The sequence below is a fragment of the Crassostrea angulata genome, chromosome 10, assembly GCF_025612915.1.
Source record: "Crassostrea angulata isolate pt1a10 chromosome 10, ASM2561291v2, whole genome shotgun sequence".
NCBI classification, from domain to species: Eukaryota; Metazoa; Mollusca; class Bivalvia; order Ostreida; family Ostreidae; genus Magallana; species Magallana angulata.
This window is the reverse complement of record NC_069120.1, coordinates 12,001,742-12,058,111: the sequence shown is the minus strand read 5'-3', so window position 1 is coordinate 12,058,111 and position 56,370 is coordinate 12,001,742. Positions and strand designations below refer to the sequence as shown.

Below are 56,370 nucleotides of genomic sequence, written 5' to 3'. Positions count from 1 at the left end.
AGGGGGAACTCGCTTATTAATAATTCTAACTTAATGTTAACCTACATATGACAGTGAGGGAAAACGTAACGGATTAGACGGACGACTTGTATCTTGACTCTTAACCTCTATCTATCGAACTCTGACTCTATTCAACTAACCTGTAATCATCTCTAAAACATATATTATTTTACTGGCGTGACCCTCTAAATAATTGACATGTATAAATCATCCAATCAGAGAATATTTCTTTATCCCTAAACTGACCATCTCCCAGGTAAACGCCCATTTATTCACCTGCGTTAATCCGCTAATTGTTATGTAATTGCATTAACTCTATTAGTGTCAAACACACATTTCTTAGCTGAAACCATTGTCCTTCAATCCTGCCCTTCTATAATAAGTATATTTCCTAAACATACACTTGATTACTTTGATGTCTTATTTCTTTGTTACAGTTAAGACGTTTGATAAACATTAATTTACATTCTATCACATCACAGTCAGGAGGAATTTCACGATAATTAAGAAGAGTAAATACGTTAATTTACCAACAAGCTAAACTATAGAAAATGTTCGCAACATGTAAAATATACATTTTACATGGTGATACTCTTATGAGTAAGATGTTATACTTTTTCATGTTTCAGGAAATGCTGGTTTTAGTCGTAGATCCGTATATAGGTTAAATCCTTCCATTTTTGGCAACAAAAAAACCCCACCTGAAATTGAATAATGGCTATTGTGTACTTTCTGATTGTTGAAGAAGACTTATACATAGTTATATGTAGACTTTGGTCAGTTGCTACAGCAAACAAGGAAACAGTTGGGATTCTTGGAGGGACAAACATCATAGAAATACCATTCTAACAATCTGATAAAAATCAGCTTTCTGATACGCTACCGTGACAGATTGCAGACTTCGGGGCTGGTGACAGCAAAGCGTGGCCATTGGTTCCGGTGGAGATTCGTTCCCTCCGGCCATCTGTGTCTGTATCCACCGGATCAGTCTGGTGTCCATGGGGAACGTTATTGTATGTATCTAATGTCTCGAAATTAGTTGCAATTTGATTTCATCTGGGAGAGGACAGGTATCAGTTTCCCCTCTTAGATAAGATGTATAAAACCGTCTACCATATTCTAACATCTCGATGTAATTGCATTTATTTATTTCTGAAAGTAGCAGTATTTCTATAACGCTCAAACTCTACGTGTTTGGAATGTTTAGCCCAAAAAGACGTTCCCAGTACAGTGTTGTGGGTACAGTGTACTCAAATGTCTTCTTAATTTTATGCTTTAGTTTGCACATTTCGATACACTTGTAAATTCATTCTTTGATCCTGAAATTGATTCTCAATAAGAAGGCGGTTAGATTTCCTAATAAATCTAAAGTCTTCATACTATTTGGCAGTATTTAGAGACACAAAACAGGAACGTCATGATAGAAAATGCATTTCCTGCCCAGAATCCTATAGAGAAGACAAGGGAAGACCAAAATCTGAAAACGGTCAAATGTTATCGATACTGTATCACCAAGCCCTGCACTGGAGCATCGCTTTATCTGAATCCATACAATGCTAGTTTAGTCTATGATCTTCGCATAAATCGTTTTAATACCGTGATTATTTCTGTTTTACATCCATTACTGGCCAATTTCAAAATGCCACGGAACTAATGTCTGTATATTACGTAATATAAACAACAGGATTCCCCATTTAAGTCAATAGTATTGATAACATAATGTTTATTCAATTATGAATATTACAAGTCTGGAAACATTTACAATGCCCAATAGGAGAGTTCAATAAATCTAGCGAACATGAAAGTTAATATGACACCATGATACGGCACAGGGGAAGACGATTGGACTAAATAAAATATCAACACAAAGGTACAAAGATCATATGTTACAGTACAACTCTACGGAAACACACACCCAAAACTTCAAAAATGTACTTACGCTAGCTATCGCTCGTAATCATCCTGCTTTTATGACATTTTTGTTCTGGAAATTTTTCAAGTGAAACTTGTATTCTAATAATCTTTTTCCTTTCATCTAAAAATCAAAAGGAATCATGTTATTCGCGTACTGACATTTTTTTTATTTCTTTGCGATATACAGAACAAGGTAGCGAATCAAGTAACCTCTAATACATATCTGATTAGTAACGGAAATGACGAAAAATGCACAACAATGCTTTCGAAGTCTTTCATGTAAAGAAGCGATTTTTTCGAAGTTAATAGGGGCGCAAAAGGGCGAAATTAAGACATCAGTGATGTCGAGCGTTTGATTAATCTAACGATACATATCGATTAGAAAACGAAAGACCACAATTCTGTTAAGTTCCTTTTCTTCTGATTTCAACACAAATTCACCAAGACAACTATAAAACCCTAATTATTGCTATAGGCTTGCATGTCAACAAATGAACAGGAAATTTACAATTAATGTACCTTATTCCTCGGGGGTTTGTCCTAAATTTCAGTGTCTGAAAAAATAATGATTTGTTTCAGTTTGCGTCTGTGACTCATATTTCTGTTGTACATTTAATTTCTGATTTGATAAAAAAAATCATAAATTATTGATGTCATGGCTTCGATGCCACCTAACGGATGACTTAAATGGATTTAAAGCTGAAAAAAAATCAACGTGAATTTTCTTGATGTCAATTATAGAATGACGATTCGCTGATTTACCTTCGTCGGCAAACAAGCACCGCTGCAGTGCAACCATTAGTGCATAAGTACAGTGCAGACTGGAATCGAAGAGTGATTAATGTTTGATGCGGACACCTGATTAAGGTGATGTCTCCGGAAGCAATCAACACACTAGTTTCTTGAAGTGGTTAATTACTCGTTTCTTTCCTTTTATTCAGCGAACGAGGTTTTCCTTTGTAAATATGGAATAGATTTTTTTTTACGTCAAACGATAAATAATTCACCATTTTCAACACGTACATAGGCAACGTCAGACGTTAATATGACGTAGAATAACAAAAAAAAGGAACAAAAGAACACGCGGTTGGGAACATCAAATAGAATACATCTTAAATGTGCATTTCATGCGACATGATTAAGCTCTCTGATATGCAATATCACGTTTAACAGATCACAACAAATAGATTCATTTCAGATGAAGATCAAAAACACTCTTCATAGGAAGAGATCGTGTCAAGTCAAAATGAGAATCTCTTTAGAGGGAATAAACTAAATGAGTTCGTAAAGAAATAAGATTGGAATGTGAAACCTGACTCGCTTCTTAAGTCTGAGTCTGGGGACAAGCCTTTGTTCTTCGTCTTCAGCAGTTTTATATGTCTTCCCGAGCTACAATTGCAGTCTAATACAGCACATATATGTTATTGTAGATATTGATTTTCGTGTTTCTGAATTAGAGCTGGTAGGATTTTTTGATGAAAATGAATGGGAGGAAAGTTCGTTATTTGGTCAGTATCCACGCCGTTTGACCATGGCGAACTGCGCGAGTTGTAATTCGCCCTTCTTTTTGTCACCGCGCTCTAAGGTACCTGTTACACAATACCCAAGCTGAAAGTCTTCGTTAGAAATATTTGTTGTCAACGTCATCCGGAAGTCTGGGGAAGGAGTATTTTTGAATTTCCCAGAAATAACCATGGCACCACTTCCTTTGTCTGACATTTTTCCTTTGGTTGATCTTCGCTTGGTTCCGGAAACTTCAACAATTTTGCACCGCGACCGGTTCCACCAATATGTTTTCAATGTCCAATACGTCACAGGAACCGGATGTGCCCATCCTTCGTAAGGAAACAGCATCACTCTCGTTGGATATCCCTCATAATTGAAGACTTTTCGACAGCATTTCCCTCGATTTTCGTAATAAAACAGTTGGACCATTTTTAGTTTTGCTATTCCAGTTTTAAGTCTCTTAAAAGATATTTGGCTTCATCATTCAGTCTTCTATCTACAAAGCAACAATTTTAGCAATACTCAGAGCAATGCATGAAACAGAATAGTAAGTGTGGTGAATGATATAATAAGTGAGGGATCATTGAGTCCTTTACATTAATCAGCTGGGTTGATAAATAATTCTAGTTAGGTTTACCTTTAAGTGACATTGCTGATGCAACCAATTTAAGGGTAGGATTGACTGTTTGTTACAGGTTTGCACATCTTGCAAATAATTAATTGATTTATTTCTCTTCTGTTGATATGTACTTGCCCCCTACCCCTGCTTTACTCGTTCATTTCCATTCTGATTACATCGTGCGCATAAACTTCAAAACCTTTTTAATTATTGAGTTGTTTTGTACAAATAGTCTAGTAGCAGGCGTTGTGTTTAGCCCCATGGAAAATGATAACAGTGACTTTGACAGGTCGACCAAATGAATCATTCTTGTGTATATCCAAATAACATTGTTCTACTTTCCTAATATTTTTGCTTTACCCGGTATTTTAATTGTTTCAAGAATGCCCAAATAACTGGGTTTTATTACTAAGTGTTTTTTTTTCTTTTTGTTTTTGTTTTTTGTTTGTTTGTTTGTTTGGTTTTTTTTTTGGTTTTTTTGGTTTTTGTTTTTTTTTGCTTAATTTTGCGGTATCATCTCAAAAAGACAGGGAATGAAAATGAAAAAAATCAGTAGCAAAATACTTTGTTAATTATACTTTCTTTGTAAAGAAATCGCAAATTTTAAATGAATTTATTCTTATTTTTTAAACAGAACAACAAAATTTTGATGATGCGATGTTTGTTGGTATTTGTTTGATGCTTTATGAACTTCTAAAAATCTACCATGCATAGAGTATTTATAGACAAATCAATTGATTTATCGAAAACTGTATGAATATCTCACTGTGTCCCATATAACCTCTATCCCAAAAGACTAATGCATCTGTAATGAAAGTATCTCTTGTTTTCCTTGATTTATGCATCAACCTAAACAGAAGCATGCTTTGTGCACTATGCGCATTTCCAGTACTTTGATTATTTGATTATCGGGTACTTTGATGTATTTGCATGCGTTTCTATTGTAATAAAATGATTATGTAAAAACATAAGAATAAGAGGTATTTTACTCGCTGAAAAGACCGTTATTTTTACATTATCTAAAAAAAAAATACTCTGGAAATTCATGCTAGTTCTGAAATATGAAAAGTTTATGAAAAGTGAAGTTTGTAATTCAGAAATTTTTGGTAAAATACAGAAAAATATTTGTTAAAATACCGTACAAAAAAAATAAAAAATAAAAAACAGCGTCGACTTGCTCGATCAAATATTTACTTCACTCCAAAAATGTAAAAGAAAAAGTCAAGTTAATGATAGATGATTTGAAACAAGGTAAAATTAAATATGTTTATCGATATCAATATATATTGTTTTTTGTCTTGAGATATTTTTTCTGGTTTCTTATCTAAGAACCTTTCGTGATATTTTTGCCTGTATTTGGGAACATTTATATAAACCGGTAAAATTTCAGCAGAGGACCCACTTCAATCACTGTACAATTCGAAGATTCTTTTTTGTTTTATCTTTAAAGCTAGTAGACGTTCTGTAAATAAGAAAATGATTGCGTTAAAGAGACACATTAACGGATAACACCTATTTAAAAAGATGATCTATATCAGTATCTCTACGAGCCCCCACCCCAACCCACCACTCGAATTGTCATTTTTGTTCATTTTGAAATTGAAAAAAATGAAATTTTGTTACCATATCCTCAACAACATAATAATTCAAATTTTTTTTTACTTAACTTCAGCTCAAAGGCAGTGCAATTAATTGGACTAGCTGAAATAGAGCCATCGAAGTACGAGAACGAAATTTCGTAGATATATGAATATAATATAGAATTATTCATAGCCAGTGAATGTTTAGTCCATTAGGCCGTATGGCTCATTAGCTGTGTATGAAAATGTCACATCTAGTTTGAATCAGTCGCAGAAAGATCTAGACATCACAAAGCTTGCATGCAAAGACATTATTAAGGTCAATTTCTTCTGCCTTGATTTATCTTATTGTACGTTACCAAGAAAAAGCATTTTTCCCGTTTTAAACGTTGTTCCTTTAATTCGGAATACAACATGGTGAGTGACACTATTGGTTGTTGTTTTTTCTTCATTAGAGAAAATTGGTCAAAATAATGGTAAAATAATGGTAAAAACAAATACCTACTTTTGAGAGAATTTCGGAGTCGGCAATTTATGCACAAATGTCATAAAAATGGCAACAATTACAGTAATTTAGAGTTGTTTGTTTTTATTTACATCGGGAAACACTTCATACGATCTCGCTCTTGTGAAATCAAGTAGAAACAGCTGATTTGCAGCTGATTTTAAACTGTGTAAATATGAAACAATATTCTCAAACTGCTTTAGCGATAGCCAAATATCCGTTCTTAACACTTAAACGATCTAAGAGTTTGGAACAATGATTCTTTTGTTCGGTAGCATATTTTCTAGGCAATTGGCGCACAAAGAAACATTTAAAGAGTTAAGGTAAAGTTTTCGAGATTTCATCAGCAATTCCAGGGAGTGTGGCTTTTCAAAAGATATAGCACCGTGACCCAGTAATCCACATCACCAGTTGGCTTCATTGAAAAAAAGGCCTAACTTAAAATTACAAAATCGATGGATAATAGGGAGACAAGTTAATGTTACATTATTCTCCTATAAAAACCATAGTCAGCTTGTTCTTTCCATGCCAGACAATGTCTCATTGTTCTCAACGTAAGAACAGAGGGCCGACCCGGCAAATTATGAACTGGTCGTTATATACATGTACTAGTATATTGATGATACATATACAATAGATTCTCTGAAGCTTAGTTTTGAAATGAAAAGGGGATTAGAAATGCAAAAAAAAACATCAAACCTATTGTGGTCCCTGGTCCTAATTTAGAACTTCGTACAGGAATTGAGAAGTTATTGATAATTATAACGAGAGAGTTCCGTTGATGAATTAAAACTTTGAGTTCGAAGTGAATAATTAATGATTTGTCTCTTTGGTGTATGTTCGTTGTCACAACGCGTGAAGAAGAATAAATTGAATGCTCATAGTATTACTGGTATTAAATTTTGACATACATGTACAAGTATAATATAAACCTTTACATGTGTCTTACAAATTAAAAAAAAAATAAAGAGAAATAGACTTAAGATAGTCTAATTAATTTCAACTTACGGCAATACTGAATTCCAAGGACAACAAACAGGGAGCACACGAGGTGTGAAGCGTTAGTTTAAAAAGAACAGTAAGCCAGGCCTATGTCTATACCGGCTCCGTATATAGTACTCACACTATACGCGCTGTCCATACGCACCGACTGTTGCTTCGGCTTTTATTTACAAGCAAGGCTTCTTGTTCTGCCAATAGCGTTTCCCGACTCATCAATAGCGCCATAATGAATTGCAGCCAGTTGAAAGAATTAATATCGAACCTTTTACATTCCAGCGGATAGCGGTGCCATTACCAACATGGCAACAAGTAGCATTAAAGTCGGGATTAAGGAAATTTTATCCGGCTAAAAGCTCGCTCAAATTTACGTGGTCTTGTAATGACTTTCTAAATGAATTATTGCGGGAAATGTTGATCATGGTCAAGAAACCATATACCCTGCAAAGTGTAAAAAGCATCACGTAGGGGATTCTTTTCATTAATAAGATGCATTAGGGAGGAAAAACTAGTAAAGCATAGGAAACGCCGGGCCCTTCATGATTGTGACCAAAGGGTTCGATTAAATATAATTGGAGGAGACAAAGACAAGTCTATTGATCAATCCTTACAAAATCATTTCTCTTCCTTGAAAAAAGGTAGCATAATGCAATATCCTAGTAGATTGTTGCGTCCTGTTGCCGACTTGTCTAAATAATTGGAGACTTATTGGAAGGAGAGCAGAAATTCCCGCCAGAGTTTGGCTTCACGGCCTTAATCAAGAACTTTGTCGCAGTAAATCATTCAGCTTTTTCAATTAGAGAGAAGAAAAAAGTCTTTCCAAATAAAAGAAGAGTTAGTCGTGGGCTTCTTTCCGTTTTTTTGGTACAAATGATATAGGTATGAACTGCTGTTGTTAATTTAGTAGGCGTTACATTAACATTTCCTGGAAATGCAGTATTCTTTATAACCGTTACTTTCATTGAATAATATTAAAATCGATTATTAATGTCAACTGCCATTATTGACATCAAATAGTCTTTCCCTTTTTCTGGAGATTTTCAATTCCCTTATCGCGTCAGTGTCAAAATTATAAATTCATAAAGGAAACTGGAATATTTTATAGTCAAAAATTGATTTTAGCGTTTTTGTTTTTTGATTTATTTTGCAAAAATTACAAAATATAAAGAAGCCTTATTGTATGTACTTGAATTTATTCTAATTTTAAAAATAATTCGTGAATTTGGCAGACATAGATATTCGCGAGTTCTGGGCAATTCATGATCATTGATAAATCATTGCAATACAGTCTGGGTCACCCTTTTTTCTTCTTTTTTTGTATTTTCAATATTTTTGCCACGGTCTTTCAATGAAAAAAGAACCAACTTCAATAGGCAGAAATTAAGTTATGGCCAACTACTCATTAGAAATGTCATCTGTGACACAGCATTTGAACATTTGGGAAAATGAAAGCAGTCCGTACACTTATGGACAAATTATATATCATTTTAAATACTCTCAGTTGGTGGGATCGTTAAAATTTTGCTTATGAGCAATTCATTATTCATAGAAATTCAATTCGTTATTCATAAAAATTCAACAGAAAAATTTAAATTTGAAATTGAAACTTACCATTTAAAGGAACATGGTGACGCACAAACCAATGATTTAGCAAATATTGAATTTTTACACGATTTCCACATATTTTGTATTACATATGAAAAGATGAACTTTTGAAAAATTGCGGCATTCAAACGTAAATAAATTAAATTAAAAAGAGAAAAATAGAATTAAGCGTTGGGCCAGCACATAAATATTGAGTTTTCCTTCCGCTTCATAGCCACGCAAACGCAGAGGAATGAAAGTACTGCAGCGTGGCTAACATCATGAGCCAGAAACCTCTCATTGAAACATGATGTCTTCAAGAGCTATATATTTATTAAGATACATTCTCTATTAATGCATATTCCTTACAATAGACATCGAATAGCTTCAAATTCAAATTCTTTTTTACTTTGTCAAACCAAATGTAACTATTTTAGACAGAAATCGCAATCACGTGACAATAAACCAATGTCCAAAACTACTCGGTTTGTTTACATGTGCAATTTCCGGATGAGATTTAATGACTTGAAAATTGATAGGTGATGGCTTATGATGCGTGCAACCTTCCGTATGATGAACTTTCAAGTAGCTCTTTTTATTTCGGTTGTCATAATCAAAAAATAAAACATCTATTTTGATTCACCGTGCACTTTAACTAGTTGGCGTTTGCGCTATCTTATTGGCCCCTTTCCTTTGAAAAGGTAAAATATTTATACGTTTGTGATTTTAGTTTTTTTCACTCTTGTAGTATCCCCTTAGTGTTTTCCAAAAATTAAACTAATGGTAGATTATTTAACGCAAATATTCGTGATCATTTCATGACATTACTTATAAAATTATCTAAATGTAAAGCACACAATTAAGAGGCCCGTTGGCCTTAACGTTCGCCTTATCACGTGCATCATTATGCTACTGCGTTACATTTGTATATGTTTATGCAATAAAATATGTTCAAACCAAACTACTGCGCGAATACTACATACTTTACAACCTCTGGCAAGCTATCGACAAGACAATTATGAAAAGGTGTGATGATGGAGACACTGTATTAAACATTTTTTCATGGGCATACAAAATATTGGACAATTCCAGAAAAAGAGAAACTTAATGTATGAAATGTGATACGGTAGGCGCCACACACAAATATAACTATATGTACATATATAGAACTATCCATAATATAGGTTGGGAGAGAAGAGGCATTAAAAAAATAAAGAAAATACAAATATTCTGAGGAAAACAGACATAATATTTCGTAAAATTAATACTAATTCAAGGGGTCGCATAGGGATTCAACTTTTTCACTGAAATGCGTAGAAAAATATTTTTTCCTGTGAAAATAAACAAATACAAGATAGTTTGAAGTATTTTTATCTTTAACTTATACTGTAATATATGAGAAAGGGTCATAGAGATCACTATAACGTTTGGTGGGGTGAAGAGGAAAACGAAATGGTTCAGGTGACCGAGGTGGCTCAACCAATGACAACTTGTTTCAATACATTAATATCATGCGCGGATCCAGAAATTTTTCGCAGGAGTTTTCAAGGGATAGGGGAGTCCAAATCCCCTTCCCAGCACCTCCCTTTAATAAATCCATGCAAGAACATATTCAAATCATTATGCATGAAGCCGTCTCCCCACTACAGCCAACTGACTCCGTGATCAAACAGTTCATCACAATGCATCTTAAATGATTCCAAATGTTGACAATTGTGCAATGTAAGTGCGACAAGTGCACTTGATGTAATGGCACACTGCTTCAGAGGTTTGATCGGCGACTGAATCTGACACTTATTCCCCACCTGAGACTTCTGGTTTAATTAGTAAATGGAGTACTTGCCATGCGTTTTGAATTCATAACAATTAAAGATAGATTTATGGTGCTACAAATAGATAGAGTGAAATAAGTAATATTTCATTTCTCAAAGTATCCTAGACCCTTAAAAAATCATCAAAATCTGATTCATGTCCCCGTTCCCAGTTTTTCATATAACCTTGAAATAATTTCCTATTTTCCCCTCCAAATTTACACGCGTCTGAGGACATAATTTCGTTTAAGCAAATCAGGGAGAAATTTGAAAAGAATCCATCACTGTGTAAATAAGTAAGTTACTGCTCAAATACACATTTCATCTTGACGAATCACGGATCAATATTCCACTAAATGTAGAAAAGACGGGGGAAAGCGAGAGAAAACCGAGTTGAAGAGTTCAAAAAATCGGGCTTTCGGGAAAATGACATTGCAAAAGATACTGGTATATTGCATTATTGGATAGTCTGTGCCTACGTTCCTGCTTCCCCAACACTTCATCAACCAGGGGCAGAATTTCAGCGACGAACCAGGTCTCATTAGCCGTAGACTGGCCAATTCCTCGGGTTTCTCAATAAATCTTATTAATCTGGAATTGCAGGAGCCTTTTCAAAGGGGTTTTCCGGTTTATTTTTTACCGGATGTAAGAAAAGAGGCTTACTTTGACAGAGGCCATTTCAAAGCTAATTGTGACGGACACAAGAGTCGTTCAAACAAAGAATAAATGTTTTTCAACGACTTAAACAACAAATTCTACTTTCATAACTAGTCGCGCGGTACTTCATATCAGAGAGGGAAACCTTGTTTATGCTCTTAGGAGGCTTAAGAAAAAAAGATACATTTCAAGAATGTTGACCTCCCAGCGACTTACTGCTGAAATCGACTGCCTCGTTTTCTCATGTACTTGAATTTGGCTTCCGGGGAAAGCAACATTCCCCGATATTAACATCTTAATGCAAAAATCACAGCAACAACCTGATGGAATGACACTTGAAATCCAAATGTAGCGCTGAGATATTGAATTACAGCGGCGGATCAGTAGTGACAAATAATTTTTATAATGCGATATAAAATCAAAATGTCAGTGTGAAAGCTAGAGAAATTGATTTCATTCCGAGATCCCCCTCCCAATTTTACGATCCGATGGATGTTTATTTAGCATGACAAGCGGTAATATTATCCTCAAATGGAAAACAAGGCCTCGTAAATGTAACTATTGCACAAGAATGATGGGTTTTACTGCACATTTGAAATAAAATGCGAAATTGTATCCGTGTTGATAGAACATAGAATGCATGTCGCGTGTTGTAAAGTTTATCTCTCAATACTTCAACAATAAAAACTGGAAATTAAGAACAGCTATCGCCAGTAGAGCAATAGAGTTTTTGACGAGTTGTAATTTATTTTTCTATGATATCTAAAACAAAATCTATTTAACGTCAGACTGCATTTGGAAATAAAGAGGATTTTTCAATAGGAATAACGTCATTATTTAGCATTATGAAAGGCATCATCATTTAAGGTTGCAAACTTTAAACATTTTGCATTCCCTTACAAATTAAGTTCTTCTGCATGAAGCCAGTCAAAAGACTCCTCAAAACCTTTAAAAGAACCTGCATCTGCGCCCTCCAGCGCCAAGATGGATGGTCTAGTCAACGCAATGTGACAAGCCAATACCAGGAAAGGTCATGCAAATTTCAGTTTCTACAGTCGAGCCATTGAAATAACAATCGAAAAAATAACAACACGTTCGAACAGTAACAAATTCATTCAAAACAATTTGATCTATGAAGTACATAATCTCATTTACAAAACCTATCAATATGAGTGGTAGCAATGTTATTCTCAGCAAGCATTCGCCTTCCTGCCATGATACTTAACATAAGTATAATATCAGGTCCAATGAACTGAGTAACTAAGGTTCAAATGTAATCATATCAAAAATATAACTTCTGAATATACACAAACAATACATGCAAGTCAATATGATCACAGTGTAAAACAAAACTTAGCACTTCTACTGAAGTTATTGCAAACCAACAGGCAAAATTCGTACAATTATATATGACAGTCATATTGAATGTATCAAAATTATATAGTATGTTTTTTAAAAGTTTACAAGTACAGCCAACAAGGAAAAATGTTTTGAAAATGACAAATACACTGTTAAGTACTACAGAAATACAACTGATCCCTAATTCTGTTATCCTGAGACATAAATAGTCAGTCTCAACATTGATCATTTATAAAAGGCTTAAGGTGGTATTGGACACCTGTCAATATTAATGTGGATAAAAAAAACATTATTCATACATCTGTTTAGAATTTTCAGTTTTTACAATATTTGGAGAAAAAATATGTTTTACAAATTTTTCGAAAAGTAAATACCATAAAAGCCTCAGTGGGATTCGAACTCATATCTTAAACATTCGTAGTAGCACTCTAACCCACTTCACTGGGAAAGAAAACATTGATTAAAAAATTATACTTGATTTCAATTTTTCCATAGGAAGTACATCACAACATCGAGGTGTCCAATACCTTCTTAATTTTATCATTCTGATTAAATATTTGTCCACAAGCTGTTACAATACTTTTAAAATCTTAATTTTAAGATTCACTTAAGCAACAGTACATTGTCGAAAATTGACCATAGTAATGATAGATCTTCATATAAACAACATCAATTCAAATGCTTTACAATTTCATCGATAAGCAGTTACTTGGCTTGTTAATTTATTCAGATTTGATACGACTAGTTGGAGCACAAAAAGAGTACTAGATAGACTCCACTGGTTTTACTTTGAAGAAATTAAGTACAGAGCTTTTTCGTTTGCTTCTTAAAATAAATTTTAGTTTAAGCACTATCTAGTCAAAAGAACAACCTGAAATCCTGCTCACTTACTACATGTAGTACTCAATCCAAAACAGGATTCCCTATCATCTTTGACAGAAAGCCTATATCATGTCTATCTAAACCTATAATTAAGTTTTTTATATACTAGTACCCATCAAATTTCCCTTCTTGATACTGTCAATTTTACAGAGTGTGATCCGATTTTCCAGATCACCCCACTGTGGGTTTCTGATTGCGTATCACCTCTCTCAGAAACTGATGACATACCACATGTTTTAGCGCATTTTAAAAGAGTTCATCTAAAAAAGCTCTGTTGTATTATTAAATGTCATACAATTGATTTTAAAAAGATAGTTTTTGTAATAAAAACTTTTAAATGGACAAGGGTATTTTATAATAAATTTATCATTGTAACAGTAACTTAATCCAAAGATCTGGATCACGTCTCGTTACCAGGCGCGGATCATCAAACTTGATGTGGCTCGTTTGATATGATGATCCATGCCTTGCAACTTGACATGATCTGACCCTTTGGATCAAGTTATTGTTATAATAATAAATATATATTATTACACACTGTTCTACCTCTACACAGGATTTCAATGACCATCAATGAAAAAAATGGGAATTTGTAACAGATGATTCTAATCTATCCAGTGAAAATGATAATACAATTATGAGTCATAATATCGAATCTTTAAAAAGGTTGATATATTTTTGCATTCATACACTTAACAGTAAAATTTCACTATCGGTAATATGAAAGAAATTATTGTGTCGGCATACAGTCATAGTAAATCATAATTCATTACAATTTGATTTGGTAATTCTGAGAAATGTACTATTCCAAATCATGATCACTGATTTTCTCTGACTTTCATAAATGTCCAACTATAGTGATTATTTTGTTAATATACATGCTCATGTTTCCATTACATCCATAATACATTGTAAACTTGACTCATTTTGAGACAGTTATATGTTATATGACAGCATTGCCATAACCCAAGGCCAGATTTGGTTACATTTACATTGAGAGAATGAGATTGGCTGAAGTTCTCCAACAATTACTACTGGTATGTATATTTATTACTTTCCATTTGAAACTTTGTCTATGATAAAACATAAAGATGACAGTTTCACACTAATGATATTGTTTTTCACGTCCATTCCCCTTAAGACCTACTTTATATTGCTAACTTTCCTTACACAAGAACATTAACCCATTATATAATACATATCATCCAAGTACAAGTATTCAGCAGTCATGAGACTTGATAACATAGGAGTTGATAACCTTAAATTGCTGAAATGTGTATTTAACATTACTAAGACATTTTTTTTTATATCAAATAAACCTTTTCCTAAAATTTTGATAAACTGATTAAAGAATGGTATCCCATTAACATTTCTAATCTATCCTATCACACTTAACTGTTACTTTTCTTCATTCCCAAGCTTACAAACTCTTAAACTCAATCAAGAACAATCTGCATTGAACAGCATCATTGTGTACTCGAATAAGATTGCATAAACCAAGACTTGGCACACGGGATTTTGTCCATCGCTTTATCGTTTCAGCGACTTTATGAAATTATCCAAGTTATACTCAGACTCATATTCCTTCTCGTCCCATAAATCTCCTAGATTTTCCAGAATGGACTTGATGCTCTCCCGTTTGTTTTGATCACTACTGCTGCCACCAGAGGACACTATCTCTTGACCTTTAGCCTTATCGTCCAATGAAAACAAATCTAGCAGTTGGTCTGTTCCCATTGTTTTGAGACTAGCATTGTCTTGGCTGATGATAGTGTTGGCAATTGTCATCTTAAACTTTTGAAGCCTGTGGTAAAACAAGAGTTAATTGGTAATAATGTACACAAGCACTGCTGGTATGTCATGTTAACAAGTTCATAAAAAACATTCTTTTATCGTCTTGTTTAATACTTAAAAGCTATATGTCGATATGTTATTCTTGTGTTGTGTACTTTGAAGGGAAATACTGACCCCATGATTTTTTCCTCCAGTGTCCCTCTTGTAATCAACCTGTAAACATTGACCACTTTCTTTTGTCCAATTCTATGAGCCCGATCCATTGCCTAAAAATAAAAACATTAAAAGTGACACTAATGCAAGATAGATTTTCTATTACCATCACTCTATTGTCTGGTTTTCTTTGAACACCTGAAATTTACAATGTTAAAGTAATAGCTGAGATAGCAGAGTCTATAAACATTTCCACTTTGTTAAAATTATAATTTAGGGCAGTGTTGTGTGGGAAAATGCTCTTTATGTAATGTTAACTTAGAGCAGGGCTGTATATGAATGTGTTTGTTCTATACCTGTAGATCCTTCATTGGATTCCAGTCATGTTCCACAAATATAACCGTGTCGGCCCCGGTCAAGTTCAAACCTAGCCCTCCCACATGTGTGGTCAACAACAGAATGTCAATGGAGGGGTCGTTGTTGAACCTGAAGAAATATAAAAAAGAAAGTTTCATATAATACCCTGTCAGGAATTGTTAATTATGTTGATTTATTAGGAAGGATAAGAGATGAAATTACAGGAAGTTAAGATTTTACCTGTTTACAATCTGTTGTCTGGATCCTGCTGGAATACTGCCATCTAGTCGTAAGTAGGTCACGGAAGGCATTTGTGACCTGTAAAATACATTATTAAAATTAAAGAAACCAAGATCATTTTAACTGTGTGTTGAGTATGTTTTTTAATCTGCAGTTAACTTACGAAATAGTACAAACTTACTTCAGCAGGTCCTCTTCTACAATGTTGAGCATACTTTTCAGCTGACAGAACAACAGGACACGATGCTGATTAACAACGGGCTGATCCGCTGCAAACCCTGACCCAGAGCCTGTCGGCATGGCAACACCAATTCCACAGTCCAACAGCAGTTGTCTGAAGTGAAAAAATTTCATGCTCATTGTTCATGATAGAGAACTAAGAGTTGAGATGAACTTACTGGGTTCTTGTTGACTCAATGCTCTTACTTTAAGGCGTTCAGTTTGGGTGCGTGTTGACAGTCTCGTAAGGAGGAGTTACTGGTCTTGAGCTGCTTCGTAACTTCCTCATACTTAGGATGACTAGTAGTCAAAACAAGGGCAGGGTGATTGCACAGCTTCCTCAAATACTGCAATGCCTGGCAAAATCAAAGGAAAATATAAATCACTCAAGAACTATTCAATGCACATTTTCAATAGATATCAAAATATTATACTGTATGGCCCTTTTGAAAAGTCAGAGTATTAGATGTGAGAATAAGAATACAGGTTGTTGTTTTTTTATGATCAGTGCAAGCAGCAAGATTGCGCCCCACACCTGGAAGACATGAGTAGCACCAGCACTCTTCCTCTCCTTGTTATCCGTACTCTCCAGTAACGTGACAGAATCCTCCACACCCTGCTTCGCTCGGGATTTGGCAAAGTCCTCATACAATTGTGTCTGGAAAAGAAGTACAATTAAATCCTCACATCATCCAGTATAATAAGATAAATGACCAAGTTACAAAGCACAAGTTTTAAAGCACAAGTTCAACATTACCTGTAGAGGACTAAGTTCACAGTAGTAATCTTGAATGATCTTGGGTGGAAGATCCTGCAAGACGTCTTCCTTCAGACGACGGAGGATGAACGGAAGAACCTGTCTGTGAAGAGATTCCATCGCCAAAGCACCTGCAGTGGAAAATGTTTGCAGTTTAAATGTGCACTACATGTTCCTCAACGAAGATTATTTGACATTGACAAATGCATGCAATACAATATCATTTAAAATTTCTTATACAAAACCAAACTTCATGCAAATGCAGTAAAACTCTGAAGTTGTAATAATTTTTCTAATCTCTAAACAGCATGTACACATTCCATCCAACTCTACTGTAAAGGAAATCTATCATGAAACTATGAAGCTGAATAGTGCAGGAGCTATTAATATAGGGTTGAATTACATACCTGCTTCCTGCTCCTTGGAAGTACTTTTAGCATCCCTGCTCTGTAGAATGGGTTTACCATATCTGGCTTGGAACTGTTTCTCTGTTCCCAGGAATCCTGGCATCAGAAAGTCAAAGAGAGACCACAGATCTAGGACGTTGTTCTGGATGGGGGTCCCTGACAGGATTAAACGATGGTTGCAGACCAACTGTTTCACTGCTTTAGAGAGCTGAAATCACAAAAGATACACTGTCTATTCAGGTTTACAACTCAAATTATGTGTAAAAGAATAAAATGCTTAAAATACAGAATATATTTTGGAGTCATTATTAACTCAAGATATAAATTAATTTATTTTTGAGTAGTTACTAAGTTAAGGCGAAAGTAGCTTTGTGTAGAGAAAGTGTGAAAGAATGGTTTGCAAACTTACTTTGGTCTTGCCATTCTTAATGATGTGCCCTTCGTCCAGAATACAGTAGTTCCAGCTGATGGTACTGAAGAAGTCAATGTCATTCCTCACCACGTCATACGATGCTACAATCAAATTGTGCTTCTTCACCTTCTTCTGAATTCTAAAATAAAGCAAACATCATAGCTGATATACTCCCATTTCATAAACAGAATTCCTTTTAAGTGCTGCCCTGCAAGGTACATGTTAGATGAAGTTGTGTGCCTTTAAACTGTAACTCTCTCTTCTGTAAAATCCTTTATCTACAGATCTTTAGTATTATTTTATTCTGTAAGCATAACAAACTAATGAAATAGACATGTATTACCTGGCTCGTTCTCCGGGGGGACCGGCGTACATGAGGGGATTAAGGTGAGCCTCGTCAACAAACTTGTTGACCTCATACACCCAGTGTCCAATCAGAGTGGGGGGACAGATCACAATGGAGGGCATGGGGGCAAACTCCATGGACTGAGTCTCCTGTGACACAGATCAAAAGCAAATGTATCTACCTTTTCACATTAGAAAAGAAAGTCAAAGAACATGATAATTATCTTTGGTACAAACATGGTAAAACCACTTGATTTCTCTTTTTCAATGTAAACATGTACTTTCATGAGGGAAATAAATAGTTTAATTAACACTCAGTATCTTTAAAATCAAACATTTTGGAAAACCAAAATAATGGTGAGTGTTCACTATCACATCAACTGTTGTATATTTTAATTCCCAAAATTTCAAGAGCTCGTATCTTAAACTTCTTCCAAGTAATGGTTAATAACCCAGTGGGTATAAAACAGCTCTTCATAAATTAAATAATACATTTATGTGCATTGAATTTATTACAATATGTTTTGTATATGTTAATGACATACTTTAATCTTTCACTGTAATAAATACAAGAATTTGATAATAACTGTAGATACCTGGTATTTTTGATCTCTGAGTTTGTGGTCAGAGGCCATTATACAGATGGACTGCAGGGTTTTACCCAGTCCCATGTCGTCACAGAGAATGCCGTGTAGATTGTACTTGTTCAGGAAAGCCAGCCAGTTCACACCATCCTGTAATGTGTAATGTGAAGGAAATTTAGATTTTTTCTGAATTGTTATATCTATGATCATGTACAAAATAAATATCATAATTCAAAACATAAATTTCACAAAGAAACCAACAAATAAATATGTTTTCTACATACAATACATTACTCCTACATACAAATACAAATCTACTTTGTATTATCACTTCATCTTACCTGCTGGTACTTCCTTAATTCTGCTTTGACAGGCACCACAATGTTATAGCCCTCAAGTTTGGATCCATCCATCAGTTGCTCCAGGAATTTCCTTTGCTTCTCTTTCTCTGCAATGAGGGCAGGACTCATTTCTGGAGGATCTGTTATTCCAGCCTGAAATCAAGAGAATGCTTTTTGATACATGTTCTTGTGAAATAAAAGAAACCCATTTCTCCTAAACAAAAAATCCATAAATACCATGGTATCATTAAATTTCATAAAGGTCAATTTTCATAGATTGCTAATTTTCCATAGGTTCAAGGGTACATCACATTGTGATACTTTATCGATTAATGATCTACCAATACTTAATTTAATAAGTTGCTGCAGTTGTTAATTCGTTGGTGAGGTTCTGATACTTTATTGATTAATGATCTACCAATACTTAATTTAATAAGTTGCTGCAGTTGTTAATTCGTTGGTGAGGTTCACCCACTAAATCACAAAAATTAGGCAACAAACTATAGCTTATACCAACCTCTAGTGGCATCAAGCGGATGAGTGAGGCGAAGCAAGCGGTGGCCATTAATCTGACCGCCTCGTTCTGGTCACTCATACGACGAAGGACCTGCACCACCAGCAGCACAATGTACGGGATCAGATCCAGTCCAAGACCATCTATCACACCTGTTACCCAGGTCAAGGTCAATCGCAAAAAAACCCAGGCAAATCAACTCTTCTTTTAAAAAATATACATTAAATGAAAATATTTGAGGGAGAAATTGCTGTTGTCAAACTTCATTATCTCAAACTGGGAATTTTTTTCAGAATTTAAGAATTAAAGACATAAAGGGTAATATACACTGTACGTGTACATGTACATCCTACATAAAAAATGTCCAACTCCTTTATAAATTTATTGTACTCCTTATGGTGTTGTTTGGAGATTTTAAAGTTTAAATGTATATAGTGTATATTAATCCATTGTACATTAAACCAGTCATATGATCTTTCTTTTTTTACTGAAGATGGAAAGGATACAAGCCAAAGCTTCTGTTGCTCCCTGCCTGTATATGACATTATCAGCAATATCCATGAGTGGAACTATTTTTTCAATGATAAAGGTCATAAGGTCAAGAGTCATGACCTGACAGAGCATTCCAAAACACCTGGCTGCCATGTGACGGACCGCAGTGAAGTGACTGTGCAGACAATCCAGCAGTAATGGTAACCTTTCTTTCAACTGTCAACACAAGGAGAAATAAATATGTAAAATTAATGAGAAATGTGCTGCTACATGTATAAACGAGTGTAGGTACAAATCTTCAATTTTAATTAAAGCTGTGCACACACCTGTAACTGTAGGTTTGGAGTCATCACTGTACATAGTGTCTCCAGCACCTGCAGAGAGTTGACCAGTTCCTGGGCTTTCTCCTCTGTCAGCATATTTTCTGTCAAACAGACAACACATTCCTAAATACCACACAAACCTAGAGTGATCTGACACTAATACTTGTACATGTTAAGAAGATTAATGAGAGAATGAAGAGAAAGGAAACTGAATGGGTCAATCCTCTAATTCACAGGCCAGATAGTGTCTACATTTTCCCACAAAAACAATCATACCACAATAAGTTTAGTGATATGACTCTTTTACAAAGATCTCAGAGATCAATGCAAGAATGCAGAAAAAATCAGCAGAATTGGTTGACCTGCAGTACCGATCAGACCCAACCTAACGGAGAGTAAACCCCAACAGGTTTACTTTCTGGGTTTACTCTGGTTTTACTCCAGGTTTACAAGAGTGGACCCAGAGTAAACCCAGAGTGGACAAAGAGAGTAAACCCAGACAGAAGTATACCCCTGAAAGCAGACACTAACTGTGTATTCGGAATATACAGTGGAGCCTCAGATATCCGGACGCCAGATATCCGGACGCTTCACTTTCCGGTCGATTTTTATTGGGAACGGAATTTTTACACAATAATTTGTCTCGTTTATCCGGAATTCCGCTTTCCGGATCCGGACGGTCAAATTTTACCACATAATACAGTTTTCCTTTAAATTTTACCTCATTTAACCGGACGGTCACATTTAAGTGTTCGGGGCACAAAAGTTTTTTATGCGCAAGTGCAAATTGGTGTAAAAACATCTGACACTGGTTGTTGGTTTTAAACAATGCCTTCGTCCGGTAATCGGGGTCACCTGTGTCACGCTATGTACTCGCCCGAGGATATTACGATAACCATGGATGCGACATGTTTAATTGTCGCCATTTTACTTATGAACTGTTATTGTTGGATTAAAATGTCATGAAAATTGTTTAATTTGTGTTTAAAAAAGTCATCTATTGATTGAATTAAAATTCTATTAATCGTAGTGTGATTAGATCGTTCGTACGCCTATTCATTTTAAAACGTAATTGAAATGAAATATTTGATAATTTGAGTTCTGTTTACGATAGTTATTAAGACCGCTTGGGATGTTTAGGGTATCGACATTAATTTTATAGCGTGTGTTCAATTAACAGTGTAATAATAATTTATGCCAAACATGGCGTGGATGAGTGTTCACGCTACTTGTAAATATCGCTTGGGTGCAATTAACTCTATAGAAAGATGGATACGTAAAATTAGCTAGGGTAAGTTCTGTCAATGAAAAAATAGCTTGGACAATTATCAATAAGGGAATATATACAGATTTTCACCCATTTTCAAACATCAAATGTTGAGCAGCTTCAAACATGTCAACACCACCGGCCAAGAGAGCGAGATTTGCGATCACCGCTAGCTTGAAGAAAAAGATTTGTCAGCGTAAAGTGGAACACCGACTTTCTTCTCTTCGCTTTGTTATGCGAATGTAATAAAATTATCGGTTTAATACAGTGATTGTTATGTACATGTACATGTACATGTGTTGCCTTGTAGAATGTAGTGCTTGGTTTCCTGTGGAAAAAACATACCTTAAATAATGTTTTTAACAATATTTTGTTTTGTTAATTTAAAAGAAAAACTAAACTTTTTTTGTAGTGCTTATGGCTATCAAATTTAATTGTATTATTAATTTATGAGTTATGTTTCCATAAATATTAAAGCTAAATATCACAATTCAGATATCTGGACGCGTCACCTATCCGGACGATTTGGCCTGGGGACAAAAGTGTCCGGATAAGTGAGGCTCCACTGTACAAAGGGCAGGAAAGACAGCCAGTAGGATGGTAAGATAAAAGATAGTTCAGCTTCACACTTCAGTGCATACAGCTGACCTCAAAAGCAATTTCCAAGTACATTTTTTTTTAAACCCAAAATAAACCCCGAGTGGACCCAAATTTTCAGAAAGTAATCCCAGAGTAAACCCTAAGTAGGCCCCAAAAGCAAACTCAGGGTTTAGTTAGGGTTTACTCTGGTGTTAGGTTGGGTCTGATCAGAACTGTAACGCTACATGCACTACGTCACTTTACAGATAGTTTTTAGACAGTTATCTACCTTTCCCCAGGCCCTGCAGGGGTTCCACCACGTTCTCCCACAGAGTGGGCAGGCTGGTGGGGAGGTCATCTCCAAACACTCGTGCGATGGTGGTCAGTGCCAGCGACGCCCCTCTCCTCTGGATCTGATGCTGCTCTTGTGTCTGGGATAGAAAACATAGGTTAACTCAGATAGACTTATAACACAATTAAGAAAAATTGCCGACTGAGCAAGCATCAAGAAAAAAATCTCACCTCGCCATTATCCTGGTTTTGATCAGAAGATGATTCTTCGTTTTTTACACTGGCTGCCCGCTTCAGCCACTTCTTTCCAACATCAGGAGTCTGCGGTGATAAATACAGTACATGTATTCCTGTTTTTATTTTACTTACAAATCTTTAGATTTTATCTACATGAGATATCTACCTTTTGCTGCTTTGTTAGGGTTATGATGCCAAACTTAGAATCACATTTGACTTCACTTTCATCAGCTACAACAAATGCACAATATTCAACTTCATGTATAATACATGCAAAAACATTTGTACATTTGAAATACTTATGACAAAAAATATGCAAAGTCTTTGAATTACAAATGTCTGTATGTTCAAACGGTACTTTTATGTATATATACATCTACATTTTCAATACAGTATTGCAATAGAATATCAGGCACAATGACAATAAAACTTGGATGAGCTCACTTTTGATCTCAGTCCTACTTTTACCAAAGGAATATGTAGTGGGAAAGTAAGAATGAGATCAAAAGTGAGCTCACCTTAGCTTTAAGGCCTGAGGGCCAGGTGTTACCTGTGTGGCTGGGGATGGGTGAAGCAACCCTGGGGGTAAAGGTGGGGTCCACACACAGAAAGGTGCACAGGTTCTTCAGGACCTTGGAATTAGGGTTAGGGTTTTTGTCCAGACATTTCTTAAGTAATCTACATAAGCAGTCAGCTGCCTCTTGCTGAAAATGAAACATTATTAGCTACATCTAGTTACAAAAAAGTTTAATGAAACTATTGTATTAAAAAAATATTCGATTTCTGCAAGAGATTGAAAATGATTTACATGCATATGTTAAGCCTGTTATGAAACATAAGCATCATTTACTATTACATATTAAGTATTCAAATTCATCATATTTTGAATGGAGACACACCTGAATCTCTTTATTTTGCTCCTTTTTGATGCAGTCCATCAATGGGCGAATGACAGGATTCAGTTTCTCTGGCAATGCATCCAGTTCTACTGCTGCCTTGGCTAAACTACACTGAACCCTGAAAGTTTATATATCAGATTTAAACTGGAGCAAATCTCACATCACATACATGTATCTGTGCTGTATGAATAGCAAAGTGAACAATATTTTATTCCAATAAGGCATTTTCATTTTATATCAAACAAACATAATAAATGTACAATGTATATTTCAGAGGAGGGTGGGTGGGTGGGGGGTATACCTGATTGTAAGGGTCTGGAGCTCCTGAATGGTCGTGTCCACTATGACCTTGAGTTGTCTCCTCCTGTCCTCGAACACCTGCTGAGATTTAGGTTTGAGCGTGGTTTTAGCTTGGTCAAATATTGTTGTGGTGAGAGAACTGGCCTGATCTAAGGTTATGATGCCTCTGAAATGTAAAGAAAAAAGAGGTATATGTATGGTCACTTCATCTCCACAGATCTCATCCAGGGTATTTGTATATACATGTACTAGTATACTGTATTTCAAGAATATGCATGAAGACATAAAGGGTATAAATTACATTGTACATCATAAATATTAAGATTAAAATTAAAGGAATTTTCTTCAGCTTTTAATTTAAATGTAACTGCTATTATTTTCATAACTTCAACACACCAAGTAAAAACTTTATGTACATCTTTTACAACCATACTGCATTAATGTTATGTACCGGTATATACCAGTAAATCCAATCAAACAAACCATAAACAATTTGTTAACTTACCCTGGTGGAATCACAGAGTCTATATCTACTCCATTCTGTTTGAGTCCTGCCATGAAATCTCGACAGTCAGACTGCATGTGTGTGAATGAGATAGCCACTTCATCAAAATAGATGGCATCATTCAAACACTCCAGCAGCTTGGCAACAGCTTCATCAGGGAGTTTGGTCTCCTGAAACATATATGCATAATCCACTTATAAATCTTTTCACCTATTTTTAAATTTGAAACTAAACAAAGATACATATGCCCTAAAAATTAAAACAATTCTATACATTTCCAGCAGTTCTCTAGCAACCATCAATGACTATTAAATGGTACATGTAATTTAAGTGGAAATTGTACATGAATACATCTACATATTGATGTACCTTGTTGGACAGTGCCAGGTTGTAGACCACTTGAGCTATCACAAATCTCTGGACAGCCGACTTGCTATTTAAGTGGAACAGGAAGAGCTTGGAAAGGGAGATCACTGGTTTCTCTGCTTCAGGTGGAAAGTTGGGAATTTCTCTTATGATGTAGCTACACAGCAACCCAAGAAACCTACAAGTCAGAAATATCATAATGTGATAAAGGTTGCATAAAAGAATGCATATTACTTATACCTACAAAGTCCTATTTTTTTTTATTAATGTATGAAGGTCCACTATTATATTAAAACAAAGGCATAAATATCATTTTCAAATGCTTTCATGACTAAATTGTGATTTTTCCAGTTATAACTACATGCATACAAAATAATTACCGGGTAACAATTTTTAAACAATAAAACCATAAAGATTTTATGTGATCTATATCCAAAATGTTCCTCTATAATGTCAACATGTTATTGAAAGAATTACTGGAATTTTTTTTTTTTTTAAATCTAAATATTTCATATATCCCTCATTCCAACTGTTGTTTGAGTCCTATTTATCAGTACATAAACACCAAATCAATCACCTGGTGGCCATTATGCGTGTTCTCATTACAGCCATATCCCTGTCCACCACACTAGCATTCAGGGTCTCTGTTCCTGCTATGTAGTCCATGGACTTCTGTGCAGTACCAATGCTATGTCTGCTCTTCCCTTGTTCAGAATCAGACTGTAAAAGAAAGCAACCATGAATACAACAGTATGCTTAAAACATCTGCCTAATAACCACTAAATAAGGAAATATTGTAAACAAACACCATTCATGTCTTATTTCAATGGGGGATGTGCAGCCATCTTGTTCTGTTCTAGTACCGGGGTAAGCGTAATTTACATACCAGTACAATACATGTAAAACCTCATATTTATTGCTTTTTTTATCTTTTGACAACAGTTTTTGACAGTTTGGGGCAAAAACAAGCCAGTTCAAGAAATGTTTACATGTTGATCCTCAAATGTACATGATGGCCGCACATCCCCCTTAAAATAACATTTACTCACATGTACTCTTCCTCTGTGCTTTGCCTCAATAAGGTAGGAGGAATCAAATGGAAGCTTTGAAGGTTGCATACAAAGACAGAGCCAGACCCCGAGCCAGGGCAGGGAATTCCCCACCAGGTATTCTAATGGTGCTTTCAGCAACAACTGGTTCCACACTTTCTCAAGTATCTTGGTTATATTGGGTTTTTCTTCCAGCAGACTCCTTTGAAATATGTGCCTAAGTGCGTCTTGTAAGATGAATGGCAGCCAGGGCTGAACTGATTGTTGGTCTTCTGGTAAAGTCAGCAAAGTATGGAAGGTTTGTAAGGCTGAATGTCTGACTGAGGCTATGGAGTGTCGAAGAAATGGCCACAACCTTGGAACTAGCTCAGGAAGGGGGCGAGACAACCTGCCATGTGTAAAATCAATGTTAGAAAAGAAATTTTATAATACATGTATTTTGATAACAAAAAAATTAAAAGCATTTTCTCAGATTAAAAAAAAACAAAACTGGACAACTTAAATACAATGACAATAGAAATTTAGTGGTATTTCTATGAAATGGTTTGAACACAGTGTCAATAGCTATAAAATTATTGATTAATTATATCACAATAAAGCTCTTCTTATTCTTACCAGTCTCTGATTGAGGCCTGTGGGTTTGTTAGGATGGTAGACAAAAGTGTCATAATACTGTTAGTAGAGGCAGTGAGGTCATCAAGATCCAGCAGTGTGTCCCACAAACAAGTCAGGATTAAGGGCACCTGTCAAACAGAAAGGGCCATCATAGAAAAAAGATCTACTGTAGATGTACATGTACTACATTAGGCTATTTAGCGCTTTTGGAGGAATGCGACTTCCGCTAAATCAAGTACATCGTTAAATGCCATACATATATGTATAAGAATAGTCAAATTCAGGAATACGCTAATTCAAATCCAACTTGTTCAAAAACTAATTTCCACCTAATATCATACACGCCAAATATAATACGTTTACAGTATTTTATCATGGAAAAAAAAGATGTGTTCCTTGTTTCTACCTGTTGAGGAAGAAGTCTAACGAGGTCGTGAGCCACAGGAACCAATGCTGCCGCGGCAACAGCTCTGACATCATCATCCACATCTTGTAGACCTCGGAACAGAGACGGTAATACTGCAGGCAGGATCCGGTCTGTCATGTCCTTTAAAGAAAGAACCATACTACATGTAAAATATTCCATGCAATTACAACTTTGACTTTTTTACTTTTTGTTTCAATTTGTAATACTCATATCTTACCTGTCTGACAGCCAGTAAGTACTTGAAGCCCAGCAGGCCCCCATGCCTAACCTCCCACTGCTGTTGGGCCAGAAGCTGGAGTAAGACATTGACCATGCCCTCCACACCACACCTATCCAGGTGTTTGATCACCATCCCCAGTGTCTGGGCACTGGTCTCCCTCACTGGAGCAACCACCTAATCAAGGGAAAGAAAATATATTCCAGACAAGTGATACCTGACAGACTGGTTGATAACACTATATGGCACCTCATGAGTAGGGCCCTTATTTTGTCATCCCAACGTTTTGAAATTGTAACTGTATATCTTGATATCCCAGATCAAATACAAAAAAAATTAAATATCTAAATGTTGCAAATACAATATGGAATAGCTTTATCCTAACTGTTCAATAATAAAGGCTGTAACTTACTTCATCAGAGACATAGTCCCCAAACCTGTCAAGGGACAGGACACACAGCAGTCTGAGGGCAAGGTCTGTCAACCACACCTGGTTAATGGTGTGCAACTGAAACACAGAGTAACATGTTATACAGGTAATTAGAATATCTTTATCCTACCAAACAATCAAACAAAGTCATGCATGCAAAGATATCAAGTGTAAATAGTCATCTCCTTTCAAGCCAAGTATATTTATATTTTAGCCATTGTTAGTGACAGGAAAATATTTTACCTGATCCAGTGGAATATCTATGGATAAGCCAGCCGAGTCGCCATGGATACGGATGACCTCCCTGAGCCCAGTTGCAGCACCATGTCGTGTCTCCCAGCTACTGTTGAAAAGGTCGTTCATCAGCAACTCACAGAAGGACTCAAAATACCACTCCTCATCCTGCAAAATACATATAATATTTGTTTATAGGACTCAACCATTAAACAAGATAAAGTCACTGAAAAACTCTAGCTCATACTTCATTGTATATAGGAATAATAGAATCTTTTAGTAAAAAACCTCTCATTACAAGTTTTGAGTATTCAGCAGGGAAAACAGTGTTTTATATCATAATAAAGATCAGGTTTTGAGTTGAATAGGAATTTGGTTGATCTGTCAAACCCTGTAAAATGCAGCACTTGCACCAAACCATCCACACCAAGTTAGATCTTGACGTCATATTAAAAAAATGACAACAGTTTTCTTGAAAAATATTAAAGGGAACTAACAATAGTGTGTATACAGAGGAATTACACACCTCCTCGATGTCCACGGAGGCCTCCATGACCAGCTTGCTCTCACTGCTCCCGACATCCACGCTGACTTGGGACTTGGCCTTCTTACAGGGGGGCTCAGTATCCAGGGACATCTGCTCACTGAAATAAAAACCACTGACTTACCAGAAAAACAAAAACTCTTATTTTGTAGTTCAAAATTAGAAAAGGAGTGGGGGTTTGGGTTTTTCTATACACTAAAAGTTATATACCCCGGTACTGTATTTTTCAGAAATATCTTTAAATCATACAAATGATCCGTAGAGTCAGTCTTAGGAATTTTGTTGCCTAAAAGGTTCAGATTGGGAAATTTCAAATTACTGGGTAGGACTGTTGTTTGGATGACCCTATTTTCCTTTCATTGCAAGGACTGTCGAAGCTGATTTGGGATGCTTCCGAAGAAAAAACAAACAAAAAACTCCCAAATTACAAGTCAGGTAAATCCAAACATTGACAAAAAAGAAGATGCATTTAATCAAAAATTTTACCTGGGTGTCAGATTCATTTCTACTTAAACACAATTATCTCCCTTATCTCAATACAAAATGCTCAACTATGCTGTTTTATTTTCTTAATTGTGACAAATGATCTTAAAATTTCCCAATATGAGCATTAACAATGATAATTTTTCCAAATCTAAAAGCACCAAGACCAATTTCAAAAAGTGAAGTGAAAATCACAATTTTGGAAAAATATAGATGATTTTCAAATTTGGAATTGGTCTGGTATCAGGCCCAAAATTACTTTGAGACAATCTTACTTGTAGCAGTCTTTTGACCTCTGCTTGGCCAAGATTTTAGCTCGCCGCTTTATTCGGCTGTGTTCTCTGGCACTCATCCCACCCGTCACATCCAGCAATTGTTGTTTCAGGATGTCAGACACACTTCTCTAGATTCATCGAATACAAATTAAATTCATTCAAGTTTAGAGTTGTTTCCCATTGAGAAAGTTGTTCTTATTTGAAGTGAAATGAATCATTCTAAGAAAAGTACAAATTTATATCTTTACCTTGTTAGAATATGTGTCTCCATTCTCTGTTTTTATTCCAGCTACCAAATCTTCATCTGAGAAAATGTCCCCGCCTATCCCAAGATTCCCGGCCATGTCTAGTCCAAGCCTCTTGTTCAGCATCTGACGTTGTAACGACAATTGGTCTTTGTCTTTCATGCCTGTAACATTCCTTTATCATTAGATTTATCGCCTATATTTTTTCAGAGGCTGCATTCTGTATCTAATACATGTATCTTTTTTTGTATAAAGTAAAAATGTATGTATTTTATGCATACTTCCATAATATCAAAATAAAAATACCATATTTCATTTTCATAAGAATGGGAAAATTTAATACCTCCTTTAGTTCAAAACTCATGAAAAACCATAAAATATATACATTTATCTCGCTTGATACTAACTTAGCGGTTCTGTTTCATACTGTTTCTCTTCGGCTCCCAAGAGTGATGCCCCTTGAGACAACACCTTGTCAATGTTGAACTGAGTAAACAACAGTTGAATGGGATTTTCTTCCACCACATTGCCATTGGTTTCTGAACAGAAACAAGGTTGAAAATAAAAATAAAAACATTAGCATTAAATACTAGTAACTTGATTCCTCTTTTATTGCATCTAAATATTTCCTGTAGTTATTAGTGAGGGGGAAAATTTAAATTCATTTAAATAAATTTACACACTATATGTAATATTTACAACCCCCAACATGATACAAGTTGTCTGATCATCAACATGCAGTGCCTAAATCATTAACCTTGCTTGATGGGAATTTTCTTGTTCCACTTGGGCACATTTCTTGCAATGGCGGACACTGCCTGTCCTGCAGCTATCCTGGTCTCCCAGCTTGAACTTTTTAAGTAGTCATGAACCTTTAAAGAAATCACAACTGGGTAAACTGTTAGACATTTTCATTATAACTGAAGTCATGAACTTCTCAGTAAACATTAATGACAAAAAGTGATGAATCTTTGAAAGAATCAGTGATGTATTTTATCAATACTGACATTTTAAAGTGTTTTTCTCTTTCTCTTTCTTCATTAATATTAATATAAATGAAAAACTGTTTCAATATCACTTCCTAGAGACAATGCGAATAAATGAATAAAATGAAACAAAAATCTGAAGGATTAGACTAATTTACTTCCTAATTTTCACCTTTGAAAGCAGGTTCTGAAGTTCATAAGGATGCAGTTTCTGAACCTCTCCAAGTTGTTCAGCTGCTGATTTTCGAATCAGTGGGGTTGATCCAGTATCCAGAAGTAAAAACAGCCTGTCAAGTCTAAAACCAACAGGTTATCTTATTAAAATAATGCTAGTTTTTGTTATCTACAAGATTCTGAAAACTGGTATTTCTCCATCGTATATCCCGAGAGAATTTGAAATAAAACAAATTAAAATACTGGTATATTGAATATTTATTGTAGTTTTAGTCTAAGACAATAAATCCATCAATCTCAAATATCCCAGTCGGCCTAATTAAGGGGGGATGGGATAATTGAACATCATCACGGCCATATTGCAACATACTTTCCTTTGTCCGAAATAAACAATGAAATAAAGAATAATCAATTTTTTTTTCTTTTCACAATCTTATGTAACTAAAGGTTAAATCTAGGTAATCAAGTTAAGTCACATCGGCTACTGATCTGTCATTCACAAGTTCCAATCATGCTTGGTCTTTTGCAATCTTATTAAAACCTTTTCTTTAAAAAAAAATTTAGAAATGAATTTTTTGGTTGAATACCCTACCATATGACAATGTAAATGATATGTATGGTTATCATATTTTGAATGTCTTATTTTATATACTTTCTTCCATTTTGATCTCAATTAACGAATCAAACATCACCTGAATTGCTAACGATCTTTACATTCTTTATACAAGGCCATTCAACACTAAGTAATTTATCACTAGTCTTGTGCATGTGTGAGGTCTTTCTAATTACTGCATCAGACATGACATGATCAATCTATCACTGTAGACCACCTAAACCACCACCACTGCATGTGATGGTGTTCATACCATTATTGAGTAAAAAAAGGACTGACCAATGTAAGTTTATTCAGAACTACAAATATTTGTGAAAACAAAGATGCTGCATGGGTTGTCAGAGCAGTTAGCCTTCTCGAATACGAGTGTTTGCGACGTATTGTCAAGATGACAACCAACAGGTAATGACATATGCCGAACACGATGAATACAGCCCCCTGTGTAATACAACAAAACGACTGCACACCGGCCGATCTGTTCTGATGATGAAGCGATGACGCTGACCCTTACCTCGTTGTCATAATTTCAACAGCAGTCCCACATTTAGCAATGCATGGTGTTACTCATACTCAAGATGTCGTCTCCGTTTTTTCCTTGTGTGACTGTGCAATACTTTGTTCCTATATGGGCACTTCTTGGTAGCTAAACATGCTGCAAACTTTTTGTTTTTACCGTAAAGTAACTTCTTAATTAGCGCGACGCTTAAATCTGGCGGTAAGGACTTACTTAAAAGAAGAACAACATATATCAAATAGCAATAAAGTCGTTCTTTATTTAATCCTCGGCCGCCCTCAACGGGCTCAGTTTTTATACTGACTGCCATTTTACACTGCTTACCTAAAATAGCGATCTAACTAACCTTTGATTGGTTGAAAATTCGGCTCTTCGACCAATAGGAGCAAAATAGAATTTAAAAAACGGCGTCTGTTTTCTTTGGTCGCCAATGTTTTTAGCACCCAAGAAAGAGTCAAGGTCACAATTAGAGTATACGTTATAAAATCGCATGTTTTTCATCTTGGATAAAAAAAGAAAACTGACAGGCCATCGTAAGACTGATCTAACCCTGCTTTGTTCACCAGTGAATCATATTTGATTCCAGTTAGGGGGTATTTTTAATTTGCAAGAAAGTTAAACGTTAGATTTTGAAATCTTAAATCTTAATTCACATTGTATAATATTAGCGAGTACGTACCATCGTTTTTGAAAGGGGGGGGGGGGGGGGGTAAAATGAGTTAAGTGATTAAAAAAGTAAACGTGACTTTTCGAAATTGAAGCTTAAGAAAGAAGTGGTATTTTTCATTTTACAAAACTCAAGCAATTGACTCAGTTGAAAAATCTATCATTCAAAAACAGTACATGTAATACTCATATCTAATAAGATTATTTCCCATTTAATATATTTTGGTCGCATTGATCTGTAGCAAAACCGTTAGTTCTTTTGCAAAATGTGATGAAATGTGACATGATATTCATCTTTCGCATTTTCCATCATCAAAAAAAGTTGAATTATATATCTTATTGTACCTTCTTGTATTCTTAACTCATATAAGTCTTTTTTAAAATATATATTCAATTGTGACTGTCTGGCGTCACAAACCTTGCGATCTCCCCTTTTGATGGCAAACGCATTTCTTCTGTTGATTTTTGACCCTGCAAAACTTATGCATTTTTATTTTTAAGGTGATATTTTTGCTCTTTTTATTAATTATTTTCATTAAAAGACCCATAATTTTGTGTTGTATCAAATTTATGTCTTAGGTGTACCCTATTGTAATGTATATAATTCAGGAAATAAGTGAATAAATAAACTTGAATTTGATTTGATTCCATCGAATCTATATCGCATTTAAAAAAATTATAATTTCATACAACAGAATTTCGCTAGGCCATCTAAAAAATGAGAATAAGGAGACCTAGTAGTCAACAAATTAACCATCAGATCTACCTTAGATTTTAAGAATGGTTTGTTTAGCTGTAAACTATTATTTAGTGAAGAAAAAATATCTTTTCACCTTATAAAACTTGAATGTTTTCCTATATTGAATGTTTTCCTGTGATGAATGTTTTCCTATAGGCCTATCTATGCGAAGCTCTTCAGTCATCTTAAGGAGATTTATAAATATAGTATAAAAAGTACCACGACAAGCCATCCCTCTTAAATCATTATAACAGTTTTATTTAATATTCGATCGAGTAAACAACTGAATCACATAACATTTTATTGTTTAGAGACTCCAGACATTTATTTCTGCGACGATTCCCCCCCCCCCCAATATAATCTATTATACAGTGTACTATTGTAATAAAGTATTGCGGGAAATGTTCATCGCACCTGTATCCAGCTACCAGCAACTGGAAGAGGAAATGCACAAAATTTTGGTATTTTTAATCAAATCGATCGGATCTAGAACAAAAACATTTCCTTGTGCGGACTGAGAGTACATACGTACAATTTTATTGGTCACCGCTTGTCTTCGCTTTCCCTTTGAAATTTTCATTTGATGAAGCACAAAATTAGAAGAGTTCCGAAACTACTTCCGGTGTATACAGCAAATATGGCGGCGACGGGTGTACTGCCGTTCGTCAGAGGAGTAGATTTTACAAAAAATGACTTCAAGGTAATTAAATAATGCGTGATATTTGAACAAAAATTGCATCTCGTTCACACAAAGATACCATAAAACCCATGAGGACAAGGTGTATTTTAGTACTTCATGTTATTTTTTGTACGATCTTCACTACTTTTGCAGCATCACCTGATCACTCTTTGGGTTTGACTATCTTTTTTCATCATCTTGTATCGGGGCATATGACATAAAAAAATTCCCTGTATATCTTTATGGCAAATCACATTAGGCCTGTGTTTTTCACCAATTTCATCAGAAAGGGCTGTAAAGGTAAAAACATGTCAATGTAAATTATATTTTAATTTTTCTCTTCCCCTTTCAAATATAATCATCATTCATTTAAGTTTTAAAATTTCAAAAAAGGAACGTCTCCAATCAGCCACGAACCTCAAATCACTTGACTAAACACTTATTTGGTGTTTTGGCAGTGTGATGTTAATGAGGTTAATAGATAGATTTATATAGCTGCAAATATGCCATCATTAGGAAATCATTTGCAAATTTTAAACACAAATTATTTTATTAGAAAGGAGGTAGGCATGAAACTCAGATTTTGTTTTCACATCGTTTATGATAGTATGCAGGTGGATTCTGCAGTTTGATGTGTTTCACCAAGTCATTATTGTTTTTATCCGTCACAATGGATACATCGTGATTGCCTCCTTCATCCGTATCCGTCAAAACAGTCGTCATGTTTTTTTTTCCGATTAGGTTATTCTAGATATGTATGCCAAACCCGATGTAATATATTAAACCTGATTTTAAATATGTATCAAACCGAAAATTGAAGCAGTGAATTGGGCATAAATATTAAACAGTATTGATGTATCAGTGAATTGTTTCAGCCCAATGTCTCAGAGCAAAAACAATAACATGATAACATAATATGATGCCTGCATTAGGAATGTGTGTTTTAGCAGTACAGCTTCTGCGGCGTTTAGCAAAGTTCATTCGTTGTAATAAAGAATAGGCCCAAGTCTTTGTAAGGGTAATTGGGTCCCCATTCTGCGAGAGAAGTTGCTTGTTCTCAGACATTACAATGCCCATACCCACTGCACACACTATTGGCGTGTTCACTACCCCCCACCCCCCAGATTTTCGCAAGTTAGTAATATAAATCTGAACTTGATGATCCATATCGTCTGACAATAAGAGTTTTACGGCCGCATTTTTTAGTTTGAATTTCTGTGATTTGGCACTCTTCCGAACAATCAAAGTCTAATTTTCTTTTTCTGTTTGTAAGCTCGCGTTTATATGAATCTCTAAAATATCTTGTCGTGGACTCTGGATAATCGGCTTTGAATTTTCTCATAGCTGCGGCAGGTCCATGTTCAGCGGCGTAGTTCCCGATTATGGCTCGGTCCCTGGGTGAATAGGTCAAATATGAACCACGTTTTTTGCTCGAATTTGGTGTTGTAGATTTATCCATAACTTCAGACACCCTTGTGTTACACTCTTGGATCGATCTAGGGGATAAACTTGCCGATAACTGTCCATTAGGATTTGGAAGAATACTTCCGCGCTTTACATATCTTAAAATCGACATTCAGATCTTGAAAATAATAGATATTTTATATAAATATATAATATATTTTATTTATTTTATCTATTATTTTCAAGATCTAAGTCTGATGATTTGTGCCTAGGTCCAAACACTGTTTCACTTTCGGTTTGCCAGAGTAACTGCATAGGAGAGTTGATTAAAATCAACTCCCAAAAAAAACCTTTTGCTTTAAACTGTGAAATAAGATTAAAGGCTACCATATGATAACATTATTGGTTTAAACCATTTATTCATTAAAACTAGCAGTAATTTCTCGACCAATTCTTCGAAGTCGACCTATTTATACTTTTTTTTTCTTTTTTGGCTAAAAACGGCCTCCTTCGCCCAATAAACCGTATCGACCTAAGGACTATATATGATGAGGGCCTAAAATGGCCCCCTAAAATGAACATCATCATTTTACCGCAAATCTTTGTTTTCTTTGTACAGATATATATGTGATGTTTATACATTATGTTCATTTTGATTCAAGTGCCCACAATTTAGAAATATGGTATCATGAAGACAGTCTTTTCCCGCCATTTTTGCATTTTTAGCATAAAACAGCTTGTTTTCAAGCAGTTTTTCTTTCAAAAAACATAGAGTGCACGCTTGAACAAACAACATATTTTAATCAGAGATGTAACTAGCCAAGACTAATAACTGACAAAAAAATTTTCCTTGTTCAAGCATGCGCTCTATATTTCCCATTTGTTTAAAGATAAGAAAAATGTCAATTTGATTGAATTATAGAAATAGCGTCACTTCTGACGTCATATACTGCAAGTGAGTGCAAATAAATCAAATAAATAGGTGAAAAATATATTTTATATCAACTCCTCTAAAAAATAACATAACATTTTAATATTCCCGAAACACTTTAAAAATGGCGAATATTGGGGGCAAAATTCAACTGATATCATATATAGTTCTTTTCGAAAAATACGGTAAATTCGGTGAACTGCATGCTGTACCATTGTTTTTCAAAAAAACGTATTTATAAATACCTTGAAAATAGTCAGATTTTATATAGAACAAACAATTTAATTGTTTTTTGTTGTTTTTTTGTAGTTGTATGTATTCCTACGCCAGAGTTCAATATAGTCTCCTTCAACCAGACGCTCGGCTGTATCCGTAAATCTCTGACAAGCAAAGACTCTCTCCTGGTAGTCGGAAAATAACGGAGAGAGCCGAGCGTCTGGTTGAACGAGACTATAGTTCAATATTGCTTGGATCCAGACGTGTACAATTTTAGAAACATTTCAATTACTGATACACAGTTTGATGGAATTAATTCTATTTTTAAATGTTACACAACATGATTTATATGGGGTTTTCTCGAAATTTCAAGAATTCATATTATAAATATGTGCGTAATTCAAATACAGATTAAAAACTACTTGCTAGGCAAAATAACATATCGTTGATTTTAAAATTGATAATAATCAATAAAATCAACTCCCGACAGTACTTCAGTACTTTGATTTAACACAAAATGACTTTCATTCAGTATTTATTCTTTCTTTGAAAGGATGGTAAATTTCCACATGATGTTGCTGACATGACTGGATTAAGATGGCTCAGACTTAATAAAACTGGTCTTCATAGCATCCCACCAGAAATCTACAAGCTGAAAAAACTGGTAAACATTCTTCTTCTTACATTTAGCAGATTCTCATCAGTTCATTTAGTCTATTACTTGTAGATTGGGTGAATATTTGTTTTGAATAACGGTATATTGTTGAGATTTAATCCTATTAAGTATTATCTTAAGGTAGTCCATCCATAACTAAGGTGAATTAAACAATTTTGATTGATCTATACTATATCAAATACATATTTTAAAGCTATTATGAGGCTGACATAGACCAAACTTTGGTGTATGTATGTAGTCAATTAAATTAAAAAAACTTTGTGCACTTAAAACTTTTTTAAAGAGTTGTCTGCCCTTTAGGAAAATTGAAAAAATCATTTTTTGAAAATATGTATGGTAAACTATGAATAATTTTTGCATATTTGAATACGGAGAAAGCTTTTGCAACTTTTTACCAAGAGAAATGTGAGAAAATTACTTGTACTTAATAAATATATTTAAAAATGCATTTTTCCCATAGACTTCAACGTTAACTTCAACATATGATAAATTTATTAAAATTAATTTTTTTTAAAGATTTCAAAGGTGAAACTGTATTATTTAATAAACTCCTTAAATTCACACTAAGATTTTAGTGATCAAACTTGCAATCTATTAGATATGAAATATGATAGTTATGGATGGACTGCCTTAAGTCAAAAGTTGTTGGCCAAATTGCATTAATACCTATAGATATAGATATTGCTGTGACTATAAACCTTATGATTTAATCACTGATGTTGATATTGTAAGACAGAGGACAGATTATCATTTATTTCAATTGCAGGAACATTTTAATGCAACAAGAAACAAAATAGAAAATCTTGGAGATGAATTGGCCAATCTGAGTGCCTTGAGAACTTTGAACTGCAGGCATAACAGACTCGTGGATGAGGGAATCCCCAAAGATGTTTTTAGTCTAGAAGACCTGCAAGTTGTGGTATGATTCATTAGATATTCACATGTTGCTTCATTTGTCTGCATGTAGTTACATTAATACCTTATATGGTTGAATATTTTGAACCTCCGAAGAAAGTACTGGATAAGTTTTTGTTGAAGCTAGGTGCTCATGGAGTTGGGTAAAGTCTGAATACATAAATGTAGATTTCATGTGAATATACTGGATGACCTCATGAAATCTGGGTTTTAAAATATTGTTGATTTTTATACAAAAGATGATGTATTGATTAATTTCACAATAATGTTGGCCTTTTAGGATCTGAGTCATAACAATTTGAAAGAAGTTCCACCAGAGCTGGAGAAAGCCAAAAACTGCATTGTGCTAAACATTGCAAACAACAAGTAATATTTCATATCACAAAATCGATAGCCATCAATATATTCATATTTAGTCAATTCTATTTTAAAGATGAATAGCATTTGCCAATTACTATACATTTTATTGCTTTTGTTTTTTCAGCATTGAAATGATTCCCAACCAGCTCTTTATCAACTTGACAGATCTGATTTTTGTTGACCTTAGTGACAATCACTTAGGTATTGTAAAATAACCAAACAGATTTTCGGTTTATGCAGTTTTTTGCAAATTGGTTTCCACAACTAAGTGTGACTTTGGTGTTACAGAAACACTGCCCCCACAGATGAGAAGGTTGACAAATTTACAGACTTTGATCCTGAACAACAACCCACTGATTCACGCTCAGCTCCGGCAGTTACCTGCTCTTGTTGCCTTGGAAACTCTACAGATGAGGAACACCCAGAGAACACTGGCCAACTTCCCATCAGGCCTCGACACGCTCAGTAATTTACAAGGTAGCGTGTTACAAACAATGTCCACATCAGTAACTAATTAAGTGATTAGGAGCTAGTACATTGTAACCAACTTCTGATGAAGATTCATGTAATGATAAAGTATTTTTTAATTCTGATACTGATCCTTTATGTCAGCTTGAAATAAATATCTGCATGAATGTATGATTATATATATATAGTCAGAGTAAATGAATTTGTTTACACTGTTGGATGCAATGAATCTTTTTAATGTTACATTTCTTTAGAGTAATGTAGAAACTTGACTTTTAGACATAGATTTGTCAGGAAATGATCTTCCAAGAGTTCCAGAGACTCTGTACAAACTGACAGCCATTAAACGTTTAAATCTCAGTGGCAACAAAATCCAAGAGCTTTCTCTAGTTATAGGTAGGTGTCTTTCATTTAATGCAAAAAGCATACATAGCAATATAAATCTTCAAAGAAAATTCTTTTTTTAATTCTGAGACTTATTTGAAGTTTGCACATTTATTCTTTTTTACAGATACTTGGGTGAATTTGGAGACTTTGAATCTATCAAGAAACGACTTAACTGCACTCCCTGTAAGTACCAGTAGAGATAAAGGTAGTTAATTGTCAATTTATTTAAAATACTCATACAGTACAGGTAAATGATGTAAATTCTATCTGTTAGGGCTCTCTGCACAAACTGTCCTCCTTGAAGAAGTTGTACCTTAACTCCAATAAACTGGACTTTGAAGGAATCCCAGCAAACATAGGAAAACTTCATAACTTGGAAATATTCAGCGCTGCATATAACAATCTGGAACTGATCCCAGAGGGGCTATGCAGGTAATAAAAAGGGTGCCCTGTCTGATTTACCTTCCAAAGTATACACATCTGAAAGGAAAATCTTGAGGAAATTATTTTTGCTTGGATATAGCTGTAAGTCTTTTTTTTTTAACAGATGTGGAAAGTTAAAAAAGTTGATTCTAAATGGGAACAGACTTGTAACATTACCAGATATACTTCATCTTCTTCCCGATCTGGAGGTAAAGATCCTAACATTAATGATATGTAATTCATATATCTATATAACTAGTGAATAAGCAGTAGTTTTCATGAAATGTTTCACTGAAACTTAATACGCAATTGAACATTTGACTAAAAAAATTACTTTCAAGAGTGGGGATTTGCATATGCTGTTTTTGTTTCTATCAACAGACCCTGGATGTGAGGGACAACCCAGACTTGGTGATGCCACCCAAACCAGCAGAGATGAAGAAGAGCTTTGAGTACTACAACATTGACTTTTCTCTCAACAACCAGTTACGATTGGCTGGTGCCCCCACAGCACCCTCTACTGGACAATCTCCTGGTGAGTGCTCTTTGATTGCTAGATGCAGTATGATGTACATGAAACATTTTTCATATGTAACTTAAAGTTACTAAAGTGTAAAGCAGTTTTTGTTGTTGCTTTATATTCAAAGTGCTGCCATGACTTTGCTACCCAACATGTAATTCATATATTTATATAGTACATAAAAGTGATCCAGTTGCTAGAAAATTGAGGTTAAGGAGACGCAGAGATGGGCAAGAGAGCGAAAAAGTTTTAAAGGTAAGAAGTGGATGAAAAACTGCCTGAATCATGCTTTTGTCTCAGGAAATTATCATAGTGGTCAAAGAATCAGATTTTGTTCACTTTTTAATAGCTACAAACGTGTATGCCAGTATTTTCATTGCAGTGCATCTGTCTGTTTTACTTAATTTACAGGGAATGAGGGATGTAGCTAAAGAGAAGGAACACATGCCTAACCTGGAGGAGGAAGTCAGGGAACCCCTGAAGTAAGAAATTGTGTCAAGGTCATTCAAGATAATGGTGCTCTGTAGTGATTTATATAATCTACAGAACACAGAAGGTTGCACTACAGTATTAAATTTTACTATATATTCTTACCAAAATTGCACAACTTTAGATACAGATTAAAAATTCAAAACGAACTTCTGGAAAAAATCCTCTTGACATCTTTTTAAACAACGCTTCATTTACAATTTCCTAGCAAAATACACACGTGCATCCAGCAAGGCGTGAGACTTTGTTTACCTCGAAGTTACACATGTGCTTGAAAATCAAGCCCGGGCCTTTTCACCCCCCTCCGGAAACAACACGCATCAAAAATTCAAATGACCTCGCATTATTACAAAAATGGGATAGTTAGACCTCTTACACATTGTTTTTCAGCTCATAAAAAAAATCAGCTCCTGTCGCGTGCGGAAACGCCCCGAATTCAAGGGAAAATTCGGGAATTATTTTGGCTCAGCCATGTTTTGACGTGAACCTTCAGTGAAATACTGTTATGACACCTGCAATATAACTCATTTTTTGTTATCGCAAAATCAACATTAATAAATTGATTAATACTCATTGTGTTGTGTGATTAAAAAAAAAATATGAAGATATCTTCTCATTTCAGAAAGTTATGAGCGATTTTTTAACACCACGGTGTACACGGTGGCCACTGATTTATGAAAATATGATCAAAGTTATACTGTATGCATTTACACGGTGTTTTGATATTCAGTGATTTTTTGGTTTTAAATTGACAAGTGATGTATGAAAATGTATAAAATGACGCAAATTAATTAATATCATGTGGACCCTAGAAATTATGTCAGCAAAAAATTCAATGACCCTGCCTCTGGGGGGTGGGGTAGAGAAAACGTCATTATTTCATACAATTTATGAAAATGGTGAGAACCTTTGTCAAAAATAGCACGGTCTTGTTCTAATCTAACTAACATGAGTGATACATCTCAGCTGTTTTCCGCTTTCGTACCAATATTTCTCAATTTTGGACATAAATTGAGCATTTCTTACTCTAACACAAGGGCCTAAACAACCGATTTTATTTGAAATTCCCACCCCGTAGAAGATTTTGTTGTTTACGACGATGAATACTACATCGTATTTGATCTGCTGAAAATTTTCCGGGCAGTTTAGACGGTCCGATCTATTATAAATGGGTCATTGTTTTGAGGCAGTAGAACATTTCAGAGGAAATGTGGGCTAATTTTGTATGCATCATTAAAAACAAAATAAGCGTGCTGCTGGCTACAAAACCCCATTGTTTGTCATTTTCCGTCTAAACACGCTGATTTAATACCTAAAACACAGGTAAAACAATTTTTAACATAGCAAACCCGTTTTCCTGCAGGTTGCACTACAGTATTAAATTTTACTATATATTCTTACCAAAATTGCACAACTTTAGATACAGATTAAAAATTCAAAACGAACTTCTGGAAAAAATCCTCTTGACATCTTTTTAAACAACGCTTCATTTACAATTTCCTAGCAAAATACACACGTGCATCCAGCAAGGCGTGAGACTTTGTTAACCTCGAAGTTACACATGTGCTTGAAAATCAAGCCCGGGCCTTTTCACCCCCCTCCGGAAACAACACGCATCAAAAATTCAAATGACCTCGCATTATTACAAAAATGGGATAGTTAGACCTCTTACACATTGTTTTTCAGCTCATAAAAAAAATCAGCTCCTGTCGCGTGCGGAAACGCCCCGAATTCAAGGGAAAATTCGGGAATTATTTTGGCTCAGCCATGTTTTGACGTGAACCTTCAGTGAAATACTGTTATGACACCAGAATATTGGCACTAATTGGTCCAAGAATTTTTTAAAAACAGTTTTAAAATATGAATATATGAGAAATCACTGAAAGCCCTATTTGATTAAATATTCTTTTTTTTTAATTGTTTTTGATGTTAATATACAGACTGATTTTTATGTTTCCTTTGTTGAACTTATGTTACTTACCCCAATTCCAGAAGATTCAGTGATCTTTTGAGGTAGCGTATGATGAAGAGTTTTTGGTGGCGATTAGATAATGTTTATTGAGCTACTGATACTGAGTGTTAAATACAGTAATAGGTGTGTTTGAAGTTTGGTTTTGCTTTTAATGCTCAAGATTACAGAAGGCTGTTGTAAAAATAATCATTAATGGTAAAGCTGACTTAGCAGTTGCAAAAATTTCAGCACTACATGTATTTAGCTTTGAATTGATGTAGTTAAGATATGAATGGTATTGAGTATGAGATCACAAATTTGCATACTTTTGTGGAAATGACATTACACATGTAGTTGATATTTTTTTTCTTCACAGTTCTGGTTTTCTTCACAAAATATAAGATTGAAATTAAAGGTAAAAATGGATTTGTATGCATAAATTGTGATGTCAGTGCAGTAACAATAACTGATTTGTAGGCCAAAGAAGTGGAATGAGCATCTACAGAAGCCCCAGCTAGACTACAGTGAAATCTTTGACGAAGATGTCGGACAGATTCCTGGTCAGTTATTTTTTCTGAAGTTTTTTTCATGCAAATTATCTTTTAAAGTTTATACTCTTTTTTTTTTTAAAGCTTTGTTTTTTTTTATATGAAAGCTGGGTCATTTTTGTTTAACTGCCCTGATTCAATGATTGTTTTGATGTTTATGAGTTTAATATTGTAGTTAGATTTGCTAAGGTGGTACATGTACTACCGTACATGTATTTGCAACATTTTCACTTTCAAAAACAACTGTGTGTAAAGGATATCTTGGATTTGTTTTTGCATTTTGTAATCTACATTTTTATGAATACAAGTATTTTCCCTTTTTAGGAATCACTTGTTGGGAGATTGAGAATTTTCTGCCAAATCCCGTTGATGAAGGTACTTAATGATATACCTATCTGTTAACTAACTGCTTATTGAATGACAGGGACATTTTTATATGTTGACATTACATGTACCCAACATGATTTTAAATTGTTGGTTTACATAATGATCTCACTTATCCTACTAAACACAGATGGCAGGCACTCAGTGTGTTTAAAGTCTTTAGAAGGTAGGAGTATGTTCAAAGGCCTTTGATGCCATTTTTTGGAACATTAGTTTTTGTTTCTACATGTATTTCACAATTTTTGAATGCCAAACTTATTTTTGTTACTCTTGAGTATTGAATCATTGTTATCTATTGGTTGTATGTTACATTAATTTTGTTATTCAAGATTTTCAGCGGCAATATAACCACATATGCACATGTATGACAAATGTTTAAGATCAGATGTTAATTGTAAAAAAAAAGATGATTAAGTATCTTCATGTATTTAATAAGGGGTATAGCAACATAAACCAATATGTAGCGGCTTTATACTTGATGGTGAACCAATGCTGCAAAAAAGATGTTTAGCTAAAATATTTTAAATGATCACTTATGCATTACACTAGCCATGTTCACGATATCTGTGACTTTGGAAATAAAAATTGAAAAGGGAAATTATCTGTTTTACATAATTATACATCTCACTTTGAAAAAAAGAATGACCTGTACACTTGTACTACCAGCACATAATTATTTACATTCAAGCTTGTGTTTACTATGACAGCTATGAATGGGAAGTTCTATGAGGCCGACTGTTACATTGTCCTGAAGACTTATATTGACGACACCAACAGCATCAACTGGCAGATCTGGTTCTGGATTGGAGAGAGAGCGACGGTATGTAACATCAACAGGACTCTGTATCAGTCTTACACAGCTATGTGCTCTACACTCCTGCTTAGTTACTATGATTGCTTACATATTATTTACTGCAAATAAAGTACAATAAAAGTATGTGTAATGTTTTTACAGCTGGACAAGAAGGCGTGTTCTGCCATCCATGCTGTCAACCTTCGAAACCTGTTGGGAGCAGAATGTCGCACAATCCGAGAGGAAATGAACGACGAAAGTGACGATTTCCTGGACCTGTTTGAGAACGGAGTTTCCTACATAGAGGGAGGCCGCACAGCCAGTGGATTCTTCACTGTGGAGAATATTGTTAGTATATATGTACTCCTTGGTTTTGTGTTTTGGTACATATACTTGTACATAATAGTTTTCTAGGGGTATTTTTGTGGCAGTGGCACAGTATAAAATCGTTTATTCATTTTGTTAGGTGTATGAGCCAAAGTTGTACAGAGCATCTGGTGTGAAGAGGATCCACTTAGAAAGGGTGAGTTCATATCAAGGCTTTTTACATGTAACAGAGAAATTGAATTATTTATTGAATAGCCTGTCCATTGGATTATTTTGTTCTTCATAATAACAAAATGGTATTTGACTTGTAAATATTTCAGACTGAGCCAAAGTTGACGCATTTAGACAGGAGATATGTGTTCATGTTTGATGTAGGAATGAACATCTTTATCTGGACAGGAAAACTGGCTAAAGGAGTCACACGAACAAAAACAAGGCAAGAACTACTTAATGCAAAGTCTATATTGATTAAAGTTATCAATTTGGATGATGCACAATATCCATGACAGGTTTACCCTTAATAAAGTAATGAATCAACCTGTACCTACTGCAGTTTGGACATAGATAATGCCAATTAAATGCACTGTTTTATTTCCCAGTATTAATTAGTAATACATGTATTAGTAATAATTTCAGCCAACTGGAATCCCTCTGCCTACTAATCTGGTGATATAAAAAAAATTTCATTTATATTCAGTAACATACCAACACCATGAACATTTCTTTCAAAAAAGACACCTGTGAAAATTGCATGTAATATGATCCATTATTAAGAAGAGTTATTCATACTGTGGATTAAACATGTATCCTTCATGGAATACTGAAATTTAAGTAATTGTTTTGTTTGTGTTGATCTACATGAGCGATTAATTCTTGAATGACCACTTGTTTTACACAGGCTTATTGCAGAGAAAATCAATAAGAATGAGCGCAAGAACAAAGCTGAGATTTTAATGGAGTCGCAAGGGGCAGAGTCAAGCGAGTTCTGGAAGGCTCTGGGCGAGTCCCCAACACCTCATATAGGGGTAGGTTTAGTGAGAGATTACACTACAACTCATACTGGGGTAGGTTATTAGGAGAGTTCCCTACAACACATACACTGTATTGGTGTAAGAAAGAGAAAATCCCCTTCATTACATATTAGGGTATTTTTAATGTGAAAGCCACCTAGACCCTAGATTTGGGTAGGTTTATTAGGAGTGTCATATGTACAAGCCTGACCAAAAGAATTTGCAGTATAAGGAAGAGTAGAGTTTCATTCAGTACCGGTAAATGCCAGACTTTGAAATAAAGATGTCATCTACCTGTTTTCATTTCTTTTAAATTTCAGTATGCTAAATACAACTGATCTTTTTCTCTCCCTATGATAGGAGTGTGTTCCTGATGATTTTGAGCCTGCTGAACCTCGCATGTACAAAGTGGGGTTAGGAATGGGCTACCTAGAGCTCCCTCAAGGTAGGCATCATATATCAGGTGTTCAGTGCTTAAATTTCATATGCATATGTAGTAAAATACAGATTAGAGAGTGATATAGGATTTATATTAGACAGCAAATACATGTATATTTTTACTGAGATAAGAATTATATCCTTACTTTTGCTTCTCACTGTTTTAGTTGAGATTCCACACAATGTTTTAACACAGAAGTTATTGGACTCAAAAAATGTGTTTATACTGGATTGCAAGTCAGATCTGTTTGTTTGGTAAGGCAGATTTACCCCATATAGAAAGAATTACTCCTAGTTTTAATTTCATGAAGTAATTAAATTCATACACTCCATTTTACAGCTACATGATGTATTTCTTATGAAAAAATTTCTATTTTGATTTAAATTTCAGGATAGGTAAAAAGTCAACAAGACTTATAAGAGCAGCAGCCTTGAAGTTGTCACAAGAGTTGTGTGCCATGATTGACCGCCCCTCTTTCTGTTCAGTCACGCGGTGCCTAGAGGGGTAAGTATAGTACTGTAAATGTATTATATTTGCCATGTATAATATTTGGCTTTAAATGATTTTTCTGCAAGTTAACGTGGTTTTGATTTAGCGCATTCATCTACATGTATATTAGACATTTGGCAATGTATTTGATTTAGTATATGCCATTTTCTACCAAAAAGCTAAATAGAATACACAGCCAAATGTAATACATATATCTTTACAGTATGCATTGTATTCTATATATAAATTACAGCTTTATTACATTTAGAGGAACAGTTTGTCTACTTAGAAGAAAAAATAAAAGTGTATTTTAAAAAAAAGGAATAATTCTAATGCATGATTTTAAAACAGGGCAGAGCCCCAGATTTTCAAGACCAAGTTTATAGGCTGGGATGATGTCATTGCCGTGGATTACACAAGAACAGCTGAGTCAGTCATCAGAAGAGGAGCTGATATGAAGGCAAGTCAAAGACCTATATGTATCAGAAACATTATCTGTCATGTATAGATTTTGCTTAAATCATTTATGAAATGGTTAACTAAGAATACATTTTTTTTAAAAAAGAGATAAATTACATGGTTATAATGGCATTCATTTTGCATTTACCATCAAGGTTATTATGGAGCGAGACAAGATGAAGACTGACCTTTCTGCACTCTTCATGCCCAGACAACCCACTATGACTATGGAGGAAGCAGTAAGTTTAAAGTTCATCTAAAACTTGCATGTCGATATACCTTGTACTTTTGATTATGACAGATCATTTTTGTACTGAATGCTGTGTTTTGTAGGAGTCCATAATGCAGGAATGGAATGAGGATCTAGATTCCATGGAAGCCTTTGTTTTAGAGGGGAAGAAATTTGTCCGACTTCCAAGTGAAGAACTAGGTAAACTGACTTACACACAATACCAGGTTACTGATAACTAAATACTGTGGTTTCATTTATATTCAAGGGTATCAATTTTAGTGGATAAAGTGAAAATCACAGTTTCAAGGATACGTAAATTCGTGGCCAATGACCCGATCAATACAAAATGTTAATAGAAATTGCATTTCGATGAACATTTAATTTCGTGGATAAACTTAACAACGAAATCTATTAAACAAATATTGATGAAACCACAGTAATGAAGTCAGAATAGTGTAAACATGTTCTATTTTCTGTCTAGGGATATTCCACAATGAGGACTGCTATGTGTTCCTGTGTCGTTACTGGGTGCCCGTGGAGCTTCCTGAGGATGCTGAGGAGGGTGAGGAGGAAGAGGAGCTGCCCGAGGAGGACTTTAAGTGTGTGGTCTACTTCTGGCAAGGCCGCATGGCCTCCAACATGGGCTGGCTCACCTTCACCTTCAGGTGCCACATTGTTTAATATGATAATGACCTTTACTGTTTACAAACATGATATTGAGATTACATGTATCATACCGTATACATGTATACCTTTATCAAAGTCACATAAGTCAGTAGTTATTTTCCTTTCTTAATTCTTCTATCCTTGATTTTGCAAGAATTTACATGTATAAAAAATGAGTAAAGATATTTCATGTTTTACAAGATGATACTGTGAGGCTACATGTACAGTTTAACAGTATATTTTTGAAAGAAGTTTCATTGGTCCTAGTTTTATATTGCTGTTTTATTTTCACTACAGTTTACAGAAGAAATTTGAATCTCTTTTTGGAGACAAATTAGAAGTTGTCAGAACCCACCAACAGCAAGAAAATCTCAAATTCCTCTCGCATTTCAAACGAATGTTTGTCATTAGAAACGGTAAGAGGAAGCTTCCTAATGCTCCTGAGGAGAAACCTTCCACTGAATTCTTCCACTTACGAGCCAATGGCAGTCCTATTGCCACTCGCTGTGTTCAGGTAGGATTATTTTTAACTGTTTGCTTATATGTTTATTTGCATTTATGAAAATATTGGTTTTGACTTTTTTCAATTCAACCCCTTCTTATATCAGATTTCTGCTCTTCCTTTGCAGATTCAACCTTGTGCATCATTCCTAAATCCCAGATTCTGGTAAGAAAACATTTCACACAATTAAGATTGCCGACACCCTAAGCAAGATTATTTCCTGTCGTGCTGTGTAATACAGTACATGTAATACAATTCTATTTCTTTCAGTTACATTTTGATGGTGCCTTTTGATAGTCAGGATCTTAAAGGAGTTGTTTATGTTTGGATCGGGGGCCTGGCTGAACATGAAGATGCAGTTGTTGCTGAGAAGATAGCGTATAAAATGTATCAGGTAAGTTTCCAGCCTATGAAGTGTAATAAGATAGTTAAACTGAGTTGTCTTTGTAATTCACATTGACTTTTTATGGTACATTAACTCTTCATGTAATGGTTTTTTCCAATCTTTTAATTTGTGATGGATCATAATTTTTTAAAGTAACAATGTCAAGACTGCAAGATCAGAATTATTTTCATCGTATTACATTTCAGTTTTGATTGTGAACGAAAAAGATTTGAAATAATAATTATTTAAACTATTCTTTGTTTTATGTAGGATAATTATACGATACAAATGATCAGTGAAGGAGAGGAACCGGAGAACTTCTTCTGGGTCGGCATCGGAGGCAAGAAGCCTTACGACAAGGTACACATATGACTAACACCTGCATTGAAACGATCAGGTGTTTTTTTTATGTTTTGAGCATTATATGTCAAAGTATCTAGACAATTCAAAATAAATTTGACAGAAATGGAAAATGTAGTTTCTCCAATTTTCCATACCAGTTTATACACAATAATATGTTACTGTCAGCACGAAAAATTATATTGGATTTGAATTTTTTTTTCAGGATGCCAACTACATGAAGTATGCTAGATTATTCAGATGTTCAAATGAAAAGGGATATTTCTCTGTGTCAGAAAAATGTGCTGATTTCTGTCAGGTAAGATTTTTATTTACATTACAGTGTAAAACTGCTAAGACTCTCAATTTGAATGCAGGTAATTTTATGGTTATACAATGTAATAAGAATGACGTGGACAGCCTTTACTGGCTTTTTAAACCAGGATAAGATTGTTTAGAATCTAAATTTGTTAATGATTTTATGGTTTTAATAAGAGTGATAAGAATGGTCATCACTATCTGTTGTTTATGACTTTTCATCTCATTTTAGGACGATCTTGCAGACGATGATGTGATGATTCTTGACAACGGAGAGCAAGTGTTCCTGTGGGTGGGCCGCAAAACAAGTGATGTCGAAATCAAGCTAGCCTTTAAGAGTGCACAGGTATCTTAATATGGAGATTAAACACTACTTATTTTGTTATTGTTGTTGAGTTTTGTGGATTTTTTTCCTCAGAAAAGAAAAGCAAAAGATTAATCTCCATAAACATGTAAAAGATGATAGTAAAAATAAAACTTTTTGTGTAGAACATGTTTAATACTTATAAAAGAATATAGGTAAAAAGTTCTGGTGATTAAATATGGAGATTCACTAGATACAGTATATTTGATGCCCTTGTCTAGCCTTTTCTTTGATTTTCCACTTTAAAGTTTGTTTTCTTCAATTCCATCAGGTTTATATCCAACATTTGAGAAACAAACAGCCTGACAGACCGCGTAAACTGCTGCTGGCCATGAAGTACAAAGAACACAGAAAGTTCACCAAGTGCTTCCATGGCTGGGGAAAGTACAAAGAGGTCATGGAATAGATGCCGAGGAAGCCACTTCATTCTAGAGGTCATGGAATAGATGCCGAGGAAGCCACTTCATTCTAGAGGTCATGGAATAGATGCCGAGGAGGCCACTTCATTCTTACCTTGCTAGACCAATTAACCTAGTGCAATATGTTTTTACTTGGGAGTGTTTGTGATACAAGTGAGCAAGTTTTGTGTGTTTTTTTATTGCCAAACTCCTTATAAAGGGATTATGTGTTAACTGCTGTGACACTTGTTCTAAGCCATTACTGATGCACGGACTTAACAAAGATAATCCATGAACATTTATCATAAGTCTTTCATGTTTGTGTACATACATTTCCTATGATGTTAGCATCAACTTGTTAAATAATAAAATCCTTACATAATACTCACTTCATTATCCATTTAATTATTGATATATAAGCTAAAAAAAACTCCATGGGTCTACATTTTATAAAAACATCTTTTTAATATTCTCTGACTTTTAAAAGCAGGTTACCCAAAATAGAATAACAGTGAGTCAAAACACTGTGTAAAAATGGTGACTAAATTAAACTGGTGAAGCAAGTTTTATGAGGTGGATTTTGGTTGTGGTATAATTGTCAAATCAGATTGCAAAATATGACAGGTCTGTGGAGGCCTATGGACAACATTGCTCACCTGTTTTAATGTGGTTGGTAGGGGTATAATTAGCGAGTTTTGGTCTAAGTCATATTGCAACAGATATCAGAAGGTCCATTGGTCACGCACTTGTGTGCTGCTATCTAATGAGTTTTTGTGCCTCTTTCTAAATTTTTCATAATTTCATATTGTTCATAAACTTTTAACTCTCAAAAGGGGTAGAGAACACAGTTTAAGAATTATTTATACTTTATGTTAGGGTAATTGGATACTGGTACAGGTGTTTATTTAATTGTTTAAAAAAAAAGATTTTTAAGATACATTTAAAAGCCAAACTGGTGGGCGCTAAAGTCATTGCCAAGGGGGGTCTTTCAGTATTTCAGTATATTTGTCACAGTGTTCCACATGTCCTAGTTTTATGTTAAAAAAATTTATTAAAATAATATTCCTTTTATTTTTTACATCCAACTGGGGCCCCACTGTTGTTAATGGGGTCATGGTACAACTAATTTAGATTCTACATTATTTAATTTCTTTTTTTTTTGAAGAATTTAAACAATTAATAATGTACATTATTTATCGTAGCAATATATAACACGGTTTTCAGGATTCGCCTGTACATGTTTATTTTGAATATTTCCTCTTCTTGAGGCCCACATTTATGATTAAGGGGTCAGTGATGGAAAAATTAATTGAACTTGCACCATATCCGGATGCTTGCTTGGTAATACACCGTAACACAAATTGTAGGAATGGTGGTCTTATTAAAAAAACCATCTTGAAAGATTTTCCTAATACATATGTACATGTACTTTTTTTGCTCCCATCATATATTTGGCCCTTGTAACCGTTGGAGGAGGAGGCGGGTTACAGGTTGAAAAATTTAGAATATGTAGTTGTATAGGAACAATTTTGTGAATATTGGCAACAATGGTGCAGTGTTTCCTGAAAATATTTTTTCAGGACAAGCATTAAATTTTCAAAGATTATTTGTAATCTCCTTTTGGAAGGGATTTAGTCATTTAGCAATTTCTGTTTCCCTTTCTAAACGAATGTTTTGTGCCGTTTGGTTGAAAATGCCCCATTGGTTTATAAAGTTCTCAGGCGGACAGACGGACGCCACACATAAGATGATCTCAAAAGTTCACTTGAATCTTAGGTTTTCAGATCAGCGAAACATTTCGAACGTCACTGTACGTTTTGGCCTTCTGTAGCAAAGGCACTGTGTTACGCTCCCGATATTTTTCTACTGATCTATTTTAAGCAATAATTATGAACAAATTTTCACTTCATTTCTAATCTTCATTGAACGATTTTTGTATTAAGGATCATTAGTACCGGGAATTGTTGTTTAATAGCGCAAAAAACTTCTTTTCCTGTTAAAATTGGAGAAACCAGCGACTAATTTTTTTTACTTTCTAAACCAACAGTTCTTCAATCTGTTGACTGTTTTTACACGAATTATTGCATTTGATTGATTTTTGATCCAGGACAATCAAGAGTCTCGCGTGATGACCGCAGTTTATGACGTGTTATAGGTGGATTCTTACAATTCCTTTTATAAAATAAATTAGCAACTGCAGATCAATAGATGATACGTAAACGAGAAAAATTACCGATCATAAACATGATATTAGCCAGATGTGACGCCAAGAGTGAGAAAACCCCTCCCAAGTCTTACATGTACGCCCGCAAAACAAACCCCGAGGTACCAAGGGACCCTAGAATGGAGGAAGCGATTACAGCCAGGGCAATCCATGGGGTAGGAACGGAAATTTCAAACTGGGGTCGGTCACGTCCAAACTAAGCTGGTTTTATCCTTGGAATGCAAGAAGGAGGAAATTTAGTTCACGAAACCCGTTTTTATGAATCTCCAAATATCACTATAAAGTGTTATCATCTTGTTATTACAAAAAGAAAATTAGATTGCGTAATTGTGATTTATTAAAACTGTGGGTTTTCATGCGATCTTCGATTTTTAGAGAATAACGTTATTTTGCTGTCGACAAAGTAATAACTTTTTGCCGAGTTTGTTGCTTCAGCTTGTGAATACAGCGGTCGAGAATTGGCAAGTCGGTGCAGAAGATATTTCTCAGTTCATTGGTAGACTTGCGTTATCTAGAATGTTTATGGACGGCAAGCTATTTGATTCTTATTTAGAGTCAAAAACAAACAAGACGAATACTATATTTCAATATCAATCACATTATATGACAGTGCAGAGCGTTTACAATTTACATTAATTTGTGTATAAAAAAAAAAAAGTTGGTTACTATGAGAATATCGCTTTCAAAAATGTGCCCATAAAATTACGAATTCTTTAAATTTTGAGTTGAATAGGCCCAAAGGGTTTGTTCGTTGTCTTAAACAAACTAAAATGCTAGATCTATCCTGAGTAACATCACTTCTTCCCTTGCAGGCGTCGGTTTCGGGGAAATGCACCATGAATCAAACAGCTTAGAGGCTCTCTGGTTTTACATTGCGGATGTCCTTTGTAAATAGGAAGAATCGTACAAACAGTTCCCCGTTAAAGACTTTCACGTAAAAGTAACTTGGAAATCGTGTACAACAATTGCACAACTCAATCAAATATACACAAATAATGGTACCTCTCGCGGTTGGGCATAGGGATTTTATGGATATTTTTTAGTTCTTTATCATAATTTTGCATTTATTAGGAATTATTAATCTTCATCTGCAAAGACGCACCCTCAAATTGCGGAATTCTTTTCATAAAAAAACATCCTAGCAGTGCAGCACGATTTTTCTGTCGAACTTTAATGCAGCTTTCGTTTTATTCTATCTCATTAAGATAAAAGGAGGTTTTGTCTTTGAATACTGTAATTGTTTTATTCGCTAATGACACTTTCATTGCTCGGCACGGGACTCGATGGATGTTGACACGCAGGTCCCCGGATAATGTTGTTTTATTTGATAAGATACAAGTAAGGGTATGCAAGAATCATTGGCTTAATTAGACATTGCCAGCCATAAATCCTGCACTTTATCTTGTGACAAATTTGTTTTATTTTTGTGTTTAGTTTTTTTTTACTTTGATAAATGGAGAACTCTTTTTCATTCACCATACCAAATACTTTTAAGCAAATGTTACTCACTAATATTAGAGTTTTTATCATTCAATTACCCTTTACCAACAGAGGTACTTTTTCACACCCGACTAGCCTATCTAGGTTTAGTGGGGACACTAAAGGAATAAGCTCGTAATAGACTAACGTAACACCCCTTTTAAAATTTTTAATTAATTAAAAATAAGGTCAGGTGGGGCTGGAGACCGTTATAACAATGATTAACGCAAAGGCATATAAGACTCGGAATATGAAAACCCCAAGTCTTGGGGACTAAGTCCCCGAAAATAAAAGCATATCAGTATATCAATGTTGCATATTAAACTGACATATCTTTAAAGAGAAAAAAATCGAAGTTAAGAAAATGTTTATACGGATAAAGCATAAGTTTGGTCATTTGCATCTGTATTATTTTTTGTTAAAAATCTTCATATGGATTCTTCATCTGGTTCATTCCAATGGAGACAGCGTTGTTGCAAAATATCCCCAAAATGATTAATATGAATGTACTTACTGCTAAGAAAAAATAAGATACAATAAAGATTTATTTGTTGATTTCAATAACGTATACTTATTAGAGAAGCTTGCTCTTCCTTGTTAAGCAATAGTTAAGTCAGATTTTGGTTAACACTGACAAACAGTAAGCACCAAAACTTGTATCGTGGTTTCTGCGAATGTTTAGTTTTGGTAATAAAACATTTTTACAGTTAAATTTCGGGTTTATCGTTTTATCGTGAGTTTGTAAAAGTTATTTTTTAAAGATAATAATCAGCTTTTGTAAAATTAAATGCGAGTTGCTAACGTGTCAAAAAGTAACCATGTAGTATAAATACGTGATTATTCCATTAATTTTCTCAGCTTTCAATTTCCCCCCTTTTTGCTGATTTGAAAAATGGTTCTATCACATTGAAGGAACTGTTAATGGAAGTCTCCGTGAGTGACCGAAGAAAGGAATATAAATTAAGTTTAATAAGGCTATTATCCGTCTTCATTGGAGTAATCCGGTTATCTGCAGAAGGTTAGGGTTTCTGTCAAGTAGCTTCCTGACGTCACCTGGTCAAGCGTGCCATGAATGTAGCTGATTTTCTGTAGAAGCAGCGATAAATAAGCAGATTATACGGCACCGATTTGCCAAAGAAATTATAGAGTCAATTGGGGGCGAAATGCAATTCATAGAATTTTTATTTTACCGAAACAAGACATTGGTTCAAAGGTCGTGCCTATTTTGCATTGTGCCAAATCTTGTTAATTAAAACGACTTTCGGTGTGTAGAATATGTTCGAAGATTTTCTCATCGACATGTTTTGAGCCCAATGGCATGTATTGATGGCGTTAACAGATAACCAAGGGAAAAAATAAGAGATATGGTTTTCTCTACATCATCCTCTCATTTTTCAGGGATTATAAGAAATAGAGTTTGATTCGTGTTTCTAAATTCTCGTTTGAAAAACAGTTCCGATAGGGAACTACAGAGACCCAGTTTCTGTGTGTTTAATCATCCAAACATAACTAACGACTTAATAATTTTCACAAAACGATGCTTTCGAGAAAAGCTGCATAATCTTAAGTTAAAATGAATACCTCCATAAAAGTTATGATTAACTTGAAATTTATATAAGAGCTTTATTTATTCTACTGTCATGTTGTAAATTTTGTATTTACTGCCACTCGTTATATTCAAAAATTATATCATGACACTACGTTTAAGCTTATCGCTCAGCCCGTTTCTTTATTTTTTTTACCTAGAACTTCTTGTTTGATGCATTTTTATTTTTTGTTTTTGGTAAATGTATATTTGTCGTATATGTGAGAAGATCCAAAAGTGTTAATAATGCCAAAGAATGATAGAAAACAATGTATCAAATTATAAACACTGGGAGTATAGACCAAATCTAGGTTTTTTAAAGATGATATTCAAAGGGTGAATTGAAGAAACCCCACCTTCCAATCAATATACAACCAATTTACAACCATAACGAAAACAAGTCTGGAAAACGAATTTGGTACAGAACGACATGCAGCGACAGAGACAGTCTTCTCCGGTTTTACCGATACGGGAGTACTGTTTGATTATAAATTAAAGTACTGAGTGTTGAAATCGCCATGTTGTGACGCACTGTCAAAAAACATAAAAGTAACACGGTGTCGAGAACCTTTAATCGTTTTGTTGTGTTCTTCATCTGTATCCTACAACAATGTGTGTTTTTCCAAATATGGCAATTATTACAACTATTTGAATTCTGGCGTCAGTTTGCGCTCTCAGTGAACCCTAAAGGATTTCGATCGCTCATAAAAAATTGCATGGTAAACAGACACTTTTCAAAATGTTAACGCTATATATTTTTGGTAATTCAATAAATAATTATTACTGAGAATGCTACATAGTGCCTTTATTTACAAGCAGTTTATTAATTTTAGAATTCAAAATAAGTCACAGGTCCTTTTGTTTCTCTATAAGATAATAATGAAAAACTGGTAATCAGAAGTTGTTTTCCTTTTAATCCATTCATTACTTTCCAAATGAAAGCTGAATACTATAATACTAGTAAATAACAACACACTGTGTGGAATTAGCAACGACACGCT

The 56,370-nt window shown here is 34.7% G+C and overlaps 2 protein-coding genes across 5 annotated transcripts; one reads left to right on the top strand and one right to left on the bottom strand.

The window, feature by feature from the left end:
- Positions 1 to 12,273: 12,273 nt before the first annotated feature.
- On the bottom strand, positions 12,274 to 31,918 carry LOC128166258 (TATA-binding protein-associated factor 172-like). The gene is made up of 38 exons (XM_052831304.1): positions 31,602 to 31,918; positions 30,476 to 30,599; positions 30,075 to 30,189; positions 29,725 to 29,856; positions 29,321 to 29,481; positions 29,073 to 29,200; positions 28,297 to 28,414; positions 27,780 to 27,938; positions 27,519 to 27,614; positions 27,107 to 27,283; positions 26,869 to 27,009; positions 26,463 to 26,590; positions 25,848 to 26,235; positions 25,376 to 25,518; positions 24,802 to 24,976; positions 24,433 to 24,602; positions 23,929 to 24,093; positions 23,628 to 23,745; positions 23,279 to 23,432; positions 22,895 to 22,959; positions 22,723 to 22,812; positions 22,490 to 22,631; positions 20,358 to 20,455; positions 20,046 to 20,247; positions 19,543 to 19,691; positions 19,026 to 19,178; positions 18,697 to 18,834; positions 18,099 to 18,250; positions 17,753 to 17,894; positions 17,344 to 17,551; positions 16,937 to 17,067; positions 16,715 to 16,837; positions 16,387 to 16,535; positions 16,142 to 16,294; positions 15,961 to 16,038; positions 15,720 to 15,849; positions 15,385 to 15,476; positions 12,274 to 15,220 (listed from the first exon to the last, which is right to left on the bottom strand). The coding sequence occupies exons 1-38, from the start codon at positions 31,610 to 31,612 to the stop codon at positions 14,947 to 14,949; spliced, it is 5,472 nt and encodes a 1,823-aa protein (XP_052687264.1). The 5' UTR covers positions 31,613 to 31,918; the 3' UTR covers positions 12,274 to 14,946.
- A 1,674-nt stretch (positions 31,919 to 33,592) lies between these two features.
- On the top strand, positions 33,593 to 50,470 carry LOC128166768 (protein flightless-1 homolog). Of its 4 annotated transcripts, none has more exons than XM_052832131.1 (36): positions 33,593 to 33,709; positions 36,793 to 36,903; positions 37,682 to 37,834; positions 38,111 to 38,196; positions 38,315 to 38,391; positions 38,479 to 38,667; positions 38,938 to 39,054; positions 39,170 to 39,228; positions 39,320 to 39,477; positions 39,593 to 39,677; positions 39,850 to 40,003; positions 40,164 to 40,243; positions 40,400 to 40,470; positions 42,470 to 42,490; positions 42,906 to 42,988; positions 43,301 to 43,351; positions 44,068 to 44,180; positions 44,316 to 44,501; positions 44,620 to 44,676; positions 44,801 to 44,916; positions 45,379 to 45,505; positions 45,851 to 45,935; positions 46,096 to 46,183; positions 46,320 to 46,433; positions 46,770 to 46,878; positions 47,033 to 47,116; positions 47,211 to 47,307; positions 47,591 to 47,774; positions 48,073 to 48,289; positions 48,405 to 48,442; positions 48,548 to 48,671; positions 48,933 to 49,022; positions 49,228 to 49,320; positions 49,552 to 49,665; positions 49,955 to 50,077; positions 50,158 to 50,470. In XM_052832131.1, the coding sequence occupies exons 1-36, from the start codon at positions 33,593 to 33,595 to the stop codon at positions 50,167 to 50,169; spliced, it is 3,783 nt and encodes a 1,260-aa protein (XP_052688091.1). In that variant the 3' UTR covers positions 50,170 to 50,470. The 4 variants fall into 4 exon arrangements, with proteins under 4 accessions (XP_052688091.1, XP_052688093.1, XP_052688090.1 ...); XM_052832133.1 differs by having other exon boundaries at positions 49,955 to 50,117; XM_052832130.1 differs by having other exon boundaries at positions 49,955 to 50,470.
- Positions 50,471 to 56,370: the final 5,900 nt, after the last annotated feature.

Coding starts and splice junctions, on each gene's coding strand:
- LOC128166768 (XM_052832131.1), top strand. CDS start 33,593: ATGAAGCACAAAATTAGAAGAGTTCCGAAACTACTTCCGGTGTATACA. Junction 44,181..44,315: donor GGATTGGAGAGAGAGCGACG/GTATGTAACATC, acceptor ATGTTTTTACAG/CTGGACAAGAAGGCGTGTTC. Junction 48,672..48,932: donor TAGCGTATAAAATGTATCAG/GTAAGTTTCCAG, acceptor TGTTTTATGTAG/GATAATTATACGATACAAAT.
- LOC128166258 (XM_052831304.1), bottom strand. Junction 27,939..28,296: donor CCTCCGTGGACATCGAGGAG/GTGTGTAATTCC, acceptor TGTATTTTGCAG/GATGAGGAGTGGTATTTTGA. Junction 16,838..16,936: donor GTGAACTTAGTCCTCTACAG/GTAATGTTGAAC, acceptor CTTCTTTTCCAG/ACACAATTGTATGAGGACTT.